At 42.0% G+C, this 72,089-nt stretch overlaps 1 protein-coding gene across 2 annotated transcripts; it reads right to left on the bottom strand.

Annotated features, from left to right (window-relative positions):
• Nucleotides 1-21,980: 21,980 nt before the first annotated feature.
• On the bottom strand, nucleotides 21,981-54,372 carry Minar1 (membrane integral NOTCH2 associated receptor 1). 2 transcript variants are annotated; one of them, XM_032911014.1, is made up of 4 exons: nucleotides 53,511-54,372; nucleotides 35,386-37,741; nucleotides 29,664-29,918; nucleotides 21,981-24,895 (listed from the first exon to the last, which is right to left on the bottom strand). In XM_032911014.1, the coding sequence occupies exons 2-4, from the start codon at nucleotides 37,687-37,689 to the stop codon at nucleotides 24,698-24,700; spliced, it is 2,757 nt and encodes a 918-aa protein (XP_032766905.1). In that variant the 5' UTR covers nucleotides 37,690-37,741; nucleotides 53,511-54,372; the 3' UTR covers nucleotides 21,981-24,697. The 2 variants fall into 2 exon arrangements, with proteins under 2 accessions (XP_032766905.1, XP_032766906.1); XM_032911015.1 differs by lacking the exon at nucleotides 21,981-24,895 and adding an exon at nucleotides 29,180-29,302 and having other exon boundaries at nucleotides 53,511-53,963.
• Between the last annotated feature and the right edge of the window lie 17,717 nt (nucleotides 54,373-72,089).

The raw sequence follows: 72,089 nt of genomic DNA, 5'->3' as shown, positions 1-72,089 counted from the left end.
GGTAGCACAAGCCTACATTTCTTGCATTTGAGAGGCTGAGGCAGGAGAATTACTCTATTGCTATAAATTCAGGACAGACTTCAAGGCCAGCTTGGTGAACATAGTGAGACCCTGTCTCAATTTTTCTTAATCTACTACAGAGTGACCTAATTTTATGAATCTCTGTGATGCTATTTCCAAATTGTGCAAGGGTGAAAGGGGGCTCTTACAGACCAGCACTGAAGATGAACTTGTCAAATAGCCAGAAATTCAGTGTCTTATTTTCTGAAAAGTAAATGCATTCCTACAGTGCCTGTACAATTAATGATTACATGTGTAATTAAAGATTCTATATATTGTTAAGCATCAATTTGAAAAATGTAGGCATCACATCTTATCACTCTAAGGAAATCTATAAATAATTTTCTCTCTGGTCATCCCCAGAATCAGCTGCTGTCAGCATAATTAGACAGGGCTACTTGTGAGGTGATAGGGCTCCTCTGTTCTCCTGCCCTCTATTTGTGCTCCTCTCTGGTTCCTCTGGGCATTTGATTTAATCTGTAATAGCATAATCTAGAAATTAAATTCAAGTGATCACAGAAGAAATGAATCTATAAATTTATGGAGCTCTAGTATTTAGCTTTTCCCTGTTCAAGCATATGAGCAAAGCTTGTTCTGTCTAACACTGCAAAAAGATCAGTGAGAGGCATCGATAGCGTATTGCTGGTAGACTTTGCATAAGTAAACACAAAGGAAATACACTGGGAGATAGCAATATATCTCTATCCATGCCTGATGACTAGAAAAATCTGGGTCTACCTTGAGATAAGTCACTTTATGAGTATATGTGATACATGCATCTTGGGAACATGTACTGTGTTCCTTCCTCTACCTTGCTCAGGAATGAGGGAAATGAGCCTGAGCTCTCACTTGCTCATGAATTGCCACTGTCCTGTTCACCCTGAATGACAACTTTACAAACCACAAAATCATGACCACAAAATGTTTGTCATTTTTTTCCCGCTGCTGTGACAAAAGTCACTTCAGGGAGGAAGGAAGGGCATATTTTGAAGTCACAGTTGAAGAATACAGCCAGTCATGATGGAGAAGGCATGGCGGCAGGGACATGGAAGAGGCAGACGGTCACATTGAGACCACGGTCGTGAAGCCAAGAGGCTTTCTAGTGCTCCACTCACTTTCTCCTTTTCACTCAACCTGGGTAGTTTATTGAAAGTCAGTGTGGTCTTACGTCTCAGCATTAAGATTACTTTAGCTGGGTGCCTGGGACAACTCTTCCAGGTTCCTTTGGACTGGGTGGCCAGGCAAGCTGGTATCAGATAAAAGGAAGACATTTAATTCATGAACTATGAATATGCTCAACCTCTGAGAGCTTGTCAGACCACTTCAGCCACTACACTGTTGAGAAAAACTTCAGAACATTCTAGTTATAATGAATATCATCAATTTTTAAGGCATTCACTAGTTTCTGTACCACTGCTCAATATCTTGTCTCCAACAACAGAGGGGCATGAAAGATTGCCGTATGTGGTGTGGTTGAATTTTCAAATGACAAATGACATTCTTTTGCCATCTCTTATTCGTGGATAAGTGAGACTCTGCAGCCCTGGGACTCATGAGAGCTGGGGAATCTCTGTGAACTTATGGAGTTTGTGTTTGAAATAACTGCATGACAAGGATGGCCATGCTATTTCTCTTGATAAGGACAAAGCCGAATGACAGCAATCAGGCTTTGAATATTCATAGAACACCAACACAATTTATACCCTTAAAACAAAGCCTGTCAACATCTGCTATGAACAAGGATTAAATCTATAGAAACCATGCTTATCATATTGATTAGGATATGGGAGATGCGTGTTAAAGTTAAAGAGACACAAACTTAAGATGACACCGTGTCCCTTCTCCTTATGAGATATGTCACCTCAGGCTACAGACTTCACCTTCCCGCATCCCAGTCTAAAAGCTATAAAAAGGAAGACATCACATCTGCCACTCGAGGGCACTGGAAGCAACCCACAGAGCACCTGCTGCACACTCAGGAAATGGGATTTTCTTCCCCTAGGGAACCTCTGAACACATGCTCTTGTGCAGGTTAGGGATGTCTGAGGGTGTTGTTTGGGGAATCTTTAAAACACGGGAATCACAAGACTTTCTGTGGGAGTGATTGACTTGCTCAAACCATTGTGATTCATTCTGAAGTCCAGGAGAGAAAAGATGGCTGTGATGAATTGTTTGGTCTGGTTTCTATCGTTAAAGTATCTGTCAGCACAAGAGTAAATAAACGAAGATGCTCCTGTGTGACAGGGCGTCTCTCATGATTTGGTTCTCCTTGAGAGAACAGAGACAGTTTGGGTCTGAGAGTGAGGACAGTCTTATCATAGTGAGGGAGGATAATGGTCAGGAGGTGGGGGGGCCCTCTTCACACTGTTAACCCTTCTCTTAAAGTAGGTGTGTCAGGAAGAAAAGGGAGAGGGGATAGTTGAAACAATATTTCCCCATTTAATGGTGGTCTAGGTTATGATCTGGTGCTGTCCTTGAATGCTCCTGGCATTTGATTCCTGCTTTATTATGCCTTCTCCTCTCACCAACCCACTCCTTCTATCACCAAATCAGCCCACAGCCAAGTTACAGTCTAGGTCTCTAGCCATCATTGACCCCTGGAGTATTAGCATTTTTGTCAGCCCATTTTACAGGTGAGAAAGCAAAGGCAGAGCTCATGTAATGTGAGATGGTAGGCACCGGGATTCCCACTAAGTTTTTGGGAATCACATTCCAGCTTAATTTCTAAGAGTCCAGGACAAAGTTTTCTTCATTTTTTGAAAGCTGGGCATGAATCTTTCTAGGACTCTTGGAAGAGAATACTGTGTATACAAGGGATTCACTCTGTACACATTCACTGTACATTCATTCGATCATCTTCCAATTAAATGCGAATTCTCTATTTCTGGTAGGTGTGGCTTAAAGTCTAACCCTCAGTGAGTATAGCACCATGATGTTTCTGATCTCCCCCAAGCTCTTCCTGGTTCTCTACATCCCTACCCTCTCCACCAGGACTGAGTCAGAGTTTATTACCATAACATTTCCAGTGTGCATTTTCCCCTTCTCTGGCTGCCACAGAAAATACTTCTCAGAGCTTCACAGAAATGTCCTTGTGTTCAGAGACCTGGAGCCACAACATGGACAGCCAGACTTCAAATGCTGGTGCCCAGACCAATTCATGACAGCAATTCATGTCAAAAGGGTGCGTTTGCTTTGTAACTCCATGGCCTAGAAAGCACATGTATATCCTTCCGTTACACTCAGACACACAGATATACAGACACACATTCATATACATATACACATGAACATGTACTTACATATTCTCTCATTCACACATATCTTACGTGTTTTGACAATCATACACATACACACAAATTGATATGTAGATAAGATTTGCCCCTCCCAGTTTCTGGCTCCCCTTTCCCAGCTACTTTAGTACCCCTCTTCATTTTCTTCCTCACAACCAATGATAAGATGTCCTGTCCCTTCCACCTTCCAAGTCCTGCGGCCATCACCACTCTCTTCTCTACCTTCCCTCCTGTGCCTGGGATAAATGGGCAGCAAGTCCCATAGGAGCAAAGTGGACAGGCTTTGGGATCAACAGTCACACCAGACAGACACCAGTCTGATTCCCTCCTAATTTCCTGGCTTTGAGATTTGGACTGGCCTTTCCATCCTTTCTGATTCCAAATTTTTCCACCTGTAAAATGAGCTCATTCCCATCTGAGGTAAGTAAACAATGAGCTAAGGGATGGAGGAGAGCCAAGGCCAGGACCTAGGACTCCATCAGCTCTATGAGCTTCCTTTCCTTTCCTTCTTCAGAGTTAAGCCTTCCCTCCAGGCAGCCCACGACTGGGCCTGAGTCACTTTCATTTGTCCATCAACATCCCCTTCAAACTGCAGGATTTCTCTCAGTGGGTTTGCAGCCCCTGGTCTCCGTCTTGAGGAAGCCCTCATCTGACAATGCTTCCCCTCTGTTCACCCTCTTTCTTTCATTTATAACCTTCACACAGTGTTTGCAGAGGTGTCCTTCATGCCCTCTCTCTGGTTCCTCCTCTGCTATCCTCTGTGATCAGACTTCCACTTAACTGATCTCCAGCACTAAGAATAGAATTCATTCCTGACTTAAGTAGAATCTTTACGATCATTCTGGCTTCATGCTTTCTGTAGATTAAACCAATCTGGTTCTTCAGACCTGCTTGATCCCTCAGACATGGGGTAGAATACAGGGCTAGGGGCTAGAGGCAGACAGTTTGCTGTAAGGTCTCAGCTATTCCCAGCCAGGCAACCTTGGGCATCTTACCCATTCTCCAGGCCTCTCTATAAAATAAGGCTAGGAGGAATACTCCCTTTGCAGGGGCACAGAAGACCAAACAAGATAATGCATATTAAGTGTTTCCACGGATGGAGAGCTTAATAACTATGACTTCTTCATTGCACATATTCTTCCCTCCCTAATCCTGAGTGTCCAATATCCTTTACTCTACTTCCTGGAGCTCTCACCATGGCGTTTCTCCAAGGCTCTGTCCTCAGGCTTCTTAGATATACTAAAAAAATCTTACCAGTTCTCTAGCACAATAGCCTCTTGTTCAAGACAATGGCCCCTCCATGTCCTCACCCCAGTGCTTTCCCGAGCCCTACAGTTATACTGTGGCAGAATTTCTGAGCATTTCTCTGATGACAGGAATCCCCACTGCCTGGTGGTATTTCAGCAGAAATGTTGAATAACCAGAGCACTCTCCAGCAAGAGGAGACAAGGGGTGTGAGCAACAAGCTGACCAGGAGATGCCTGCCAGTAGAGCAAAGGCAAAGAGAACATCTCTGAGCACCATGCCTTGTTAGAACTGCAGCTCATCTGTGAAGAGTAAACCTTGTATCCAACAGAAGGGAATGAATGTAACCTGCCTCTTCATCCTCAATCAACCCATCTCACTACTCTGAGATGGAGTCTCCGTTCAATAAGCTTTCCTACCTGCACTGCCCCAATGTCCTCACCATGCTAATCTTTCTAGCGACCTTAGCCTGAAGTCATTCCCATTGTACAGGTAAGTAAACTGATCTTCAGTGAATTTCTCAAGGCATGGCTGATTCTGGTTCTGTTCCGCTGATGACATGAACTACCTTGAAGAATAGTTGAGCTCCATTTGCTCCTTCCCCCGTCTCTCCGTACCTGACACATTTCCTGTAAACACAGAGATAACTAAGTTCAGAAGAGGTTGCTTTCTTGGAATAGAAAATGATCCAGGGACAATCTCCCATCAGTAGCCCTGCTGAGAATCTGATGAAAAAACTAAGTCCACCCTGCGATGCCTTTAACACCAAGGCTCCATGAGAAAACTCGATTTCCAGGCTACATTAATTTTAGGCCTATTCTAAGAATCTTCCATCTGAAAGGCAGCTCCAGGTTTCATAAGCTAGCAAAGTGTCATGGTTTAGTGAAATCCTCCACAGATAATAGAAGATATGCACTAGAAGAATGTTCTTCATTTATGAATCACATACTGCTCTGGCTTCCTCTGGGCAAACAGGCTCCAGCTTCCATAGAAAGAGCGGAAAGAATGTGATGGTTAGCCCAAGGGACTCAGGATCAGTTTTGATAAGTGTGAGTGACTTTTGGTATGTGACATTGCACCCAGAGAAGTGTCAGATTTGGGTAAATGGTTGGGGGGGGGAAGTACCACCCCAGAAAAAAGAACCTCCAATTAAAGCTCTTTTGAACGCACTAAGAGAGCAGCCCTTTGTAAAATGAGAGTGACATTAATTTTACATGGCTCCTGAGAATGCATTAAAACACTTGGATTTTTTTTCTTCTGCTGCTAAGACTTTAGGGAGGACTACATGCATTCACATAATTCAAACTTTAAAAAAACATGAAATGATATGTCACGACATTTCTGACCCCTTTATTTTCCCATCATTCCAAATAAGATTGATCTCTCTGGTTTGTTCTTTGAGAGATCTCTTATGTCTTTGATAACGATGCAACGATGTCAATGTATTCCGCCCCTTTGTTGTTCTATAAATTGTAGCATGCTAGACATGATTTCCGCAGTGAGCTTTTTTTTTAAGCAATAGCAGTGCTAAAGCCTTCAAGTGGCACACAAGTGGAAGAAACTATTCTACTGTTAAAATGTTTTAATAATGAAAAATGATAATTATGAAGATTAAATCTATTTTTTTAGAATTTAGAAAAAAGGAGAAAAGACGTCGATATAGTGCACATTGGTTGCTTTAATGATAAAATGCCACATAATCCAAACTCCTCAAAGTTTAACAATGCTTAAATTATGAGTAACTGATTAGTGAGTACAATTTATAACCGAAGGATACTTTTCCATTCCAACCTCAAGCTGAACAAAGCTATCTTTAATTAGAGCCCCCTAGAGGCAGATGAGAATCTCCTCTTTTCATTCCTTTCTCTTTCCCTTCCTTGTCTCTGGAACTACACACACATTCTTATATGCACATCCTGACTCTTCTTGTGATTCCCTTGTTTATTTTCTTTCTATACTTGACAGCAATTGAGCTTTACAGGGGCAAACCTAAAGACTTATCTCTTTTCCCCCTAAATTTTAATTTTCATGACAAATTGACCCTACCCAAGAATGTAAAGCTAAAGAAGACACATCAATTTGCAAGCATTATCATACACAGAATCAGAGACTTCTGAGGTACTGCTCTGGCAGGTAGCCCTCTTTCCAGCCTCGAGCCCTCTTTCAATCCTGCTTGTGCATCAGCATATTGGCAGAGAGGGTTTTGGAAAATGCCGATTATGTAAAAGATCATACTCCCAGGGCAGAGGAGGATGAAGCTTAATAATTTGTATTTTGACTTCATTCCAGGTGAAGCTCATTGGGCATTAAGCCTGTTAGTACACAGGTTCTAAGAGCACTGCAGACTGAGAAGGTGAAATACTCTTTAGGAATTGCCCACAGCCAAAGACAGCATTCTCCTCCAAGAGAACAAAATGCTTATGAAGACATTTCTACATAGGCATGAAGACCCACATACCCATTTCAAGGCAGAACAAGGCCTCTTGGGATGGGATGAAATGTGGCCACAAATTATCATGGTTCAACTCCATTTCCTGCTCAGCCTCACGTCTTTGCTTCTCTAGATTGTATATGCTGAGATCTCCTGGTTTAAATAAAAACTGTCAGTAAATGTTGATACATTTTTTGTTTGTTTCTTTGGAACCTAGCCTGAGATACATTCTCAAACTTAAACATTTATCCCTGAATGCATAGAGGGTCTTGCAAACAGCTATGTAAAGGAGGCTTTGAGATTTATTATGTTGTGTTCATGTAAAGGACTATTTTAAATCATGGTTGTGTCATTTTTATAGCACATGCAAACAGTTTAAGATAGTATGCAAAAGCTTGTGCATAGGTTCATTGATCATTCTCATCCCACACTGATACTCTTCCCAGTGAGAAGTTCTTTTCAACAGCAACATGCATTAGTTTTCACCTTTAAGACAAAAAAATGAGTAATGGAATATTTCTCTTTCAGCAGACATTTCTTGAAGATATCTGGACTTAATTCTATGCTGTATTATGATGATATAAACCATACTTAATTCTATTTTCACATTTAAAAAACAGAAAAAGAAAGTTCATATCAATGTCCTTCAAACTAACTATTATGGACGTTATGTTATTAACTGATGGAATGTTAGGTGATGTCTGGTGAACTGATTTTGATATCAAGAAATATTCTTGAATAGTTGACATGATGATGATAGAATTTAAGGAGAAGACCATGTATGTCAGATACAATCATGGGAGATTCCAAGGGGCAACACAAATTCAGTGCCTTAGAAATAGAAAAGTAAGGGACTAAAGAGATGAGAGCATCTAGCCAGACATGCAGACTTTAATGTAATGGGGCCCAGTGAAGGGTGAGGTCATCAGGTGTCATCTGAAGAAGGTGAACTCAGATTTCTGAGTGGATGATGAACTGTAGAGGTGATGGAAAAGCAGAGACACTGAGAGGTCGCTGCAGCAATTCTGGTGGAAGAGTTTAGATATTTCACTGTGAAATATGAGTTGCTGCTGCTTTCTCTTCCTGGCTGTAAGCATATATTGACTCTTTTATATTATGTAGTAAGATGTATCAAATCTTTATTTATACTCTCCTTGGTGTCGTGCTTAGGAAAGACCCTTTTATTTGATTAGATTTTTTTTTGCTAGTACCTTAATGGTTTCTTGTATTTCAACACTGAATTCTTTAGACCGTCTAGAATTCATTTGGGTGTTACTGTAAGGCATTATTCCAGTTTTCACAAGTGGTTAGCCAATTGTGCAAACCATTTACTAGATAATCCATCCTTTCCTGAGGTATAAAAGCCTCCTTTATATACCTAAATTTACATGTAATTACATCTATATCTAGACTCTGTTTTATTCAAATAAATTATTCACTATAGGAAAATTACTCTGAGTCCCAAAATACTGACTTTCAAACTAATCATTAAAGCAAGTGTACTCAAATAGGAATAGTATGGGGTTTGGAGTTAAAGAACATCAGTGCAGCAAAAGTTATTCCAGTTACTAGCCTCAGTGTCTTCAGGAGCTATGGAGATAGTGGCACTTCTCTAGTTCTGATATAGCCTTGCTCGGACTCTAGGATATCTGAACTTCTTTGCACTCAGATTTCGTTTATAGCTGTTCATGTATTGACATATTTTCTTCGTGTTTCAGGCAGTTTCCTTTACCTATAGAAAACTACTTGAAATAGTGAATCAGTTTAAAAAGAGGGAAGATTAATTTAGGTCATAATTTCTGTCTATGATCAATTGGCCATCATTTGGGGCTGTGGTGAACACACGGCAGGAGTGCAGGCAGGATACTTGCCAAAACTCTTCACCTCATGACCAGGATGTGAAAAACAGATGAAGAGATTGGCAACCCAATATCTCCACAGACAATACCCAACTAATCTAGCTTCCTCCCACTAGGTCCTATTTCTTAAAGGCTCTATCATCTACCGGTAGTGTAACAGGCTAGTGTGCAAGACTTGCCAAAGTAATAGCACTGAGTTTGGGACAGTGTTTTCATTTTGCCCTTTTGGTAAACTCTTATTCATACTTCAAGACCTAAATGCCAACACTATTTCTTCTTAGTTGCTTTTTGGGTCCCTCAGGGTCACGAGCTCTTCTCTCCTAATGACTTGTATTCATGTCTCATCGTGCTATAATTATTTATTTATACATCTTACTCCCATGGTGGACCTTAAACTTCCTAGAGATAAATCTTTTGATTCCATTATTTTTTCTCTGATCACAATATTTAACACTTGTCAGGATAAGTGAACAGGCAGATGAATGGATGACCAGATGCAAGGCTAATTAAATGATTCAGCAAACTCAATATCCCATCCTGCCCTTGGCAAGTGTACCCCAGACAAGATGCTTTACCCCTATGTTCTAGCTCCCTACATTCTTCTTGGGTTCCTGATATTGTACTCTCAATGACAGAGTCTTTCACTGTGGAATCCCTGACCCTGATACTGGATTCCTTGAAGGCTAGTTCAAGTTCTGCCAGTAGCTGTCTACTTATTTTTTCAGTATTTTGCTCTCTGCCTTCTCTGTGGACTGACTTTTTATGTCCCTTTGGACTCATATTTTCAAATATGATGGGTCAGTCCCTGGTCTGTGAGCTTTAAAGATCATGTTATCTGGGGGTTTTTTGTCATTGGCTTCTAACTTGACCCTCAGATCCTACTACTAGGCTCCCAGTGTTCCCCTAGGTCCATTCCAAGCCTTCAAATTAGAGAAAGGTATCAACATCAATTGATTAATTAAGAGTCAGGTGCTTTCTGTATGGCTTTGTATTTAATCCTCTTGAAATCTTATGAGATCTGGGTTATTTCCATTTATAGAACTCAGAGAGGATAAGACTTGCTCATATTTAAACAGAAGATGACAGATGGCTGTAATCAACCTTGAATTTGTCTGATACTAAGCACTATAACCCTTCCACATCTTCCTGTGAATGCCGGGTTGTTCCCTGGTAACTATAAATGCTATCCATTCATCTCAGCTATCCTGGAGAGCCTCATACCCCACCGAGACTGCCCTGGACTGTCTGGTTTGCACCTTTCTCATTTTCTTCTGTCTGATGTTTTGATACCCGAGTCTTGTTAATTTTCTAAGACTTAGTCAATTCCTAGATATAGTAAACAAGTTGCCTATAAGAATATTTGTCAAAAGTTGACCAACTCCTCCAGAGCCCAAACACCAACCATCCCATGTATCCATTTCTAAAATTCTTGGCTATTCTACACTTACCTACACTTAAAGATCAAATTATAAATCCATTTGAACTAGCCAATCCTAAGCCTTCTTAACTTCCCTTGCCTATTTCTTCCCTTAGAAATCATGATAAAGCTGCTTGACCAAGGTTCCATTTCTCTTCCTTTGCCTCACGGCCAATTCCTAAGGCTTCGTCACATGATCTCCCTCCCCTCATGTACTGTAATCCCCTTTTCTTGAACACTTTTTCTCCCCAGTGGCAATCACCTCCTTGTCTGTTGGTCTTATGGCTCAAATTTTCTAGCTTGATGGGGTATGGACCTAAGATTCAAGATACTAATTATATAATCCTAGACGTGTATTTGAGCCTCTGTTTACTCTACTGAGCAATGAGGCTTCTGTTATCCTACTTAGACTAATTGTAAGAATTAAGACATAGATTTCCTGATGTATGCTCAATGTTGAAAGGCTAACCGTTGGTGTAATTAGCACTGCTGAGACTCTGTACTCATTAAGTTCCTACCAAGGTACAATGCACAAGTCATGGTGGATAGAAAGCAATCTTGAGTTGAACATTGACAATTGGTGTGCATTTTCACATTGATCCAAACATAAATTAGTGCCCTGGGATGCTGAAGAGTTATAAATTTGTTTACATGAGGCAAAGATTAGCTATTTGCCAGTCTTGGAAATGAAACATAGTTGTACTAAATAGCTTGCAGTGCCATACCAAATGCAGGTGCAAAGGTTTAATCTTACCGTCAGATTAACTTAGATTTGAGAGACACTTAGGAGATTTAGTATAGCACAATACTCCTATAAATCTATGAGGATATTTCCAGCACCAGATTAGAAGAACACAGACTTCAAAGTTTAATACATGATTTATTCAAAATTAAAAAATAAAAACATTCTGCATAAAGTTGCCTAACCCTATATTACTACTGGGTGTCCAAGTTTACATCTAGAGATTTTCTTCTTTCGTAGATCTAGGGTGAGAGATATGAGCCAACCACATCTATACCCTCTCCCCTTTTCCCCAAAGCAAACTGCTTCCCTTCCCTACCAAGATCATTCCTCTCGTTCCATGAATGGAGAATTTGCTTCCACACTGTAGACACCAGACTTGGCTCTATGGTTTGACTTTGCCATGAGATGTGAATACATAGACTGTGTGCCAAGAACCAGCATGTACTTATGCCATCTTTTTCTCCTCTGTGATGAGGCTAGCATGCCCTAGACACAGGCTGCTCATTCAGCTTGGTTTCTGTGATGACAAGATGAAACCAAACTGCATCTGATCACAAAGAACATGCCAGGTGGGACATAAATACATCTTTGCTGATATAAGCAACTAAGATTTGGTGACTGTGTGTGAGAGAAAGATAGAATGACTTTGACTGATAGCCAAACATTTTCAAGGAAAATGATGCTGATCAGAATTTCATTGGCAAATAAGGGGTACATACATGGCAGCATGCAGTATGAACAGTACACTGAATTCACCAAAGTGTGGAGTTTAGGAGAGTCTTATAGAGTGAACAGAGTTGACAGTAAAGTACTGTGTATCTCAAAATAGAAGGGAGGATTTTGAATGTGCTCCCATACAGAAATATAATAAGGAGCTTAAAAGTGGTGGGTATGCTAATCCTCTGGTTTGACTCTTATACAATATATACATGAATTAAAATGTCATATCTCCAAATATGCTAAATTATTATATATTCAAATGCATAAAAGCCATCATGCCAAAGCCCAAGGAGAAAAATCAGATGTCATAAAGTCTTAAAATCCTAGACAATGCTCCTTCTAATGTCTTCTTTAATAAATAAATCAGTTTTTACCCTATTCCTCAAACCTCAAACACCAGAGACATCCTTGATGTTTTTAATTTCTTGCCTTCCTTCATGTGCAAGTGCAGTTGGCTGTATCTACAAATATATGTTCAGATCTTCTGCCTCACTCAGGTCCGGGTTATTGCAACTCCTGACTGGTCTCTCTGCTTTCGCTCTTGCTTCTGTCACTCCAGTTGACACTGAAGACACGTGATCTGTTAATATATGGATGATGCTGGATGATACAGCTCCATGCTAGCAAACTTCCAATCTTCCAACCACATTTAAAATGACATTTTACCTCTTTACTATGGCCTAAAAGACTCTACAAATCTAACCCCCATACCCCTTAGTTTAATTTGCTAAGTTCAAGCTCCTCTGAGGTTCCCTTAGTCTTCACGCTTATTTAAGGTCCTTTGCACTATAAATGGTCTTCTTTAGTTGTTCAAACAGCATCACCTCCAGGAGGTTTTCTCTGGCCTGTCCAATTGATTTATTGCACAGCACTTCCTTTCCTTTCTTTCATTGTACATATTGGTGATTGAAATTATTTAGCTTCTCTATTAATTGTCTGAACACACATTCACACTATAGTTATGAGAGGACAGAGGAAAGGCTCCTTTCCTTACATCACTGCATAGTCAGTAAACACTTACTTGGCATCTGGTATATACAAGACTGATGGATCCAGAGGCATCACAGCTAACAAGTCAGCAACAAGCTGTTGCTTTGAATATACTGTTTAGTCAATAAATACCACTTGGCAAAGTACATAAATGAACAAGTCAAACAGCAGGAGGTGGAGGAAAGCAGTTGTTGAATCAGAAACTGGTACATAGGTCCATTGTACATTGTTAGTGGTGAAACAGGACTGTAATAAGAAAGCAACCAAATGCTAATTAAGTCTGTGGATACATGTAGATCAAATATGGTTGACAGAAAATGGGTTCCTTCTTGGGACTCTTGAAATTATACAAGACTCTTTAAAATGTAGAACATAACTCTGAGTCACCAGCATGAAAATGCCACGTCTACTTCTTTATTAGTGTGGTGACCATTCGGGCATACAGGCATAATTTATTAAGTGTTTTCCATGATAAATGAAAGAAAACTGTATTTGTAATAACCACACTTGCACTGCTGCTTCTAACAATACTTTTATGTGCAGGACTTGATGAATCTTTTAGGAATTTTAATTAAACCACAATGAGCTGGAGTTCATGTTGAGATTCATAGAAACTGTTTATCAGGGACATTCTTCCACTGGCTGGATGCAGAGCCCGCTTCTGCCCAGAAATGTACAGGCTGTCTTCCAGTTTTTGGGTTCTAATTTATTTTCCAATACTGTAGTGGTACTTTCTTATTGTTTTTGGGAAGGTTGGTGCTGTTATGATGTGGTTTTGCTTCTGGGTCTGGCTAGTTTTGAGACTGGGTCTCAATCTTGGTTGGCTTGGTACTCACTATATAGGGCAGTATTCTCAAACTACTGGATGTCATCTTGCTCAGTGTTCCAAATGGTGGAGTTATAAGTATGTGCCACTGATCCAGCCCAATGTAGTGTCCTATGTGCAACATACAGCTTGTTCTGTTCACTGACATCACAGGGACTAATGAAGATACAAATAAAATCCAAGTTCAGCAAGATCTCAATGATTCATGTTCATGTTAGAGAAAGCCAGTGGGGAATTACAAAGCCTGAATTCTAGAGAACTAGGAAGTGATATGTGCTTTTCCAAAAAGTACATTCAATAATGTAAAGTAAATTAACCAAGTATTGACTTTTGCTTCTACTTGGATGGAGGAAGCTAAATTAGTGATAGATTAAAATGCCTTTCAGGAGCATATTGCATATTGATTTGTCTCTTAGGGAGAACAGACATTTATTTTCCTACAAGATAGCTTACATATTTTTTAATTCACTTTTTGAAAGCACTTAGAAAAATGTCAACCCAGATGCAGTCCAACTAAATAAGAACTTTGGATCAGTACATCTGAATTAATATTTTATTAGTTTTTATTATTTTATTTTATTAATGTTTTGTTGCAAAACAAAAATGTATTCTTTACCCACCATTGTTTGTGTACCCTAACATTTTTCCAGGCTTGTCTCAGAGATTTCTCTTTAGATGTCAAAGTATTAATTACTTCTTCCAGTGTGTTGTGACTCATACTTCAGGTAATCACTCTTTAATGATTCAAGCAGGGAAGTCAGTGACATTTGAGAAGAGTAGAAGGGAGAAAAGGAACCAGATACATCCTTTGCTCACTGTCCCTAAAGACATCATCTCACAGGTGAGATGTGGAGAGGTTGCTTACCAAGTCAGGAGTCATTCACTTAGTTATTGTTGAGGAATATCTAAAGCTTCTAGGATTTCAACAAAATTATGTTGAAGTTGTGTTCACACAAGGAAAGAGTAAAACATTAGAGCAGGACAAAAAAATCATTAATCAATAACTTTACATTAATGTGAAAAGATGATACTTCTAATAAGTGGCCCTGATTAATGGATGGCAAAATGTTAAAAAAATTCTTAATCTCCTATCTTACATCAAATACAAAAAAGAATTTCAAAAAGAGTGGACATAACTAGGAAAAAATACCCTACAGCATCTTCAAGACTCTGGAGTCATAAAAATTTTTGACCAGAACTCAGTTGTCAACAACAAGGAAAAAATTATACATTTTCATATTAATATAAGAACTTCTATTTCTAAAAATGTATCATCAAGATAGTTGAAAAATATAGTTCACATAGTGGAAAATAATATATATATTACTATGAATATATTTATATCCATAAAGGAGTTAGTGGACATGATACAGAATTAATTAATTCCTATAAATCAAGAAAAATGGCATATAACTCAACAAGGAACTGAGTAGGTATAAAGATGAATGAAAACTTCAGGGTAAAAAGACAGACAGCTGTCTTCATGTGAGTTATTGGAGAAGTGGATCATCATCATCATCATCATCACCATCACCACCACCACCACCACCACCACCACTACCATCATCATCATCACCATCATCATTATTGCCAGGGGCCAGTCCCAGCAAGGGTCTTCTTTCTTGTTGGTTCTTCTTGAGGCAATGAATGGGGAAGAACATCAGCAGAGGGTAAAACTTTATGAGATACTTAGGATTGCTGTATAATAATAAAAAGTTTATTTATCTAAGTCTAAGTTACTATTCTCTGTAGCTGACCTGCCTTCCATGTTTCTCTGAGGCCAGAAACTGCAATTTCTGGTTTAGTACCTCATCCTAAAACAGCAGGAAATTAAGTAAAGGATTAATTGTTACAGTCTTTTCTCTTTTGTCCAGATGCCTCTTGCTTGTCTGGCTAGGGGGAAGTTTGGAGCATAAACTTCTATTGAACCAGGAGAAGAAGGTAACACTCACAGAAGGAAAAACTTTTACATAAGCAAATACGCATAAACTCACATAAATTCACATACAGATTCATGCATGTGAATTTATATATTTCCATTCAAACCAATTGGGTTCAGCTTACATATGTTCTCACAGTTCCATTCTTACACACACACACACACATAACCACACTTACATATGCATGTGGAGACCAAGCACCAGTGCAGAAAGAACTCACTCATTCTGGATGAAAAATGGGCTCCAATATTTATTGCATAAAGAAAAGGCTTTCACCCTTTTAATGCTAAATTAATTAAACCCAAATTGTAAGAAAAAAGCTTTCTTCCTTTTAATAAGACTAAGCCTGCCTTGTTAGTAAGAAAGGACCTGTTCTATCCCATGCTAAGGAGAAACCTGCCTGCTCCTTCTGCTCTCTGCAGCTTCTTCTTTTTTACCTCTTTCCCTCTGCATTCTGCACATTGCACTCTTAGTATTTTATGTTACCTATAGTCTCTACGTTATTCCACTCTACATTCTCCTAATCTTGCTCTCTACTCCTGCTCTGATGTCCCAGTAATGCTCTTACTCTCAATGCCTTTTCTTCTAATGCTATGCCTATACTTCTAAGTTCTTCTTGAGTTCAGTTCTGACTAAAACGTGTTCTGCCTAAAAACTTCTCCTCAGCTCAGTTCTCTCTCACAGCTCAATTCTTCTCTTTGTCCTCAACACTTAAACATCTTTCAGAATACATGATCATATGCTAAAAAGTTCCCACACAAAATCAAATCATAAATTGAAATAAAAGTTTACAGCAGTGAATGTTTACATAATTATCTGGCTAAACATCCATCACCTGTCACAACTCCACAAGTTCATTGTAAGTTGAAAACCATAACTAAGTTATTAGTAAAGTTTTGTATAGATAAGTCCAGTCAATATTTATCTTCTGTCCTAGCATCTATAATGAATTGTTAGTTACCTTTTTATAACCTGTGGTTAATTGTTTTACAACCTCTTGGAATGCGCTTTGAGTAGGAGAAAATCTGGTTACTATCTAAGAGCAATTAACTGTGACACATGGGAGACTGGCAAAGGTCTCATTACAGTTTTGACTATGAGAAAATGACCTAATAGCAGTCCCAGTATAAAAAATCTTAATAATCACTGATATAATTTTAGGAATTCTTATAAGATCATCATTAAAAATTAAGAAAGTCATCTACTTGTCTATAGAGCATCACTACAAGACAGTACATCTTTGTAGATCTATAAAGACCTGCTCAAAAGGGGTGAACTAATACCTAGTGGTTGTTATGTATTTTTAATAATAACAGAAAAAGCATAGTAATAGCAGGAATCTTTTCTAAAATGAATTCTTTTATGACCTTGCAATATAAGAGCGAATCTGTTGCAGACTATAAAATAATCCAAAGCAGATCATCCCAGGAAGATTATCTGCTAGTTATTAGCTTGCCCTATTATGGCTCCTGAAAAATAATAACTAATAATAATTAATGATAATAACTGTATTGCAAAGAGAGGAAGAGCTTTAGAAATCTACCAAGGATGTGACAGGATACATAAAAAGAACAGGAAAGGAGCAGAAGAAAGAAGAAGAGGAAAAAAAGAATTGTTTTAAGTTCTCCCACATCCAGACACAGAAATAGCTATCTACAAACAAGAGGCATTTAGCCACAAATAGACATGAGCAGAGCCAAACTACTCTGTGACATGTATTTGTCAAGATGTGAAAAATACAAACAAAAAATATTAAACGGCATAAGGAAAAAATAGTAACTCACAAAGACAGAAACATCAGTGCAACAGCTAATCTATCATTGGTAACCCCAACAGTTAGAAAAACATGAACAGTATATTTCAAGTCCTGAAAAAAATAATTGCCAACCAAGATTACTATGTTCAGAAGATCTGCCCTCTGAAATTGATGAAGGAATAAGGACATTTTGAAAAGAGTACAAATTAAGGAAGCTTATGACCACCACATAAGCACTACAGAAGGTACATAGTCTTATTCACAGTGGAGGAAAATAAGACAATATTCAATCAAAAGAACATGGGAAGTGATAAATTTCATGCCAGAAACAGATAAGCAACGAAGTGGAAAGGACTCCATCTTGTTGGACATAGTATTATCAAATCCACAATACTTGCAGGGAGACAACCAACAAAATCAGAGTAATTAGTAAACATCTCTCAATAATAACTTCAAATATAAATGGACTCAATTTACCAATAGAAAGATCCAGACTAGCTAACTGAATTTAAAAAATAAATCTAATTATTTATCTAATGAAGATTCCCACTTAGAGATTGAAAAGACTAATAAATGGAAATCAAACACAAGCTGATACAGCTTTTTGATCTCTGATCAGGTAGATTTCAAAGAAAAGTTCATTGGAAACTGTAAAGAGGTCATTACATATCAATAAAGAAATCAATTTATTAATAAGATATAACAATTATTCACATACACAATAAATTATATATAAATAAAAAAATTATATATGGAGACTTATAGTTTTATAAAATAAGCATTAATGGACATAAAAAATGTCTTATGCAATAACAGTGGTGATTTCCCTATCCTACTCTCACCTGTATATATGTCATCCAAACTAAAACTCAATATAGAAACCTCGAAGCGTCATTGAACAGCTTCCTAATGACTTATTATTCTACCTGCAGACTAGTGCACTTCTCAACTTCAGCTTTACAGTAGAAGCTTCCTTTGCTTCTACCCTTTTTGTAGATGAAGACTACTACAGAGATCCACCCACAACTGGTCAAGGTAGAATAAGAGATTGCCTGATGGTTAGCAACCCTCAACACATCTACATTCTTCATGCTTCCTCCTCCTCCTCCTCCTCCTCCTCCTCCTCCTCCTCCTCCTCCCTCCTCCTCCTCCTCCTCCTCCTCCTCCTCCTCCTCCTCCTCCTCCTCTTCCAAAAGCTCAGGGATCATTGCAGAAGAGTGACAGAAAGGTTTTTAAAGCTGGACATAGATATGGTGGATGACTAAATGGAAACTGTTTTTCAGACATGCATATAAACTCACAGATTGTAAAAGCATTCACAGACCTGCATAAGTTTAAGCCAGACAAAGTCCCAGCACAGGGAGGGAAGTTGGTCATGAAGTTCCACCCCCAGATAAAGTGCTGTTAACAACTGGTAGCTGCTGGGAGAATAGCCACTTTTCCTTAAGGGGGTGAGTAGCTCTTGATAGATTTAACATTATTTCAGTGGAAAGCCATACATTCAAGAATACATGGGTTGCACAAAATTTAATTGATGTGCTTTTATAAAACAACCCAAAGTTGGGAGTTGGGTGGGTAGGGAGGTAAGAGTGGGTCTGGAAGGAATTGGGGGAGTAGGTAGATTTTATGAAAATACAATATATGAAATTCTCTAAGAACTAAAGACAGAAAAAGGAAAACCAGAATGCACCAGGAAGATCATACACTATGGCCAAGGTGGCTTCATTCCACAGATGCAATTTGATTCAATATGCAAAAAATCAATAAGTGAAATAATTCAGTAGACTTAAGAATAGAAATCATAAGATCATCTCAATAGAGGTACAAAAGGCGTTTGACAAAGTTTAGCATCCTTTCATAATATAAGCCCTGAATAAACTAAGAATAGAAGGAACACACCTCAACATAATAATAAAGGTTATATGTCACAAGCCTACAGCCATTATTATATAAAATGGAGAAATACTGAGAATATTTTATCTAAAATCCAGAAAAAGGCAAGGGTATATATTCTCTCTACTTTTATTCGATATAGTTCTTTTTAAATTTCTTTTGCAGGAAAATGGATACACCAGAGATCATGTTAAGTGAATGAAGCTACAGTCAGATAAATATTGTAGATTTTATCTCATATGTAGATTCTTAATTTAAAATTATGCATGCATGTGTATTTGTGTGTGTCATAAAATTAGAAAGGTGATTGTGAGAGGAGTAGATCTTCTTATGAAAGGGGAAAAATAGGACCTAATAGCATACATATGAAATGAAAGTAAGAAAGGGGACTAGCTGGCCATATGGAAATAAGTCAGAGTGGGGCAAGGTACACAGAAGACAATGAGAAAGTAATAATAGGGACATTCTAGGATGACACACCAGTATCAACATGTCATAGTAAAACCTACTGCTTTGTATGCTATCACAAAAATTACTTTTGACTTTTATATCATTAAAACTATCCAAAGGACCACTTCACAAAATAGGATAGCCATTGGGCTAATAAACAAAACAACAAATTCCATTATTCGTCAGAGTAATGATATTTTATTTTATCATATTCACAGGTATGTGTGTGTCCAAGTACATGTATGTCACAGTGCACATGTAGAGGTCAGCAGAGAACCTCGAATATCAGTCCTAAACTTCTACTTGTATGAGGCAGGCTCTTTGTAGTCTAGCACTGTGCTGTACACCAGGCTAGCTGGCCAGTCAGTTTCTAGGAATTTACCTGTCTTCATCTCCTATTTTACTAAAGGAGGAGTGGGGCTGGTTATAGATGCTTGCTACCATGCACAGTTCAAATTCAAGCTTGTGCAACAAGTGTTTTACTCACTGAGCCATCTCTACAGCTTGGATATATTAAAAAAAAGTGATGTGCCAGCGAAATACCCATTATAATGAAAGCGACTCTACACTCTTTTAGAAAGAATGCAGCAATTGACCCTCCATATATAAACAGAATAACGGCATATTTGCAGAACTGTATGTAAGAAGTCTTCAGCACTGTGTCCTAACCTAGCATTTAAGCATCTTTCATGACCCAACAGTCGTATATATTACAAAAAAGGCACATCAAGAATATTTATAACCCTAAACCCTTTTCTCCAGAAGCACCAATACTCATCTCCCAGCACATACTAGAATCAGGGGTCGATTCCAACTAACCATAGTACTCTTGCAGCTTGGACCTGAATATCCATTCATTAGTAGAAAGGAGAGAGAAATAATGATATATGTACGAGTTTCTGAAACAACAGGAAACTGCTTGTGGAGATATTCCTCAATTATGTCATACTGAGTGACGGATGATGTTTTTCAGTAAGGTTTTAGTAGGGGTGAGGTGGGAGGGGGACTAGGTTTCTCACATATTTTGATTTTTACTTCAGAATCATCCAATTTGAGAAAAAGAATCAAGACAGGCAGTTTAAAACATGTTCATAAACTGGAACCATATAGTTTATGGAGAAAATAAAGTCTCAATGGAAGTTACTGCATATTTCCATTTATTGTGATTATATTTGGAGAGGCAGATTTTACATGATAGCTTCAAACCAACATTAACCAAATTTTACACGAGCCATTTGAAAAAAGATCTAAAAATGTGCTTAGTTATTGGTATTATATAACATTTATCAAGCACCAAGAGTGTGCTGAGAGCTGTACAGAACAAACATAGAAAGACACAATCCCTGCCTTCAAAGAAACCCATCCCTTTAGGGTCTTCACATAAAACTTTGCCTTACATTTCACCCTCTATTGTTCATAAGGCATAAATAAGGAAGGTTGCTGCATTTCTTACTGTTGCTTAATAAATATCTCATATTCTTCTTATACCAACAGTTACTCAAATCTTTGCCTTAAAATACATATTTCTGTAGTACAATATAGAGTATATAATGATTTGGTATTCACACAATTGACCACAATATTCTTGTAGGTTTGGCTATAGTAATAATAGGAAACATGTTGAATTCCAACATTTATAAATTCTCATACCATTTGACCATTAGCAGAGGGGCTTAGTGCAAAAATATAAACAAATAAGATGTCACTGTTCACAAAATGCACACTGCCTGTGTCTGACAAGGAATTAAGACAATGGCAACAATAGTACACTTATTCAGAACACTGATTGTTTTATCATATCCATTAAGCTAGCCTTGCAGTTATTATTCACATGGATGCATGCCCTAAAATAATAAACAATTTATGATTAGCTGGCAGCGGACGATGTGTGATTGGCTTCTTTGTGTCAGTAGCTTAAACAAAGTAGTGCTGGAATAAAATGCCTGATAGCAGAGAGTGGAAAAGTTCTTTTGATTGGCAATTGCTTTTCTGCAAGGCTGTGTTCGAAACAGTTTCAGATCAGTGAAAAGGATGAAATGATTCTGAATTTCATCATTGGCTAGAGATATCTGCAAAATAATCCCTTCAATAATAAAGCCATCTGGTTAGTTTAAACACAAATTTAAATACAAAAGAAAGGAGGAGGGAGGGAGGAGAGGGAGGGAGAGGAGGAAGAGAGGAAGGGAGGGAGGACAGGAAGGGAGGAAAGGAAGGAGGGAAGGAGGAAGGAAGGAAGGAAGGAAGGAAGGAAGGAAGGAAGGAAGGAAGGAAGATAAACCAACAAAAATGGAGTGAATTTGTAATACAGTGACTTTAGATTTGGGTATGAAACATGTACATTCTGTAAAGATTACAGAGTGGTAGAAGATTACATTCAGTACAGAAGGCCAGTCAGTCACCTGTGCCTTGGGAGTGTTGCATTCCAACAGGAGATCAAGGAAACATAGTGAGGGATGTATACTTTTTTCTCTACTAAACTTTGTCTTACTTCATTATGAATATTGAGGGGTTAGGGGAAGTAGGGAGAGTCTAAGATATAATAAAATCAAGTTGGTGTCAAAAGGAAAGAGATCTAACTATAAACATAATCTTTTATGGATTCTGAGAGTTGAGGCATCCATGAGCTCATAAACATGGCAAAGGTGTGGTTCATCAACACCAGACTTGATATGACCTACTTGAGGACAACCCCTTTCCAGAGACAACCTCCATCCTTACTTTGACCTTTATGATCTGGATGCTGGGTCTAAATGCTCTCAATATGGGACAACATTGAGTTGGACTTAGAGCAAGACTGGATTTCTTTGATTACCTCCACAGAAATGAAAAGGGTATTAGAAAATTCTGCAGGATTCATTTGTTCACTTCTGTTCTTGAATTAGGCTTATAGTCACATGACCCACATAGGGCTCATTAGAAATAGATTTGCCCTGGGGCAGTGACAACAAATGGAATGTGATTGGCTTCATTATGTCAGCAGTTTCATCGCAGGAGTGCCATCTGGCCTCTGTAATTCCACTGGTCAAAGGAAGGAGTCAGGTTGGGATATGACAAGATACTTATTATTCTAGAAAGTACATCTCAGCTGTTCAGCTAGCCACAGAGCAAGAAGTTGAAAAGTTCTCTTTCTGATACTTTGATAGCTTAATCTGTGGTGTGGGGCAGAATGGTTACATCACAGTGTAGCACAGAGTCATTGCTTACAGGTGGGCTGGAATGGAACAGGGACTCCAAAGGATGTAACCTAATATCCATTTTGAAGTGAAACAACCTTATTTGAAGTGCCCAATCTAAAACAGAGCACCAAGAGACTAAACTTCTGACAACAGACATATATGTATGTACGTATGTATGTTTGCATGCATGCATGTATGTGTGTGTAAGTATGCATTCATATTCAATCATTTTCAATGACAAGTCCTCCATTCTAAGGCTTAAGTTTCAGTCACCTAATTGAAGACCATTAGTAAACATAGCATATCAATAGAAATAGATGCCATGAAGACCTCTAAGGACGAAGGCCCCCTACAGGTGAGAGACTCCATCCCTTACCTGTTAGCATTATAAAATGCACTGACCACACTTCACTAGTGACAACAGAATCTGGTGCAGCGAGCTCAGCATTATTTGGAAATATTTAGGATGGATGCTGGACCCCTATTGCTTTAGAAATTAAAAGGCTTCTCAGATTCCACTTGCAGGAAGAGTACATACTTCCCAAAGTGATTTCTACCAAATGTGTGTACACTCCAGTTTGTTATTAAATAGATTTAAGGTTTCTGATGACCATTTTTTTTATTTAACCTATAGTAAGACATTAGACACAGATGTTGATAAGGAGTCTTTCTGCCCAATTATTGTCAAAGCACCAATCAGGTGGGAACAGAGATCAAACGCTAAGAAAATTACAACAGCTTCTTGTACACTTGGAAAAAATCTTGCTCTCGATATTTACTTAGTGAAGACAAAAATGAAACTCAGGTATTTAGACATAGGTAGATAAATGATTAAATAGATACTTTTTTTTTTGCACTGCAGACAAATATTTAAAACTCTGGAGTAAATGTTATTGTAGCTGAGGGAACTTGGTACCTTTACCACATTATTGAATAAGCATTCAAAATCTTGTTTAAAGCCACATAAATGGTCGGTGCCATTGGTGGATGGAAATCATGGTTTATAATTAGAATGTCAAAGTGTCACCATTGTCTCTGCTCTTCAAGGCACAAGGACAAGTTCCAAACTCTTCAGAATAGAGCATCAGGTACCGCCAAGATTTAAAAAAAATCAAGGAACAGAGCCACATGCCAGAGCTAGAACCAAAGATCCTTTAGGGTGGCTGTGACCTTCAGATGTTGAACGTCCCCTAACCAGCAAGCTTCCCCACATCATTTTGGGAACAACAGGAAGGTTGCCTATCCTGAGTATCTTGGCCCATTCTACAAAAGTAGGATGCTGTATATCATGCTTGGCTTGGTAGTACAGCTCCTTCATACCTGGGCCAAAGAAGAAAATTCAGAAAGCTGCTATCAAGAGCTGCAGCAATTCAGATGTTCTACAGACAATGGCAGAAGGGCAAGAAGGAAGTCAATAGCCCTTGATAAAAGTCCAGAGAGAAGCCATGTTCTTGTGGACACACATCCAGTCACATCGCCAGCAACACACTTAGAGTGTTAAGGAAACCTTTGCTTTTTTTATTATTATTATTCAATTGTTGTGTCCAAGTCAGTCAGCTCCTTCAAAGAGCAGCTATTTGAATCTGTTCTGTATAACTTAATGCCCACCAAGAATCATCATCGGAATGAAAGAGTCCAATTTTTATTTACTGATAATCCATGGCATTCCTTATGTGGAAAAAGATATTGTACTTTTGAAAATATATCGGAGGGTAGCTATGCCTGCGCTTAACAGCTAGGCAGATGTCGTTCCGGAGTACGTACTCTCTGACGATGACCTTCGGCATCCAGGATTTTGTCTCTATTCCAGCAGACTGTAGCCACAGTGGGATCAGCTTTTGAAATTAGAGAGAAAGTCGTTGGGAGTCATGAGCTGCATGTAATGCTGAGTCCACAGGTTCAGGACTTCATTGTGCAGATAGGTACAACAATGACGAGAATGACTGTGCATGCAGCGGCAGTGATAAGAGCAGCGATCTTGCAAACCTTGGCTCGTCTGAATTCAGCTTCTTTCCGTTTTAGTAATGAATCATAGCCTGGAGTATAAATATCTTCCATCCAGTACTCTAAGTTGTTTGGGTTTAAAGATTCTTGCGTCTAAAAGTAAAGAGAAGGCGTTAGAAGTATGGTTAATACTTGAAACCAGGTCCAGGACATCCTGATGATTGTCACTCCTGGAGCACTTAATAGTTGTCTGCAGCATTGTTCGATGCTTCCCCACCAGGTCTGTGCCAGCAATAGGTTGCCAAGGACCCATTCCATACATCGCAGACTGCACTGGCTCCTCCCTCACTAAAACTGATAGAACAGCTTCAACACAAGGGACCCCAGGGACCATCTCTACATAAGTAAGCAAAGTAGCCAAGGCAAACAAGACTCAGTCTCAAGGGGATGTGACCAAGAGTAGTTTGGCTCCACTGTAGGGGAAGCAAGAAAAGTCGTTGAAAATATTTTTTACCAGAAGCCTCTAAGAACAGGTCCGTTTGCATCAAGACTGTCTTGCAATTTTCAGTCAGCTAGTTCCTCAGAGCTTTTACTGAAAATCAAAGGCACCTCCAGCTTAATCAAAATGTAAAATATTTCCATTTCAAGCATTTGCAAGTGCAGGTTAGAACACTGTTCAAAGTCAAGGACTGCAGACTCATAGCAGACAGTCGTCACCCTGGTTGGTGAGGATTCTACAATAAGTGGCACGTTCCCCCAAACCAACTCCTACATCAAATGCCTTCCCAGAATTAATGTATTGTCTGCAGAAGAAATATCATATTTAACCTACATTTCCCATGAACCCTATTGCACACTGATGGCTATAATCTATTTCCACGAAGCAAAGCTGTGTTCTTGTTTTATGGCAAGCATTTAATAATGTGTCATGCACAAAAAAAGGCAACAACACATTACAGTCCCAAGTGAGGCCACCTAAACCTATAAATCACACATCAAATACCCATGGTGAGAAAGGTTCGTGAATTGTTTGAGTTTCATAAACACAAGCACATTAAAGTTACACACAGAGAATCAAAATAACAAACCACCCCAGGCCCGCCACACTTAGAAAGCTCAGCCATGGCAACTGTGAGTGGAGTGGGGATGGCTAATACGTGCTCATCTTTTCTCTCCTGCCCTGCTAGCTGCTTCCTTCTGCGTCTTCCTCTGTGTCTCTGGAGCTACAGTGTGGGCTCAGTCGAGGGAAACAAGGGAAGAGGAAGTTGGAGTGATGGTTCTCGCAGAAGTGGCACCTGCCAACAGGTAGGTTCCTACCAAACCCTAACTTACAGAGCTGTGTGCCGTAGTGTGCTTCAGACATAGCTCCCTGCCCTTGGCCCTTCGGACCCAATAAAGGCAACAGCTCTTCTCTCTCTTCAGTGCTAGTGTCTGGGCATCGCACTGGCTATTGTTGGCCCTCAACCTTCTCACATTTACAGTGAATGATCCTCTTTACCAGCTTCCCGTCATCCCTTTGGGCATGCCATCTGCTTACCGTAGGGGGCTGACAACCCACTGTCATTCAGTCTCAAGATTTCATCACCCTCCTGTTGATAACCACCATATATTTGAGGATGGAGGGGGTCCATAGACTATGGACTGCAGGCCAGTCCCATCTGGCCTCCAACTCAAAGTGGCTTTTCTACTTTTAGATCATTTAAGTAATTCAAATGAAGAGGACATTTAAGGACATGTAAGAAACTGTATGAAATGCTAAGTTTGATGTACAAAAAAGCAAGGCTATCAGAAGAGTTAGGCCCATTCATTTACAGATCATCTGGAGCCACTCTGGTGCTACTGTGGGTAGGCTGGGCAGACTGGACAACACTGTACAGGCTAGAACTTATAGTGGCTGACTTCGACACTGTTCATAAGTCCTGCAAGCTAGATAGATGGGCAGAAGCTAGTGCTAGCTTCATACCCATGTACCCAAATATACACATGTGCAAACACAAGCAAACATAGATATGTACATGCATATATACACAAACACACACACAATTCATATGCACATGTATATGTATGTATGTACACATACAAGAGAGAAGGGGAGAGGGAGAGGGAGGGGGAGGGGGGGAGGAGAGAGAAACAGACAGACAGACAGACAGACAGACAGACAAGACAGACATTAAGATTGAGATCTCTGTCCTTCATGGACACAATTGGGCTCCATTTGCTCTCCATGACATGAAAACCTTTTAGTTTTTCCTGTCAGTTTCCCTGCCAGAAAACCTCAAGCTGCAATGGCACCACACCATAGAGAGGTAAGCCACAGGTTCCCAGGGACAGCACACGAACACTCAGTTGTTAATTAGGCCGGCCAAGTGGTAAAACATTCAAGAAGGAAGAACAGATCCGAAGATGGCCCTGTCTTGTTGGAATTCTGACCTGGTCCATGAATGGTGTGCCCAGGAAGATTAGGTTTCGGTGGAAGGCTAGTCAGGCAGCCTTCCCTGCCTTATAACCTCGAAGGCAAAATCTGGCCATTTATGGCCAAACAAGCTGCTCTTTGCCCCAATTTCCCACAAGTTGGCCCAGGAAGGATGCAGGACATACAGGGACCAACAGACGTTGTGCTCCATTCTCTCCATCGTGGGTAGAAGGAAATCAGCCTCTTTTCATACACTTCCTTAGAGGTTAAGAGTCTGCCCATGAAGTAAACTATTTTTAAGCTCAAGCTGTAATGGCACCACAGCAAAGAGAGGTAATCCCCAGGTTCCCAGGAACAGCACACACATTCTCAGTTGTTAATTAGGCCTGCCAAATGATGAAAGCTAGGCTTACACCAGCGCCTGCCCACTCCGTGGATATCACCAATGGATTTACATATGGACAAAAAAGGACCCAAGAAAGCTGTTCCATTGCTAACCTGGACCAGCACTTGAATCTCTGCAAATCAATGCAAACAAACAAGCTAATGGCTGGCTGTCCCACCTGGTTCCATGTCTGCTCTGCCTTACTACCGACATGTCACCAGGCAACGGGTGCTCTGTCCCCTCAGAACATGTGGCTGGAGTTTCTGTCCTTCCATTTCTAAGCAGAGTCACCTAACGCTCTGTAACCCAAATGTCCATTTTTATTTTATTCTTTTTAATTTTATCTTTATACTTAAAACATCAACACACCCAAATTACATGTTCTTGTAAATGCAAAATCCTTTCTCTGTCTCTGTCTCTGTCTCTGTCTCTCTCTCTCTCTCTAAACTTTCAAAATCCATTTTCAAAGCCACCTTCAGAGCAGTGTGAAATATTGCTTATTAAAACCTGTTGAGCCATTTCTCATTCTGACTGTTTTCTAACTCACAGGTTGCAATTCAAGGGGTACCACATATAGCAAAGTCGCACGGAGGTCTGCTTGTGGGAGACTCAAGACATGGTCTAACCTGCTTGTCATCAGGAGGATGACAGGAGGAACAGCATCCCAAAGAGACAAATGGCATGTAGTATGCATGGAGATATTATATACATGGAGTAGGCTGGGTGAGGGGAAGCTTAAAATGCTGCAGCTGCCACCATAGACCTCTTTCCCAGGATTGGGCCAGAGGTCCCTTGAATTGCTACCATTTAGGGGCCCAGATATGCAAGTATGATTGCAAGCCTTTTGTCTAAGTTAAAGTTCTGTCAAACTCACAACAATAGCAAAGGGGAAAACTATAGAGGGAAGAGAAGAGAAAGAACAGGAGACATTGTCCAATGGTCTAGTATAGACTTAAACCTGTCTGACCTGGACCAACTCACTGAGCTTCCTGCTTCCGTTGTTTCCTGCTTGTTAAATTGGACGTGGTCAGAGTAATGCCTGCCTCACAGGCAAATGTGTCTGAACCCAAGAGATAAACGTGGAAGGTACTAAGGACATTGACTGACTTTAGTATCCACTACCAACTCCTGAGAGCCATGTCTCTCAACACCTACTTGGTGCCAGCTTCTTTACATATACTATATTCAATTCTCACAACGATACTATTAATGTCAATCACTAATGTCCACTTCACATGAGAGAGGACCAAAGCTAAAGCAAGTGACATAAGTGTTCCAGGTCACAGTGTTCTTAAGAAGCCTTGGATTAGGCCTTGATGCTGTTCAAATCCGGTGTCTTTCTCTGCCACATGCTGTACCTCCCATACCCTCTTTGTATGGAGCAAGGCCATGACATGGGAACCTGGTTCTAGTGAGCCTCCAGACAGCTCTCAGCAACCATACTTCAGATGCTGGGGCTGTCTAGAGATAACTCATCCCCTTGGTGCTATGGCCTTGCTGTCCACACAGTCAAATCCACAGGTGGCCATGGTGATTCCTTTGTAGTGATGGAGAGACAGACGTGCTGTGAGTGGGACCGCTTAGAGTTGCCCATCAAAACAAAAGTGCAGCCAAAACCCAGTCCTGTGGTAGGTGAACAAAAAAGCATGCCCTCTAGCCATAGTGGCATTCACAGACTTCCAGGAATGGCTCTTACCTGGGGTTGCTCCATATGGAAACATAGTCCATAGCTTGGCTCCCATAAACATGCTTATCCCACGTGCTACATGTGGAAGGAGAGATCAGCTTGTGTTTCATTAAACAGTTTGGCTCAGGTCTTGTGAGCAAAGACTAGAATTTGCACTTGGTTTTAAAAGGATCATTAGCAAATCAGATGGCCAACAAACACATAAAGCGAGTACCCTCATTGTTAAATGCTTACAAATAGGCAAGGTATAAACCCCCTTGTTTAAAATAACAACTACAACAACAAAAAAAAAAGACCTCTCTGCTCTCTTGTTTATTAAAGTTTAGAAATCCATGGTAGGAACCCAGGGAGTTTAAAGATTGAGAGAGAGGCCAGATGGACACATCATCCATAGCCCATGACTGGGCTCCTCCCACCCAGGAACAGCGAGGCTCACCTGCAGGTCCAGGGCTGTCAGCTTGCCTTTGTCACCAGTGTTCCGAGCATATTCCTCAATGCTCCAAGAAGGCTGGCCCCGCTTCACCTCAGCTAGCTCGGTCAGACGCATGTCTGTATACAGGGGGTTGCTCTTCATGTGGGCCTTGAGGGAGGAGGGGTAGGGATGAGGGCTGAACACCTGTTCCACCAGGAAGCCATCTTTGGGTTGCTTGGGCAGTCGGTGCTGTGGGGGGATGTCATACTGCCTGTCTGCCTGCAGAAGAGCACAAAGATATCCAGAAAAGCCACAGAGATGCTATCAGGTCTCTTAGTGCATTTGAGTAGCTAGCCAGCTATTTATCAATGAGGCCCCAGTAGACACCCATGAAGCAACATGAATTTACGTATGAACACATCAAAGACTGTCTGTGTAGGTTAATGTCATTATGCAGGTGAAGGCAGGTACAGGATAGAACGAGGCCTGTCATTGGATGAGAAGGAAGGATGGGCGGGAGATAAGTTTTAGAGAGGAGGAGACTGGAGTGAGGGTGGGGAGCAGCCAAGAGAGTACATGGCAGCGGATGTTAAGATTCCTCTCTGCACATCTACAAATTGTTATGATTATTCTTAAGGGATGGGTGTGTACAGGGTTTTGCATGTCTAGATGCGCAAATTATATCTTATCAATTGGATCAGAGGTTATTGTGTTGTGTGTTCTTTCATGTGGTGATTTGAGTTCAAGAGAGTGTGTGCTGGCTGGACACACTGTGCCACCCCGGAATTGGGATGTGTGTGTCTGGCATGGTGGCAACCTGCCTTGGGAACTAGATGGGTAGAGAGATTGTTGCGGGGTTCAGAGAGTAGCTGTTGGCAGTGTGATATGGAATGGAGCTTAGCGGGTGAGACGGTTTGCTGACTGAGATGAAAATATCAAACAGATGCCATGCAGCACTATGGTGCTGGCACTACTTGGGTTAAAAGAAACCTCCTTTTCTAATTTTACAGCAACATGCCTGTTTGAAGATTCTCTAAAGAGAACTTCTGATCTTAATAAAATCAATAAAATCGCATTCCCACAACAAAAATAAGTACTTTATAACCTGTTCCTTACACCACCCTTACCAGAATTGACTCTGATTGTGCAGTTGGCCATTGGAACTCAGGAAAAAAGCCTCCATTATTTGTCCCAGGACACAGAGCTGATTAAAATTAGGTTTTAAACCCAATAAGCTAGTTTTGGACCCTTTACTTGACTCCTGCATATTGACTCCTTTCTTTTCTGTCCCTTTTTTTTTTTTTACCTATACTCAGTGAGTAAAAGACAAGGGTCATTCTGTATGGAATTACCCAAGAGCTGAAAGCCAGCTGTGGAAGGGAGAAACAAAGCTGGAAACCCCACATGCAGAGCGTCTAGTGACTCCCTGGTGCAGGTGGCCCTCTCAACATGTCTGTACAACACTTAAGATAAAGGAGAAGCTTGGGCAGCAGCGTGGAGGTAGGAGTGTCTGAAACAGCTTGATATCAATCATGTCCTTAGGCCTTGAGACACATCACAGTCCTCTCTATTCTCAGCAAACCTCCAGAACAGGGTCTCTGATCTTTTCTATAGGCCATGGGGTTTCCACATAAATGGCCCTCCAGCAAGTGCTCCCTCATAAATGGGATGGTGTTTATCTCTGTGATCTAAGAGGACCGTGGACAGACCCTTTAGCCTGAATTTGCCATGCTGACTTGGAACTGTTTGTCTGCCAGCCAGTCTCCTCCACTGGACTTTGAGTTCCTCTAAGGCAGGGGAATAGCTTGTTTATGTTTTAATTCTGGCTCAAAAACAATGATACTAATAAATAGGTCAACCCATTGTCCAATGTTGTGGCTCTGGCATGTGAGGAAGGGAGCAAACATCCTGTACGGAAGTAACAGAAAGAGGAAAAAACAAATGTGATGAAAGCCATTTGACATGTGGGCACGTGAGCAAATGTGAGCAGCTGTGAGTGTGCCTATCACAACCGTGGATGAGCAAATGTGAGCAGCTGTGAGTGTGCTTATCACAACCATGGATGAGCAAATGTGAGCAACTGTGAGTGTGCCTATCACACCCCTGGATGAGCAAATGTGAGCAGCTGTGAGTGTGCCTATCACACCCCTGGATGAGCAAATGTGAGCAGCTGTGAGTGTGCCTATCACAACCGTGGATGAGCAAATGTGGGTAGCTGTGAGTGTGCCTATCACAACTGTGGATGAGCAAATGTGGGTAGCTGTGAGTGTGCCTATCACAACCGTGGATGAGCAAATGTGGGCAGCTGTGAGTGTGCCTATCACACCCCTGGATGAGCAAATGTGGGTAGCTGTGAGTGGGCCTATCACAACCGTGGATGAGCAAATGTTGGTAGCTTTGAGTGTGCCTATCACATCCCTGGATGCTGGCTAGAAGCACACATATCAGTGTACCCCATGCACCAGCTCAGAAGCAATGGGGAAACCTCGGCTATCAAGGCTATGGAAAGAGACAGAGATTTAGGTAAGCCAAACAAAATGAATTTCCTTCTTATTTTCTAACCCATCAAGGCCCAGGAACTTCTAAGGCTCCACTGGTTTTCTTTATTCTGCTCACGTACCATTTCCCAGTCCTTGCAGAGCTCCTAAAGTAAGCAGATCACGCACAAAGCCAGGGGTGGCAGAAATTCTCATGAGGATGACCTTGGTGGTGGTCACTGGGCTGACTGTGTGTACAGCCACTCTGACTGTGTGTACAGCCACTCTGCCTGGTGCCAGATGTGCAACATCTCATACCACTGACTCATTAACATTTCAAGCATAAGAATGGAAATTATTCCCACTGTGGATGTGGAAGACTGGGTCAGAGAGTTTAGGATGCTGCCTGCACAGCTATGAAAATGACAGAGCCAGGATTTGGACTCTCACACTCCTAAGAACATCTCACTGAGGGCAGGCTTGTACCTGCTACCCATGAGTCTATCCTCTAAGATAATAGTATATATATATATATATATATATATATATATATATATATATATATGTGTGTGTGTGTGTGTGTGTGTGTGTGTGTGTGTGTATAAATAGTAGTGTCTAAAATAGTAGTCAGTATGTATATACAGAATCTAAGATAGTATGTGTATACGGAATCTGTCAAGGATAGTAGTCAGTATGTATATACAGACTCTCTCAAGATAGTAGTCAGTATGTATATACAAAATCTCTCTAAGATAGTAGTCAGTATGTATATACAAAATCTCTCTAAGATAGTAGTCAGTATGTATATACAGAATCTATATGTTCGACTAAAGGGTTTTGCTCAGTACGTCTGAACAAAGAGAACTGAATGTTAGAGACCAAAGATCTACAATCGCTGTAGAAGAATCCAGATATGTGTGAATGAAGAGGCCTTGAGGAACACACAGAACCCAGAGGCCAGAGAATGCAGAGATCAGCACCAGCCATTCTCGCCTTAGCCTAAGCACAGAGGAAGTAAATCACACTATCTTGATGTAGAAATGATGTAAAGAAATGTTTGATCTTCTAACAAGGCCTGGTTGTAGCAGTTCCTTAAATATTTACTATGTACGTGACAGAGTGAATGGCCATGGCATTTTGGGGTAAATACAAGTAGACTCATCAAGGCAGGGTGGGCTTTGAGGTAAAATACAGCACTTTGGTTAGAAAGAAGTATGTGAAATTCAGGCTCAGTGGGTAGAGGCAATTGCCACCGAGCCTGATTATCAGAGTTCGATCTCCAGGACTCACATAGAAGACAAAGATAATCAGCTTCAGCTACTGACCTCTTCATGCAAGAACACACACACACACACACACACACACACACACACACAGAGTGAGAGAGAGACAGAGACAGAGCTAACCAAAAACTTCCAAAGTCTGGGTGAGAATTTTAAGACTTCTTGCAGAGGCAAAAGAGATGTGCAGAGGATGTGAGAACACTCATAGCAAGAGTCACTGCACACCTAGAGAGAATTCTTTTAGGGAAGTAAACACAGAAGCAGCCCATGAGATGAGGTGGGACATAGAGGGAATGTCCCCAAGCCCCAGGGAGAATGTGAAAGCTGGACTAGAGGATGCCCAATAGCGAACAAGTCAGAGGTGCGTGAAAAATCACACGAGGTAAAGACGTAGACGCTGACAGCTAGACTGGGAATGTGTGAGCCACGGCTCATGTGGAGCTCCTCAGCCAGGAACATTGCTGGGTTCTGGCCATCCCCCACAAGTGAAACGAAGAAGGGACACTAGCTGCAAAGGAAAAGAATGTGTCATCTGAGACCTGAGGACTTCGAGAGCTGAGCATGGTGACAGGACATTTTGAGGGCCTGGTCTCCAGCGATTTCTGACACTGAATCAAAGCTGAGACAGTGACCAAAGCTGGTTACCCCAAGAAAGATCATCAACAAGAGGTGGCAAATATCAAGAGGAAAAGTCACAATAAAAATAGTTACGCAGTCTAGCGGGGTTACTTCACACAGTAGCTCCTTGATGTGAGGCATTTTAAGTGGGTCTTACTTAAGGTCCTGCAGGTTTGGTGAGGCATTGGAGGTCAGGATGGCTCACTCGGGTTTGGTAATACAATCACCTAACCACGTGTGTTCTCTAATGGCCATTTTTTTCAATGTTATGTAAGACCCTGGATTCCAGAAGTCTGGCCTGAGCCTGGTATTCACGGCAAGCAGTATAGAGAAAGAAAAGTACCATGATTCCATGGGCTTCCTTGGGGTCAGAAAAACATAATGCTCCTTCAATTTTCCCTTTCCTCTCATTGTGGACCCTGAATTTAAACTGATTTTTGCAAGTTTGTCCTTCTGAACAGCACTTGGGAAACTCACACCTCTTCTTTGGCTCAGAATCCTTGAAGTCCATCCTATTCCTCCCTCCCACTGAGAGTCCAGACCTCGGAGACCCTGGGAGGGCAGCATATGGCCTGTCCAATGACCATAGAAGCTGAGAGTGTCAGGAAGACAAGCTATCGTTTGAAACTGCATCTTGCTGGCAGAGAGGGGTCACTAGAGCCTAGCTGGAGTGAAGGGATCAGCTGCCTGTCCCCTGGAACAGTCCCTTTCACCACAGGACCAAACAAGGAAGTGTCTGAACACACACACACACATGGATTCCAGCACTGGTAGAGTAAGATCTTTGATAAATGGTCAGAAGTAACACAGGAGAAGTGCAGAGACTGTTATATAGGAAAGAGACAACTAAAGAAGAGGAGACATTGTTTACATTTGCTCGTTTTTCCATGGCTGAATAATGAAATTGTTTCCCTATTCTTAGTAATAAACTCTACTCATCTTAGAGTGGAAAGGGCTCATATTTTCAAGAATATCATAATGCATGCAACAAAATTCATGCCAGAGACCTAACAGCAAGGACACTAGCAAGCCTCTTCCCATGTCTGCCTGGTACAGATCCCACTACTTCAGCAAGGACACGAAGATAACCTTGATGTTTGCCTGCCTTGATGCACTCCCCCTCCTGCAAAGTCCTTCTCACACCACCTGTCCAATATCCCAACTGCACTGTCTACTGGCGGCAGCATCCCAGCATGAGCTCCACCCAACTGACTGGCACCTTGGCAGAACAAACAGCCCGTTCACGTCGGCCTCTCTGTTCTAATGTGAAGAACCTGCCAATTCTGGAAGGGAAACCCAGCAAGAGGCAAGGCTTCTCATGGAATGTCTGAGGCTGAAACCAATCACAAGAACTTAGATTTTCATTACCTCCTTTGATTTCCGATGCCAGTCTTTGTTATTGGCTGGGCCAGCATCTTTTATCTCCTCCTCATTGAGGCTCATCCGGTTGGTATATGTGATGGTTCGCCAGTCTCTGGGAGAGTTCGAGATGCTGGCAATTTTGGACTCTGTGGCACTGTTCTCCTCAGTCAGGGACCTGGAAGATGGCCTGGTAAAGAGGCTTTTCTTTAAGGCCTTGACGCGCAGGCTTTCACTGTTACTTCCACTGACATCGGAGCAGCACCAGTCAGAACTATTCTCCAGCTTCGGTCCATGGGAGCCACTGTGTGCATGGAAGACCCTCGGAGAGGCGCTGTCATCAGAAGGTGCCTCACTGGTCAAGGAGTTCAGGTCAATCTGCACATTCACTTTCTCTGGCTGCTGTATTTTCTGATCCAGTTTATTGAGTTTTCCAAGGACCTGGGAGATTTCCTCGCGGACCCCTGCCAGTGATTCCAGCTTCCGCTCGATCTCACCAATCCTGAGAACCAGTTTGCACACGCTGCTCTTCAACTCTTCCTCGGAGTGGTGGACGTTCTCAGGCCGGTTACACTTGTCTCCCTTGCTGCCGGAGACCCCATTGGTGGTGATTTTGGCGAGGTTATGCTCTGGTGAGCTATCACAGTCTGACTTATGAAGCTGAGACAAGGAGCCGGTACTGTTGTAGCAGGATGACTGTATCACTCCCGTGGAGCCGCTGATGCTCATGTCATCAAGAAACCGGAAAATGTCACTGATGTCGTCGCTGACAATTTCTGAGTCATCATCCGAGTGCTTCATGGCATGCCTGTCGCTGTACTTGGCCTGCCCCGCAGAACACAAGTCTTTGCATTTTGGGGGGTCCAGGACATGCTGCTCTGTCTGGGTACCCACACTGCTGGTGTCTGAGCTGTGCTGCCCACTGGTGCAGCTGATGCTCTTGTCTTTAAACTTCTTGACTGCTTCGTGCTTCTCCAGGTCAACAGGGGATGGGATCTCTTTAGATTTGAGTCCATTCGGTTTCACTGCGTAGCCAGCAGGGAGAACCTTCTGTTGATCCTTTGGCACCAGGTAAACTGGATGCCTGTCTGGGCCTGAGAAGTTGGGTGTCTGGTTGCCAGAATTTGGATAGCGTAGCTTCTCTTCGGAGGGATTTCTATTGAAAAAGGAGCGTTCGAAATCAGGCACTTCCTCTGTGTTTAGGCTCCAGCTTTTGGCGGGCCACGGCGTCTGTTTACTGGGCCTCCCTGGACAGCGCCTGGTATCTTGTGTTCCCATCACTGGAGTGGGTCCAAAATAGGTAGAGGCTTGAAGGTCATCTAAGCTTTCATGCTTTGCTCGCCTTTTGTCAGGGATGGGGGAATACACTGGGTTCAGGTACTGGCTGTGGTAAGGCATCTCAAAGCTGTGGTTGAAGAAGGGTGGCTTGTGGAGCTCCTTCTGACTCCGGGGCTCCTCATGGTCCTCCTCTGCTTTGTTAGTTGTACCAACCAAACTGGGAGATACAGTCATGAGATTGTGGAAGTCTTCTTTGAAGATGTTCCTTTTCTGAACACAGGACTGAACCACGAATGGTTCCTCACTGGAGATGAAGGTCTCTTTGATGCCTTGGCCGATAGGCAGAGAGTCCTGATCTGAAATGGACTCATTCTCAATATTCATAGGGAAATAGGTCCTCTGCATTTCACAGGGCTGAGGGCTGGCTACAGAATATGGAGAGAGGGCTTGCAGCCTGTCCAGAGAGGCTGCCCGATTTTTCACCTCTTTGCTAACATCCAAAAGGAAGTTGGGCTCAGAGGCAGGGACAAACTGTGGGCATTCCTTACAGTCCATCTTCCGGCATTTCGATGACTGCCTGGTGGGATAGCCTCGGCTGAAGGGCCTCTCACTCAGCTCGCAGTTGAGAGGCTCACAAACAGTGGGGCTGCACACCTCGGTGTCCGACCGGCAAGACTCAAAGGAAGCCTCCTTCTTGCGCACCTTGTGGCAACTTGTGGGCAGCTTCTCCTTGGCAGTGCCCCCATTCATCTGGATCAGGTTGAAGATTGTCACAATATCTGCCGCCACCATGATTTTCTTTGACTGCTGATTATTTACAGAGCATTTCATCTTGTCTTTGAATAAAGTGGCTGGAAAGTTGGGATCGAGGCATGCTGTGTAGAAAAGCACACTTCTCAGTTTTGCAAGCTGAGATAGATCAAACTGAGCACATAGCGACTTGCACAGGTCTTGATAAGAAACAGTATTTTGTTTACTGTCCAATTCTTCTAAGATCTTCACCAAAAAGAGAGAAGCTTCCTGATTGGCCTCCATGGTTTAGATTCGCAAGCTCACTGACTACACTGGAACATCAGTCAGTTCTATCCTGATGATAGCAGAAAAGAAAGGGAGGAAAAGCAGTTAGAAACAGCAGCACAGCTCTGGGTCCAGATTGGTCTGAACCATTTAAAGAAACACAAGGAAAACATTTTAATAACTAAAAATGGTTCAGGGCTTTAAAATGTTCATAATATTTGGCTTAAAAATTCCTTTCCGACATGAAAATTTCATAAATGTACATTCTTACACTGGCAAGACTCAACTCAGCTTAAAAAACAAACTGCTAGGACATACAGCATAAATAAATTTAAGACAGAAGCCAGAGTTAAGATACTGTACTATATGATTCTATTTTAATACCATTTTGAAATATAGATCAGTAACTATTGATGATGATGATGGTGATGATTTGGTAATTGCATAATATTTGCTTACTGAAGGGATTTTAGAAAAGAAAAATTATGAAGAAAGGCAAAAGTAGTTTATAAAATAAGAACAGTATTAGAGACTTTGTGAGGGAAGCAAGGGGGAACATTCTAGATCAGAGATTCTCAACTTGTGGGTAGCAACCCCTTTGGGATTGAATGATTCTTTCACAGGTGTTGCCTAAGACCATTGGAAAACACAGATATTATGTTATAATTTATAAAGGTTACAAAATTACAGTTATGAAGTAGCAATAAAAATAATGTTGTGGTTGGAGGTCACCACAACACGAGGATCTGTATTAAAGAGCTGTAGCATTAGGAAGGTTGAGACCCACTGTTCCAGATCTTTCAATAGGCATTGGTTACTACACAGACATATATATTTGTCAAAACCAGCCAAAGTACTGTTAATATTTGTGCTCTTCATTGAATGTAAAATTTATAGGGAAAGAAATCAAACTCACTATTGAACTTGCAGCAGCGATCTGCATTATAAAGTATTTAGGGGCAAAAGTATAGATGCCTGCAAGTCATTGAAGCAAAAAATCAGACAGCTTGGTGATGGATAGATATGTGATCAACCAAATATAGTAAACCGTTTAGTGGTTGGATCCAGATGTGGATGCATAATTATTCAAGATAACACTCTTTCAACTTTGCTGCAAGACTGAAAATTTGCATGATAAGATATCAAGCTAAAGAGAGTACTGTTTCAGAAAGAGATCCGTATTTAAAACCCAAATTTAACAACTATTTACATTTTGGTATACATCATCTTCTTTCATTTTAGTTTCTAGGAATACATAATTTCGAATCATGAAGACCGTACTTTATGCAGATTTATTTTCACAGTCTCTACTCAGTAGTGTGTCATACTTTTATTGTAAAAGTTTTGTACAATTTTTAAGTTAAGGCATCATTTGTATGCAGTAAAATTCACATTGCTTGCTCTTGATGGATGTGTATAGCAAAACAACTACCACAATGTAGACTATCAGTCGAGATGATTTCTTCATGCCCCTTGCATATTACCCATGGCAACTACTGATCTATATTTCAGAAGGAGAATAAAATGGAATTATATAGTATAGTGTGCAGTCTTTTGACTCTGGCTTTTTTTATGCTTTATTAGTATTGCCTGTCCTGGCAGGATTTTATTTTAAAAAACTGATATCTGTTGCACTGTAAGAATGTACATGCATTCTTACATGTATGGAGTTTTCATGGTCAGTGAAGCTCATTGTATGTTGAACTTATTTTACTTATGTATTTCTTATTATTTGGATATTTACAATAATTCTCTTGCACTTATGAAGACCATATAGTGGACACTGTCATTTCTAATTGTCACTGGCCAGCCAAGCCCGCAGAGGAGAGCTGCGCTGAACTGGTGCAGCTGCAGAGCTGCAGTCCGTCTGCAGGCCTTGTCAGTCTGTCTGCAGGCCTAGTCAGTCCCACTGCACAGCTTATCTCTAGCCCTTGAATTCCAAACAAAAAATGGCCTGCAAACTTCTCCTATGGAAAAAGCCACCACCACCACCACCACCACCACCACCACCACCACCACCACCACCACCACCACCACCCCACCCCCACCCCTCCACCCCCCCCATGTCTCAGCATCTGATGTCAGTTGCTGACCAGGGAGGCCAGCCTAGCCAGCTTGCAGGGCAAGGCATCCTTCATCATAGTCATTTTGTTGAGCATATTGTTTGTTTTCTGTTGGTTCTGCCATTTTTTGCAGTGGGTACATCAGTGCAGATTGTCCCCTCCTTTTCTCCCTACACTGGCCACCCTGATTGCTAACCTGTAGGGATCTTAGGTGGATTTTGGACCAGACATGTTTTCCATACCAGGCCTAGGCCACACCAGTGCCTTTCTAAGAGATGGAATGAAAGCTTCAACCTTCGCTCCCAAGGGTTCACTGGCAGGCGTAGCCCCCCACACACCACGTGGGGCCTCCCCCGCCATCATAGCATTCAGTCCAACTGGGGAAGAAGAGGGTGACGTGGAAAAGAATCACAGCATGAGCTAATCTGAAACAGGAAACTTTAAAACATCTAATTGAGTCAAATCCCTATAAGAAAACTCACTATCGATAAACATAGGCACCAGCCTCTGAGGTTTAAGACACAGCGATGATGCCCGCTGTGTGTTCACTTCCCTAAGCACATGCTGTGTAGAAAGGGCCAACTGAAGCCAGTTTTGTTACCCTCCTGTGATACACATACAAGGCAGAAGCAGGAGGATTACTGCTAGTTCCAGGACAGCCTGGTCTACAAAGTGAGTTCCAGTCCAGCCAAACTCTGTCTCCCAAACACTAGACATGTACTAATTGCCATTGATTTTTAAATTGACAATGTTCTGGAAGGTCCAGCTCATTTTCAACAAAAGTAATTCATTTCCTCAGACTATACTTAAATAGCAGGAGGCCATGGGCACTTTCTCTGTCCTGAGGGCAGCTGCTCTTAATAGGTTTGTATAAATCTTAGCATGGTATCTGCCATGAATATCTGGAAACCCATGGCTTTACTTGTATGAGAAAAGAAAATAAAGTTTAACGGGCTCTGTTCCTGCCAGGGACAAGCCACCAGGAGATGGACTTCGCCCACACAGTGCCTCTGCCCTGCCCCAGTCCTTGCTTCCTTCGGATGAAAACATTCTGTGTCAGGATGTTCTGGCTTGCTGGAGGCGAGGACAATCTGTCACACTTGGTCTTGAAGTAAATAAATGGGTGTAGCTATCGGAGCAGAGGACAAATGAATGTAATTTAGAGAATAGTGTGCAGCAAATGCGTACCATATTTTATGGATCTGGTGGCACAAATTGCATTCACAGCAATTTTTTTACTTTAATCCCTGTAACCACCTTAAGAGACCTCTTTTACTTTCACAATTACTCTCTGACAGATGAGGGAAAGGCACTGGGAAACTCGGAGTACTGCAGCAACTGAGAACAGTAAGACCTAAATCCAGGGCTGCGGAGCTGAGCTCGCTCCAAGTAGTGTACACTATGTACCTCCCAGGAAAGCCCCAAGAAATGGCTCCCCGGAGAGGCCTTCCTCGTTCTCACTGTTGCTTTATTTGGCTTAAATGCATCCCCAAAATATCTATTTGCAAAAGAGAAAAAGAAAAAAAAACCAACCCTATTTACAAAACGGAGACTCATTGTCTCCTGATGAAAGTATGAAAGCTGTGGGTAAGCCTGGGTCCTTTTTTATTAGTATGAAAACTGACTTTAGAGAGTTGAGGAGATGGCTCAGTAGTAAAGTGCTTGCTGGGCCAACATAAGGCTCCAAGTTTGGACACCCAGCACCCACGTAAAAAAGCCACGCACTGCAGCATGCATATGTGTTCCCAGTGCTGGGGGTTAGGAGGAATGAGATGAATGGATTCCTGGAGCTCATTGGCTTCCCAGCCTAGTCCAGTCAATGAGTTCAAGGGTCAGTTCAAGACCCTGTCTCAAGCATAAAGTGGAAAGCAATAGGGAACTCACCCTATGTCAACAGCGGATGACTTCATATGGTGCTGGTTAGATTTTGTCAACTGGCCATTTGGGAAGAGAGAACCTTAGTTGAGAAAATGCCTCCATTCGGCTTAGCTTTAGCCGAGTCTCTGGGGCATTTTCTTAATTAATGATTAACATGGGAAAGCCCAGCCCCGCGTGAGTGGGTGGTGTCACCCCTAGGCAGATAGTTCCAGTTTTATAAGAAGCAAACTGAGTGAACCATGGAGAGCAGGACAGTAAACAGCGCTCCTCCATGACCTCTGGTTCAGTGCCTGCCTCCAGGTTCCTTCCTTGAATCACTGCCCTGACTTCCTTTCATGCTGGACTAAAATTCTGTAAGACGGAATAAACTCCTTCCTCCCCAAGTTGCTTTTGGTCGTGATTATTTTATCACGGCAACAGAAAGCAAAAGCAGCCTGTGCACATACTTGTGCGAACACATCATACACACAACTGGCATTAGATGCCTGTGGAGGAGAAAAGGGAAGAGGATGGAACTTCAACATACCCAGAGAGGAGCGGGAGCAGGGGTGGGGATGCTGCACAGTAGGCTTGTAGGCTCTCTGGATGACATCACGAGCCGATGTTCAATAGGCAGCCACTGGCAGACTACCTCCCTGACCACACTAATGATTCTACAGGGTAAGAGGAACAGCCTCAGAGAAGGAAACTGAAGAACTGACAGACAAATACTATACTAACGAGAGAAAATACCTAAGTTGTCTGAAGTCCAATAATGAATAAGAGACCCAAAGCCTCTGACACTGCACCAGATTTAACCTTGTATAAAGGGAGCAGATGTCCATAGGTGATGAAGTAGGGGAACGGGCCTCTATAGGGCTGGTCTACTATGGGACATCAACTTTGAAAATTGACTCTATTCTATAAAATGAGCAATACAAGTCTGCCTGGAGCATGATTTGGGCCTCCCTATTTTTTTTTCATTCCCGAGTTCTTTAAAGCCTTCTGATTCCCCACTGTGGAAAACTCCATTCTCAATCACACATTTCCAGAGACCTTCATTAGTCCCATGAGTTACTGCCTCTGCCTGGTTTACACATCTCCTCAGAGGGGAAATAACAAGCTGGTTGTAAGACTCATTATTCAACTCTTATTAAATTGGAAGAAAGATCATAAACTCATTCCATAGGGAAGTTTTGAAAGCCAAGGATGAAGTTTCTACCTGGAGAAAGTGGGGATGTCCTCTCAGTTCTCAACACATGGGGCTCCCAGGCCAACCCGCTCCCCCACCATTTCTACTTGGTGCTGACTCCATACACGTCTGCAATCATTCAGCACCCCTTTTTCTGGGGCTGGAGCATGGCTCGACTATAAAGTATTTGTAGTATAAGCATTGAGGACTGTGCTAGGATCAGCTGGAAAAGCTAACACCACTCTTTTCTTGGAGCCCATGGTCTCAGGGAAGAAAACAGTCTTTAGGATCAGTGCTGGTTGTGGCTATTCATTTTATGAATATGGAAATTGAGGACAAGATGATGACCTGACTGTTCAAACGCACATGTGGAAGTAGGGGCAGATCTGGCAGCTAGAGATCCTGACACGTATCCTATGTTTACTAGCTTCCATACAACATGCCAATGGCGAACAGCAGAGGCCAGGGGAGTTTAAGCAAGGTATCTCAGTCGGTGACGAGATGAAATCCAGCCAAAGGGGGGAAGAGAAGACAGTTCTGTGGAGATAGTACCACCCCCAATGGCCTAGAAGACTGAAGATATGGGGGGTTTCAGTTGAAAAGGAAGTGTCAAGAAGTGTTCTAGTCCAAGGGAAGGTAGCTAGAAGGTGCAGGGCAACAGAGTTTGGTTAGGATGAGAAAAGAGGAAGGACAAGCAGGAAAAGTAGGGTATGCTGTGCTTTGAATAGATGCTTTCAAAATTCAGATACAACCAAGAGATAGGTTTTTAAGAAAAGATGATAGGTCATGGGGTGTTTAATGGATAGGATGACATTCCCTTTGAAAGACACTTCATACATCCTGACACACGGTCTTCTTCCTTCTGCCAGGCTGAGGATATAGCAAGAAAGTCCCCACCAGACATTAGAAGCTGTTGCCTTCCTATGAACCACCTTGCTTATAGGACCATAAGCAATAAAATAGCATTCTCTCCCAGCTACCCAGTCTCAAGAACTCTGGGACAGTAGCACAGTTGCTTTTCACAGGCAGGATGCTGGCTCCAGGGATGGAGGCTGCAGGAAACCGTCAAAGGTAGCTGCTGTAACGGTAATCCTGGGATGAAGCTAACCACACCACATATAGGGTGTTCAGACTGGGACCCACATTCTTGAATCCACATTCTTTTCTACCTTTCAGAAACCTTGATGTGCAAGTCCAGGTTCTTCTGTTTCCTGGCCCATGGCTGCTCTCAGGAAAGGGCAGGAAGCAGACGCCTGACTCTGCTCCCCACCCCCCATTCACTGTGGAGTCTTGTTACTTTTCCAGCCACATGCTAGTAGCGATAAGGGCTGGTGTGCAAAGGCTGAAGTGAATGTCTGCACTTTCTCCTCCTGAGATGTTAAGTGCTCACCGTGCTGACATCTGATCTTAATCAAACTAGAGCAGAAGAGAGGCTTCTCTCTGGTTGAGGCTAGCAGTCTCTAGGAGTGCTGGGTGAGATCTCTGGACAGAAGATAAGCTTCTCTACATCATTCCTGCTCAGTCCTTTAGCGGTTTAATCATCCCTCTGTCGCTAACTGCTCCGAGATCTGATGAGAATGAAAGACATAGCCTTGAAGTGGATTAGCAAACGTCAGCTGTAAAGTAAGGCATTCCCATAGCCTTTCCTTTTCAAAAGGCAAGACGAAGTAGCCATAATGTTCTCACTGCACATTCATAAGAAGCACACCATGAGAGAATCCATCTGCAGGTTCACTGAAAATCCTGGCTTTTTTCTTTCTTCCTAGATTATGTTGTTCTTGTGATTTAATGCAAGTATGGACTCAGGACTATAAAAGAAGGGTTTCAGCCTAGAGATCTAAAATCTGGAGCAGCAGCCTTCTTTGTGTTACCCCTAATTTAAATTACAAATCAAAGGAAGGAAAGCCCAGGTTCTTTCTTACAGATATGCTGCAGAGGGTATTAGCGAATTGGGAAGGAAACTGCTGTGCTATTTACCTAGTGTGTGCCCCTGAGAAACGTAGCTTTGTCGTGAAGCCCTTAGTTTAGAATTCAAAATGTTATAAAGCTAAGATCCAAGAGAAAGGAACACTCTTAACATAGCGGTGGAGAGAGAGCTTCCATTCTGAGTTCCTAGAAATGCTGGAAAGCATTTGTGTTGCTGGGAAGTTTTTGTTGTTAATATGTAATGCTATACCTGCAAGAAGGCAAGATAAATGCTCAAAAGTCCAAAGCAGAGATAAAGCTGGAGATCGCAGAGGGAGGCAAGGAAGTGCTTAAGCTGGAGGGCAGGGAAAGTCCTATTAGAGGGAAGGCAGAGAGAGAAATCTGGCAGACAGCAGGAACTAGGACTACGCACTGACCTTTCTCTATCTGGAGTGGAGTTTGAGGTGTGTTAGCCAAAATAGGGAACAAAGGCATTTGTCACCCTCTGCCTAGGTTCTGTATTTAACAATGCAATGCGTGTGTGTGTGTGTGTGTGTGTGTGTGTGTGTGTGTGTACCTTAGAAACATAAAACAAGGTCACCATCTTAAATGCTCTTGGGTCTAAAGTTGTTGCCCCAGGGTACAAAAATTTTTAATCTAAGAAATCAAAGCCTGTTGTGTGTTGATCATATCCCTGATGCCAATATGTAAAACTGCCTTGGACAATTGCAGGTGCATTGTCTTAGAGGAAAAATAGTAGTAACAGTTTTAAAAATTAAGCACGAAAGAAAACAAATCTTGAGGCACAAAGTAACTAGCAGGATTTGAAGCTCAAGATTTCCCCAAAAGGAAACCACAATTTTAAAAAATATAGATATATTTAAAATTAAATACATCGCAATGTATGAATGCACACACACACACACGTAGAGTAGGTAGTCTAGGTACAACACTGATAGCATAACATAGAATTTGGAAAATAAAGAGTACTTGTGGAAAAATAATCATTCCGTAAAAAACCATGAACAGATTAAATAATATAATACTTAAGCAAAGTGAAAATTAGTGACCTGAAAGACCTAAGGAAACATAGCCAAAACAGGACTAAGGAAATGAAAATAAAAGATATGATATTGGGGCTGAAAGACATACGCATAGAAGGACGGGTTTTAGAAAATGTCTCTAATAGCTGTTCCAAAAAAAAAGAAAGAGAACAGCAGAAAAATGATAATGTCTAGGAATGTTCCAGAATTTACAGCACAAACCTTCAAAGAGCAAAACAACCAAAGCAGAACAAAATACACAGCCAGAAAGTGTGCCTAAGTGCAGAAGGCCATCAAAGGGTGTTTATCCTTAGATGCCTAAACCAGGCACATGGAAACTCAGGTACGCCAGGAACAGAAGGAAAACCTTAACTTAAAAAGTTCAATTTTAAAAGCCTTGGATTTCAAGAATAAAATGCAAAGCAATAAGCAGAAATCAAATGCTTAACATGGTAAAGAAAATAAAATGTTCATAGTTGTAAGATAAACTATTATTGAGGAATTAAAGAGTTAAAGAGAAACTCAGGAGTTTTTCATTCACGTTCTTCAGGAAGAAACTGAATTAGGTGAAAGAAACAAACATGTAATATTGTACAAATATAAAATGATTTGATGACTTACAAGCAAAATGAAAAAGGGCAAGATGAGCTTTTAAACTTTTCTTTAAGTTTCCTTATATTCTGTAGAGTAGGAAAGAGAAGTGAAATAAGGCTGGATGGTAGGTTAAAATAATGTTAAAAAACATTACAGGTGGTCATTTAAAGAACAGAAATAAAATGTAACATTTAATGTAGGGCTTCTGAACCAGATGACAGAATTATTTCTAAATACACAACATAATAAATGTAAAGAGTACGAATTTGCTAGGTAAAAGTCAATGACTCTCAAATTGTATTCTTGAAAAGTAAAATAAAACAGCTACCTATAAAAGCTGTATCCAAAGATAAAATCACATAATGAAAACATAAAGAAAATCAGATATATTAGTCCAAAAAAAATCAGAGGGTGGTTTATATCCACTGCAGGTAAAATGACGTACTACTTAAAGATCACAGACTCTGGGAAAAGCTGCCCAAGTTCTCATCTAAGCGATTCTGTCCTCCAGCTCTGCGATCACAGAACCTACAGGTTTCTCTGTGTGTGTCTGCTTAGCTTTAACATGTAGATGACACAGCACCCATGTCATATGGCTGAGTTATTTTTGTAAAGTACTTGCTGAATACTAAGAATCCATTATAAGTATTTTTATTATATTAACATAGAAGAGATGATTTTAAATTGAACAAAAGTGCAATTCAGAAAACTACTACAAAAGAATGATGAAAAAACTCACCAGAAAAATACAACCTTAAATTCACAAAAGTATAGGAAGCATGCCAAACTCATGATCTCATCTTGAGATCTCTCTCCTCTATTTTACACACACACAGGGGGGGGGGAGATTCTAAAAAAAAGAAAATTAGCCTCTTAGAAAAATTCTAGACAGGTATTATAAACAGAACTCCGAACCTAAAAATAAAGTTCTTAATTTAAAATAAATTATTTTATAGTTAAGTTCTAAAGAAAAAATATTATTTCTTTTAATATAAGATGTTTTACTTAATCACTAACATGGGTTCACAAAGAAATAAAACTGCTCCCAGGTGCTCTTAATAGGAGGAGAATGGCATGAAGGGATTGACTCGGAATTACTCAAAATATAAAATCCATATATATTTAATCAATTTGAGAATAAGACTCAAAACATAAAAAATTAATGGGAGCATACACTGCCATGTGGATCTTCTACACCACTGCCACTCAGAAACAAAACCCAAACAAATCACAGGAGTGTGTTGTGAAAAGAAGATATAAAGACACATGCGGAAATGAAAGCAGCAAGCTTGGGATGGTGGGGACAGAAAGATGTAGCCAATGTCCTAAGACCAAGGCTTCTGCTCATCCAGAGCTTGTCCATGCTTGGCACCCGGCGAAATCAAGAGAGCCTCAGATAGACTATATGTAAGTTCCCTCTCTGTCCCCATGTATAAGGTCCTTTAGACAATCTTCCTTATTAAGGAACACTACACTGTTCCTACCTATCCCCCCAAAAGCAGGGTTGGCTCCCTTCAGCTCTTCTAAGTATTCAAAAAAAAAGCGAATCCTGTCCTCCTGTGAGAACTTTAAATATTACAGAGTCCATTTGTTTGCACTGCTTCCGAGTTCAATCCCATCTGGCCCTAGGCAGTGTGCAGTATTCACCAGGTTCCTTAATAAATCCATGTCAATCCCAATGCCACAAGCCACATATTCAATTATTTGGGGGAATGGGCACCTTCCTCATCAGAGGGAAGAACAGCAAGTAACTACAACAGAAACTTAACAAACTGGAACAGCCTTTTCTTTAAACAAACAAAAACCAGGCGCTGGAACAAAAATGACAACCATTGCCACCTTTGAAATCTCATTTGCAAGTGGGCATCTGTTAGATTACTTTACGTACTTGTCTTAAAAATTTGTCTTAAAAACTCACTAATAAAAAAAGAGTCAAGTCAGGCATGATGGTGCACTTGAGACATAAAGCAAGATGGTCAGAAGTTCAAGTTTAACCCGGGCTACAGAGTGATCTGCAAACCAGCCTGCTTTACATAAGACCCGGGGTCAAAAAATACTAAATAAAAATTTTAAAACTAGAAGATTAAGTTTCTACTTGCCCACTTCTAGCTGGGACATGTTAAATGTGGAGCTAACGTAAACTTTCAGATATAAGGCTCTACAAAGGCAAATGCCACTAAAAAACCCACGCATGCTTAATTTCTCATTTGTTACCATTTGTGTTTTGCCCCATCTCCTTTCCTTGTTTTCTTGTTTCATTTTTATGAGGAAAGCCCTTCATGCTAGAGGAAGCATAATAATTATTTCCTCAAGGTAACTAATTAAGAATCCTTGTTGGTAGAGCTGGGGAGAAAACTCAACTGGTTAAAAGCTGGCATTGCTCTTCCAGAGATTCTAAGTTTCATTCCCAGCACCTACATTGAGGACTCATGACCTTCCTTTAATCTCAGCTCTAAGGACTCTGACATTTTCTTCTGTCCTCCTGGGGCCTGTAGTATTCCAACACACATACATGTAAATAAAAGTAGGTGGTAAAAGATAGAAGAATTCTGGTCAAAGTAGAAAATAGTTCAGGTAGTTAAATATTAAATCCTAAATAAGTCAATGGCACAGACTGACCAGATCCAGGTGTAGGTCAGGATATGATACAGACAGCATTGCAAGGCAATGACAAGATGGTGGTGTGTTCAATCAAAGTAGATGTGTCTATGGTTTATTGATTAAGTACTGCTAGAATAGTCAGAAAAGCAATTGGCTTTAAAAATTTGGCTTCATCTTTACTCATAGTGTGTACATAAAAGCTGAAACCGAAAAAGCAAAAGTTTGAGTCGAAGGTCAGATAATCTGAGACCCTGAAAACATCTTCTACAAGTTCCCAAGTGCTCAAATCAGAAAGAAAAGAGAAGACCCATTTACATACATGAGAAGTGTTTGGTCACCCATCTCTAGAATTATAAAACCTGGAAAAGGCAGGAAGCAGATGCCTCTTGTATCTTATGAAGAGCTCTTAAAATTAATAATGAATAAATAACCCAAGCAAAAATGGCCAATTTACAAAGAAAGGAAGGAAGGCAAAGAAGAAGCTATAATATCATAACAAACGGAGCAGAACAGAAAAAACAATTTGATTATTTTATTATTCATAAACATAAAGAACATAAAAATACTTTCTTTACCAAGTGGAAAAGGACTAAGTACTGTATGGTCTTTACCTCCTGATATAGTTCAGGTGAGTTACCCCTAAAATCTTGTGTTAAAGGCTTGGTCAGGAGCCTACACTGCTGTTGGAAGGTGGTAGAATAGCGAGGTAGAAACCACATACTACCTAACATTTCATACGCTACCGCCCCACGGCCATAGCCCATGCTTTATACATACTACTACACAAGCCCCATCTGTACCAACTTCCCATATCTAACACAAAGTCCCTTACCCAAAATTAAAAACCACTACCTCCCCATACCTTACACACACCACCTACCCATAGCCAACACATACCACTTAGCCACACCAACACATACCACCTACCCATATCCTACACATATGGCCTCCCCATATTCTACACCCTACACCTCTAACCTCAGCTGTCACTCCACACCCACTACTTACCAACAGCAACACTTTACCCATACCCTTCATAGACGTGGCCTACTCATACTCTACATATCACCTACTCATACTCTACGTATCACCTACTCTGAGCCCTACACTATTCCTATCCATTCCCTACACGCTACCTGCATGCTCCCTAACACTCCCTACACATTGTCTAAACCTCCATCCCTTTGACCTACCAATTCCACACACACACATAGTCAAAGGACTCCAGTTTCTACAGCTCTGATGTATCTTCCAACAAGCTCTCCCTGATTTCTGACAGTGACCTCTCATGCTGCTGGTCATTTAAGCTGCCCTAACGCTCTAAAGTTCTCCAGTCCCTATAAGTTTGTTGACCACTTATACTGGTTTTTATTTCCTCAGCTACTTAATTTTAGGCTTTTAACATACTCATAAAGCTACATGGTTATCATCTCGCTTGAAACAACCTTTTTTATCAGTCCCAGAGTTATTCCAGATGTTGCCTTGTGGCCGCCAACCATACCACAGGAATCACTGAAGGTTAAAATTAGCAAACACAAAGTAAACTGGGTAAGGCCACAGAGAATGGGCATCACTGAGGAGCCCTCTCAAGTCAGAGCACAGCAGATCACTCATTGGCAAGCTCCATGGAAGCTCTCATTAGTAGAAGGCATGGAAAAATACTCAGGACATCAGGAAAGCCACATAGTGGTCATATTCATTCAATAAATCATGCTGGAATGATGGCATCAAGTCCTACGCGCCTGTAACACACACACACACACACACACACACACACACACACACACCAGCACACACCAGCAAACACACATACAACCAACAGCACATTCTGAAGGTCACTCTCTCAGTAAAGAATTTAAAAAAAAAATCAATCAGTATGCCATAGCTATATGACATGGCCCATTCAGCTCATCCCACTGCCACATGACTCAATAAGATAGGATTTCATGGCAGTCAGGGCTGGTGCATAAATACCACATCCAGGTATGTGCTTGTTACTGGGGTAGGAAGGACTCGGTGCAGGTCAAGTGTGCATGGCACACTGACTACATTGAGCTAGAGAGCACATTCCATTTGGAATCCTGAAAGGAGGTAGGGTGCCACATTCTTAAGAGAAGCCTTCCAGTGGCTTGCAAACTATTCTCCTGAACCCTTAAGCACTCCAAAGGGGGCCAGACACCACACTGCGAATAAAAGAGGCTTCCATGCCCCTCCCCGATTTTTAATCTGTTTTGTCCACTTAAATTTTATGTAAGCTTATTGTATGTGCAACATACGATATAAATATAGCGTATGTTGCACATACAATAATATGCAAAAATACATACAGAAAGCTAAGCATTGCCCAGATCACACAATGAATTTGAAGCATACAACTGCTTCTGCCTGCCTTACGTTCAATATCCTTCTTCTCTTCTTTTTCCTTTAATTTACACTGAGCCTGCAGGGTAAGCTCCAAAAACAAACATTTGAATGTCAGCGGGAAAAGCTAATCAGAGAGCATTAGCACCATATTCACAGAGGAATCTGGAACCTTTCCCCAGCCAGTCTGAGGAACGCATTGCCACTTGGCTGGAGCAGCAAACAGGGCCTTCCCCTTCCTCCTCCTGGTCTTCACATTCCAGCTCCCCGTGCACAGGCCATGGCCACAGCCCTGCTTTCTGCTTTTGTCCAAGGTTTCCAAAGAGCTTGTGAGGGGAAAGCGAAGAACAGAATCTCATGCCCATTCTATGTGCTACAGACAGAGACAGAACGGACAACTTGCCAGAAGCACAAATCTTTCAAAAGGAACATTAGAGTTTTTAGATGCTGGTAAGACAGAAATTTTGCCCCTGGTGTTGGCCAAGAAAATACTGACATTATATATCCAAAATTCCTAAGGACTCCAGCACTGGCAATGAAACCTCTGTCTCTCTTCCAACTATTAAGTGCTATGCAACACTTTCACACACTAAATTCATCAGAAATGCAAATGAAGCGTTTGATCTGCTCTTCCCCTAGCAACTGACGTTTATTTTCACATACTTGCAGATCTATACAAATCACTCTCACACACAATAAGAACCAGACTTTCCTAAGCAGACATTGAAGGTTTCCCTGCAGGCTCTAGGACCTTAAAAAACCACTCCTCTAAACTGGCTGATTTTGCAGACACTCCGGCCTTTCTCGGTTTACTCCTATCCTCTAATACATAAAAAGAAACCCAATTCAAAGGGCTTGTTCAGGACAGCCACCCAACTCTCTCCCACTACTCTTATTTGAGCAAAGTCCCCTCCTCAGGCCAGCAGTGAACTGGCCTAGAGCTCATCTCAGAAGGCACCTATACCCAGAGCAAGTGGCTAGCTTCTCCCTGCAAGAAAGACTCCATCAGGAGAGGTGGGAACAGAAGATTGTTTGCAGGAAAATGGGGGTAAATAACTGGCCAAATGCACTGCCCCTCAGTTACTCCTGGAAATCCTTCATGTCACGCTGCATAACCTCATAGCCGATCCAAACTGTCAAACCCCCAATCACAGACGCAGCTGCCATGGTCCCAACCATCTCCTAAGAAAATCACCCCCTCCTTCAGACAAAATGTAAGTTTTACAAAACCGACCTGGGTTACCACCCAGACTCCATGTCTCTCTTCTTGGTCTTGGCACACCTTACTTAATTCCCACTGAAAAGACTATCTGACCACAACTCACCTTACCACCCTCCGCCAGCCTCCACCCCCACGCCTGTGTTTACAACCTTTAAATACCGGCCACTATTTCACAAGCAATGCTGGCATGCATGCTGTTAAGAGCAAGCTACTCAAATGCTTCCGAGAAGCTCCCTACACTCTTGCAGAGAGGACCAATGATTACCTGCTGGGTTTGTGGCTTCGGAGAGTACTGGACTTGGCAGGGCTGGCGGCAGAGCAGGTGGGGAAGGCTGCAGAGCGGTGAGCTAGTGTGTGAATGAACTCACGCCCCGCTGCCAGCCAGGCCCTGCTTTGGTTTTCTGGCAGGGGAACTTGAACAGCTCCCGGAGGAAAGACACCCCCCTTTCCACATCAACAAAACTGAAAATCTCAATTTAAGAATGGGATGCACTGCTCCGTTCTTCTAGGGTTTGTTTGGTTCTCCACCTTACTCTGATATGTCGAGGGGGTTTTCCTACAGACAGCTCACCTACTTGATCTCCAAAACACCCTTGTCTGAAACGAATTCTCAATCAGGAAAACTTGCCCAGAACTATGTGGTCTTTGGCCATTGTCTCTCTACCTTCATCTCCTTTCCCTCCACCAGATATGGCCAAGCCTACCACCTATCATGCGCGCGCGCGCACACACACACACACACACACGCACACCACACACAAACACACATACCACATGCGTGTGCACATGCACACCCCCTTTTCCACTACAATACCGAGCTCAGCGAAAAGGGTTCCCGCACCCAGCGGCTTGCAGTCAGGAGGCTATCGGAGCCAAGGAGAAGGGTCAGCAGCCCGGGACTTTACAGAGTCCCCGTGTAATAGCAACCGGCACATAGCGATCACAGCTTGCATGCACATGTGCGCCCGAGTCCCCATCGCTCTCCCGCTTTCTGAAGTTACCTCTGGGGGCTGCTCCAGCTCTTGGTCCCTGGTCCTCCGCAGGTTTTGAGAGGCTCTGAGGTGGTGGTCCACTCCGCCTCCAACGCAGAGCTTCCCGAAGGTTCCCTAGGCAAGAGAGTCCTAGGCTGCAGGGCAGCCCAGGCTTTGCACTTGGGGCAACGTCCCTGGCATAGGGCAACTTCAGCCCCCGCAGCGCAAGATCCGGATCTGCAAGCTAGGGTCGCAGCCGGGTTTTCCTGGGCAGTCGGCAGCCAGTGCCCACTTGCATGATGTTGGGGCTTTCTGCGGCCTCAGGATGCAGCCCTGATCGGTTTCTGAGGCTCAGCCAGTGTCGCCACGTCACGGACTTTGATACCGTGGGCAGTTCGGGCCAGGAACCCGATGGTCAGAGACCCAGTCTGGCCTCTCCATCATCTCCCGCCTGGGGAGCTGAGGAAGGGAGGACTCTCCAGCATTGGGTACGCGCTCCCTGGGGCGGGGGGCGGACTGGAGGGCGCAGCAATAGCGCCGGGCGTGCCTGCCAGAGCTGCAGCCACCTAAGTGGGTGCCCACACCCCCAGAGTCTAAAGAAGGCCTCTGTCTCGTTTGAGTAGCGCCTGCTGCATTGGGGCAAAAAACAAGCAGAGGTTGGAGCTGGAGCGAGCCTAGGGCCAGATCCACCCCCGGGGTTTGCTTCTCCCTACTTCCCGATGGTGAAGGTGACTGCGGCCCCCAGTGGAGAAGCAGAAGCTAACATTGTCAGTCGCTCTCCTTTTCTCTCGGCGCATTCTGCTCGCCCTTCCGGGGCCTCAGACTCTGCAGTGCTTCAGGAGGCCAGGGCAAACTGGTCACTTGGCTCATTGATGTTTTCCTTCTTGGCCGGTGTTTGCTTCATTGGTACCCAGATTGGAGAGACTAGCGTTCACGTGACCAGCCCTCCCCAAACACGCACGCACACACTTAACCGAATAGATTTCCAAAAGTCCAATTGGATACATAGATGAGGACTGGAGGATTTTCCCAAGCCACTCAGGGTACTGCAGTGGGACTGAAACTCAGCAGTCTCCCTGTGGTGCCACCATCTATACAAATTGTCTCCTTAGCTGGGAAAGTCACACCAACAGTGCTTTAAAGAAACGGAATTATAGTTTCAAACTCGTGAAATCAAGAGAAAAAAAAAAAAAAGAAGGAAGGGAAGGGAAGGGAAGGGAAGGGAAGGGAAGGGAAGGGAAGGGAAGGGAAAGGGAAGGGAAGGGGAAGGGGAAGGGGAAGGGGAAAGGAAGGGGGACGAAGGGAAGGGGAGGGGGGGGGGAAGGGAAGGAGAGAAGGAAAAAGGAAAGGGGGAAGGGAGAGAAGAAGGGAAGGGAGAGAAGGGGGGGGAAGGGGGGGGGAGGGAGGGAAGGGGAAGAGGGAAGGGAAGGGGAAGGGAAGAAGGGAAGGGGGGGGGGAAGGGGGAAGGGAAGGGAGGGGGAAGGGGAAGGGAAAGAAGGGGGGGAAGGAAGGAAGGGAGGGGAAGGGAAGGGAAGGAAGGAAGGAAAAAGGAAGGGGAAGGGAGAGAAGAGAAGGGAAGGGGGAGGGAGGGGAGTGGGGAAGGGGAGGGAGGGAGGGGAAGGGGGAAGAGGGAAGGGAAGGGAAGGGAAGGGAAGGGAAGGAAAGAAGCCTACTATTGGGGAACAAATAGCTAAGGGTAGCACCCTCTCTGGGTCATATTAGGTGGCTTTTCCAAGAGTGCAACCAAATGCATGATCCTGGCTAGCTTTGTGACCTGTGGTCTGTCTTCTGGCCTTGGGAGGTGGTGGGGGCTGGAGGGATGCAGGTCTCCATGACAGCTCCCCTGTGTGAGTTTCCTGCTATGACTGGAAGCATTCTAAAAGTGAACCTGTTAATACATGGATACTTTAAATAAAGCCTCGTGGGGTAATAAGTTGCCAGCTAGATTTTCCCAAAATTTCACCCTTATTTAACTTTAGTATCAGGCAAGACCAAGCTCATATAGGGAGGACAAAAGCAACTGAGAGGGAAAAATAAAGGTCAAGCTTATTTGATCCACTGTACCTTGCTTGCCTAGGAGTCTAGATTTGTCATCAATGGTGTCTTGGTAATAATTTATACAGATTAATTCTAATTTATCCAGAAGGCAAAGAAGGGCAGAAGGAGACCCAGCCCCGAGGAATAATATGTAACTACGCTGAGCAAGAAGTCCACTTGGATTCCATTGGAGAGAGCTTGGATGCTGCAGCAGACTCATTGCTTAGAGAGTAAATTGAGACCTAAGCAAACAGATATTTCCTCCAAAGCCAAGACTAGTAAAATCCAGAGAATTGAGTAAGTGCAATGGGAAGTTGGATGGACACCAACTTCCTGCTCCTTGACTCTTTTAATTTTTAAATATTGTTTTCTCTCCCATTTCATCCTAAAAGAACACCTCTGAGTCCAACCTCCAGAAGGAAACACACATAAATGGGAAGAGAGGGTTGTTTTATTTGATCTTGTTTCCTTGTACACTAACATTTTTTGGAAATTTGAAACAGTATGAACTTTCAAAATGTAAACAGTGTAAAGGACACATGAAGAGTACAGGTCCCTACACTGCCTCCTCTAGACAGATTCTGTAAATCTACCCCTCAGGTGACTTCAGGCCTTGCAAATTTTTACTAGTGTTCTATTCTGTACCATACTGTCCCCGGGGCAGAGTCCATATGCTTAGGATAACTGTCTATCCAGAGGTCCATGTGTTAAAAAACAAAATTGGTACCAAGGTTGGGGCTGCCCAGTGGAAAGAGGAGTGGCCTAGTAAGAGGTTCTTAGGTCAGTGGAGCCCAGCTCCTGTAGGAACTCCTGGAATTCTGACCTCCTCTCTTTTGTGCTTTTTGGTGCAGAAGTGAGTCGTCCGTAAGATGCATCCCACCACCATTGCTATCCAGAGACTGGAGCAATAGAGTTTTCTGAGCATGGACTTGAGCACTCAGAACTGTGGACTAAAGTAACCCTTTTCTGTCATAAGTTAATGTCTCACTGCTCTGTCTAGTGGCAGGAAAATGATTCATGCACAGAAGTACTGGAACACTGAAGCCAGAGGGGCTCATATGGAATCTCTCCCTGGAGAGAGCCTGGGATTTTGCCTTCCCCTACCTCTGTGTGCAAACTAGACAGTCTCCTGCACACACCTTTGTGTAGTAAAGGTCGTTTCTCTGCACCACTCACCTCACTGTACCCAGATCAGAAAAAAAATTCATTTATAAATGTTCTACTTGAACTTAATACATGAATTGAGAAACATGGGTAGTTCCAGCCATACAGACCCTCAGGTGTGAAATTGATAAATCTATTGAGCCCATGATATGTCTCCATGGGTGTTCCAACCACTGAAACCCCACAAAGGATATGCATCAATAGTCATTCTTCATTTGGATTTCTCAGAGACTAACACCTCCTCTGCTCTACTTCTTCTTGCCTCAATTCTTTCAAAATCTTTCTCTCTAATATGCCCCATATCCTCTCTAAATGCATAACTATATCTTTCTACATATTTCCTCTCCTGTCTCCTTCCTACTGTCTTTCTTTATATCTACACATACTCTCTCTCTTTACTTCAGAGGAAAGATGGGAACAGGGGAAAGAAATGGGCAAAGTCAGATTTCTCCTTAAGAACTGGCAAAGGCTACCCTCATTTACACAGGAATACTTTTTTTGGTCCATCACAATTAGATCTCTTTTGAGTGTGCCATGGGTCTACCTCAGTATTAGGAATGACACAGGCTGTAGCATCAGTGTTGTTCTTCTTACTTGGTGGCTGTATAGGCACTTGAGACAATTTCTCACTCAGTCTCTCCTGAGCTTTGGTTTCTGCAACTATAAAAGCAAAAACAAGAAGCCTCATAGGGTTTTGAAGAACATTTGTAAGCCTCATCATAGACATCCAGCCAATTTGTGTGGCAGAGACAAAGAGAGGAAGAAAGGGAGAAGGAAGAAGAAAGATGAAAGAAGAAGGGAGTGAGAAAAAAGGGATGGGAGAGAGGAAGAGATAAAGAAAAAGAAGGGGAAATAGAAAGGGAGGAAGGGAGAGAGGAACAGAGAGGAGAGGGAAGGAAGGTGGGAGGGAGGGAGGGAGGGAAGGAAGGTGAGAGGGAGGGAGGAAGATGGGAGGGAGGGAGGGATAAGAGGAGAAGAGGAAGAGAAAGGAGAAAGGAGAAGGAAGAAAATAAAGCTTTTATATCTTGGGGATCTAGGCAAAAGCTTGACTGTACCAGTGAACAAGGGAAACTTGTTCTCTGGGCTGAAAGGATAAAGTGTAGCCTCCCTTTTTGAGCACTGAGAGATACTGCCTTGCTGGTTTAAAATGTCGTGTAGCACAACCCAAAGGGCATAGGCCCAGAGGTCAACATTCACTCAACAGCATCCTCTATTGCTACTCTGGGCAGAGGAGAATCCTGATTCTCACAGCTCCTGGGGGATCCAGGATTGTCACCTGTCAGTACAGTGCTTACCTGGAGCATTCTGGGTCCCATCCGACTAAACCTCACTAGTCCTGTATCATGTGTAAGGACTTAAAGGATTATGTATTAAGCAGAAAAATCTCAGAGATTAAGACACTGGTTTGAAATAATAGAAAAATAGCTTCTACCCTCTAACTTAACCTCCCAATGAAAGTGTTTTACTATAATACCTGTTCCCAGTGGACCTTCGTCACTGTCAGGAATGTACAGCAATAGGCTTATGGGACATGAGTTTTGGATTTAGTGGCTGTGAGTCCAGTGGGTGGGTAGAGACTGATATTAGTAGATTGCTGATCAAACAAGTGATCCCCAGAAGGGGCTATGAACTTCTGAACCAGACTCTGCAGATCTGAAAATAGAACAGAGCTCTTTCCAGTGCAGCACGGGGTTCACAGAAAACTCTTCCCTAAATCTCCTCAATTGCATTCCGGCGCACAGCAGGGCACCTCCATGCTGTCCAGAAGCTTCCCTGAGTCCAGCTGGAGATCGGTGGTATGTTTGGAAGGTCATAGGACATTTGTTATTATTCACGTTATTTCTGTTGCTATTTAAGGCTGTCCAGGTTTTTTATTCTCTTATTTTGGAAGAAGCTGACATTGTGAAATGTTGAGGTTTGTACTTCTGAACCTTGGCAGCTAGAGCAGGAGCAGGTGGCCTCAGTTGGCCAATCCCATTCTCTCACTTGAGGTTGTGAATTCGAAGCCAGCCACATGGCTTAGTTTAGACCTTGTTCCACACCCATGTGGTGTCTATGGTATAGTGGCCTGGGAGTTATGAAAGCAATGGAGTCTTAGCAGGCCCTTTGTGTGACATGGCATTGCATGGGATTTCGGCCACCCTTCCTTTCTCCTCCAGGTTCCTTGGTCCCTGTACATTTTCCAAGATGCTTCTTCTGCATGACTACTGATTTGTCAGCTTCTGACTTCTTCCAAAGAAATTCCTTTGCTGTCAAGGAAAGGCAGAGTCAGTGTCTGCTGGTGGTAACTCAGAGTCCTGGCTGCTTAGTACAGGAAAGATTGGCTTTGCAGCCTTGGAAACTCTCATGCTCTGGAAAACCTAGATGGGGGCTCTAACCTGTGCTAGAATGCAGTCTTGGAACTGCATTCATAGGGCCACATGACCACCCAGTGCTTCCTTCTCCACAGATGCACGAATATGTTAAATGGCAGACACATCACAGTGTGGTCCACTGAACAAAGAGGCAGGGGACTTGTTCTCCACTCCTAGCTCTATCATCTCTGACTCCTGTGCCAGGTACTTCAGTCTTTAGCCTTCTGTTTCCTCACTTGTTTCATGAGGGGGCTGCACTAGATGTTCCTAGAGACCCGTGCTGCTCTGACATTTAAACACCCATAAAAGAGAGTTCCCAAACATCCCAGCTTCTAGCTTTTTATAATCAAATGACTAAGGTTGCTTAATGAGCCATCCTGAAGAAGAGGTGAAGGAAGGAAGCAGAGAAGGGAGAAGGAGATCTTCTCATGATGCCCATTTGATTCCATCACAGGGAGATTTGCTGTCCCAGCACATGAATATGTAAGGAAGAGTCAGGCAATGTACTTTGAAGAATCAAACATTGTCATTACCTGTTAATTTGAGTGTCCAAAAGGGACCATAGCCTTGCACTCTACTAAGGGGAAACCACAGTTCCATTGGTGGATCATTCATAGATAAAGTTTTTGTGAAGTTGAAACTTGAATCTCTGAGAGAAATGACTAGGACTTTCTTCTTTTCTTTTCAACGACACCTCAATATTCAACATCCAAGGGACTTGGGAAGCCAAAACAAGGACTTTGCATGGACCTGAGTTAATATATATCGAGCAGGTAAATTGTACCTGAAGCATAGGCACTCTGTAAATATTTACCTCATGACTTAGATGACCTTGTTAAAATTACTTCAAACAAATCTCATCCACTAATAAATCCCCAGAATAAAGTGTGAGGCCCGAGGCATAGGATGAGCTTTACATGTGTGTACAGACTTATCTCTCTGTATTTCCGGGGTGTTCCATCTGGGTAGTTCTCTGTGAGCCTCACATTAACCTCACAATACTTCCCTGAGAAGAGGTCCCGTTTGTTTGTTTCCTTATCGTGACGTGACAGATGGGTGAACAAAACCACACACTGAATAAAAAGACTTCACCAAGGTCGTATGGAAAACAGGGATTGTCAAATGCTGATCTGACATTTTCTCCACGAGGCTGAACTTCAAAAAGAAATTAGAACTTAATTCAGGACTCTAAATGTTATTATTGTCTTCACAGAGGTCAGTGAAAAAACAACTCAATTCAGAAGAATGGCTACAAAAACTTTCCCTTAAGGCTCTGCATGGGTTGCTGGTGCTGTGGGTGGTATTTTATGATCAGATAAAACCTGGCCTCTCCATCAGACAGTCTGAAAAACCAAGCCCTCGATTTCCCCAGAGTTCTCTGAGTCTTTGAGATAAACAAAACTATTTTTAAGGTTGGCACAAATGTACACGTCTCCAGGTTTCTGCTGAAACAGCCATTTACTTTCTCATCCAGAATGTTGTTTCGCCCAGCACCATCTCTGAGCTAAGCAAAAGAAAGGCAGCTTCATTAGCAGAGACAACAGGGTAACATGCATGGACTCATACCTCAGACACTGACTGCACCTAAATGCAGCAAAGTCACCAATAGATAACAGCTATTTAGAACATTATTTCTGGAACATCTGTCCTAGGACCTATCGTACTTAATATGTACAAAAATGCCATGTCCTTGTTCCCATTTCACAGATGGAATATTGAAGCAATGGAAGATTTAGTTCTTACCTAGGGTCACTTTGCTCACAAGCACTGGACCATGGACTTGAACACAGGATTTTTGACTCTAAACAGTGGTCCTCAACCTTCCTAATGCTGCGAGCCTTACAGAATACAGTTCCTCATGTTGTGGTGACCCACAACCACAAAATTAATTTGTTGTTACTTCATAATTTTGCTACTGTTATGAATCTTAATGTAAATATCTGATATGCGACCCCCAAAGGGGTCTTTACTCACAAGTTAAGATCTGCTGCTCTAGAACTTGTTCTGTATCTTTTATCGTGTGCCTTTTGTTTTTAAGTCTTAGCAGACAAGCTTTCTTTTCTATATGGTACATATTTCCTTTGGTATATGTAATGTATCCTGGTGTTATATCCATGCTCTATTGAAGCAACACAAGGCACTGACAATTATTACCTTATCCTCACTTAGTTCTTGACTTGTAAAGTAGGAATGCAACTTAAAAGCCAACAATAAACAACTCCCGCCTAAGATAAACATAATATTAACCATTTCTCATTTCCCTGGCTAATAACTGAATAATTAAATCTCCCTTTACCATCACAAAATACAATGTTTAACATGTCAAGACACGCCTCAAATTTTATAGCATTTTCTCCTTGCTTTTCATTTTGCTGCATTACTTATTTTTCCAATGTAATATTTTTATTGATTATTTGGAAATTTTGCATAATACACCCTGATCACACTCACTTTCCAGTCCTCTCAGGTCTACCTCCCCCACAAAAAAAAGAAAGAAAGAAAACAAAACAAAACAAGAAGAACAACAAAACACCCCACAGAAGCTCAATTTGTGTCGCCCATATACTCACTAAGGCAATGGTTAAACTCTTAACATCCAGCCCCTACCTGCACCTCCATCAAAAGCCATGAATTGTGAAGAGCATCCTTACTACAGTTCCTAGAAATTTTCTTTGATGGCTTCCTGTATAGGCTGTTACTTTTTTGTTGTTGTTGTTGTATTGGTTTTTTTGGTGGGGTCATAGCATTCTATCTTCATTTGAGAGTAGGTAAGTGGCAGGTGACTTCTTCAGAATGCCTTACTCTCCAGAGAGATATACCAGGAAAGTCCTTAGAACAAGGGCTTATCAGGTGAATACAGAGTTGTCTGGAGACTGGGAGGTCATAGAAATAAAAGGAGTGTCATTTTGTGGATGATTGATTTAATGCTTTGAATAGGCAAAAGATGCAATGCTATAAAAATTTGCAGCATTAGTTACCAAAGGAGCTATCCTCCCCTGAAAAGCCACTTTGCCAGCTTTTTAGATGCCCTTCCATAGGTAGACTATGAAAACAAAAGACAACTAACATAGTGTTATTTTAGCCAATGGTATTATCCTATACACACTATTTACATACTAATTACAAATTAATTTCTACCACCACTAAAATATTTTGAGGAGCACTATATATTGGTACACACACACACACACACATACACACACACACACACACACACACACACATGACTCGCCTCATTCTTTTCCTAAACTTTATTTTGAGATTATAGAGCCTCACCTGCACTTGTCTCATAACTTTTATAGTTGTTTGACATTCCATTTCATAAATCACAGCCTTTCTGTAATGGCTCCTTCTCGGTGGATATCCAAATCATTCCCAGATTTTTATGGCTGGAAATTTTGATGCGACTAATGACCTTGAGCGCACCATTTCACACAGCAGTGATTAAATACCTGTAGGAAAAAAAACCCTTGCAAGTGTAACTGCTGAGGCAAAGGGCATATGAAATTTTAATGTATCAATATTGAAATTTACCCTGCTTTGAGGTTCTGTCAACACACACTGTCCTTCAGTTGGGACTTCAGTCCAGCAAGTGTTTCCATCTCCTCCACTGCTCTGTGTTCTCCTAGGTCATGCTTACCTTCTTGGCTGTTTGGAAACACTTTTCCCGCCTTTCTCTTCTGTTCTTTGAGATTTGCTTACATACAAGAGGTAGAATTATTACAATTATTTTGGAAACCATGGCATATACTCAGACCAAAATTGTGATGGCGTTTTTCCACTAAATTTCTTCATGTGTTCTTTGTATGTTTGGTTGGGTGGTTGGGTGGATTTGTTTGTTTGTTTGTTTTGTTTTTCTGTTCTATACCCTATTTCTTACTTTAGTCTCCATACTGATCTTTGTTCTCTATCTGTGACTGAAGTTTGTGTTAAAATACCTGAATCTTCTGCCTCGCACTCCCACAAACCCCTAACTCATCCCCTTTACCCTCTGCTTCTATGAGGACCAATCAGAAACAGCTATGCTGCAAGGCCCTGCAAACCATTTCCAGCTTGTGAATTTGTGTCTACCAGGAATAGGCTTTTAACCCAAATCACCACCCCAAACTGCTGCTGATCAGGATTCTACCTGACAAAAACGTGGCTCCCTACCCTTTGGACCTGCTGTGTGCTTGCTCTATATTTTCAGAAATAGAAAAGAATTCTGTGCCACCTAGAACATCTAGTAAGAAACTAAACAGTCAAACAGGGACCACTGAGCTTGCAGCAACAAATAGAGATTTTTAACCTCCCTTGCCCCTGCTTAATGGAAAAGTAATGGAAGCTAAGGGAAGACACTGGAAATGAGCCAAGGAGAGATTACTAGTGATGAAGGGAGAGACCTTCCAGAGGGCACTATCTGAACTCAACACCAAAGCCTTGCAGTTTTAGAGAGGAGAAAACTTGTCTACAGGACCCATATTTTACAACTACTATGGATGGTTTCTTAGCCCAGCCTTAGTGGAGAACTACTGTGCTGCTTAGAGTCATTAACTGCACTTAATAGGACTCGCCTGCAGGGATTCCTGAACCTCCTTGGGTTTAATGGCCAGGTCCTTAAGTTAACAGTTTTCTAACCTGTATTCTAGGTTAAGGAGTGTTAAGGACTGATCTGCTTGGACTGAGCAATATTTGAACTCAAATGCTCACATCTGGAGTACAAATGAAAAAAAAAAAAAAAAGAAAGGCGTTCCCATCAAGAGATGAACTTGACAGGGCATCTGCTCTATCGGAGCAGGTTAGCTCTCTCTTGGGATGAGCAAGTGCATCTCAGCTCACTCAATGTTACTATGCTGCATACAATGCCAGCCAACTGCCTGCCTAAAGACAGACGATATCCTGCTACTTTTCCAAGGGAGATGTGAACAAGCATCTACTCACCCCAAGTATAACATTGATTATAGACCAAAGAAACAACTCCACCCAAGCCCAGCTAAACCAATAAGCTTATTGGAATGTGGATGGCCCCACAGTGGCTACCCCAGCATGAGTGATGACCTTCTGATAGCTGCATAAGCACAATACCCTTGTCAGCTAACCTTACAACTAGAATTATGTGGGTGGGTCACAGCTGCTTTGTTTTCGAGATGGACATGTGTCTTACTTAGGGTTTCATTGCTGTGAACAGACACCATGACCAAAACAACTCTTACAAGGATGACACCTAATCGGGGCTGGCTTACAGGTTCAAAGGTGCAGTCCATTATTATCAAGGCAGGAGCATGGCCATGTCCAGGAAGATGTGGGGTTGGAGGAGCTGAGAGTTCCACCTCTTGTTCCGAAGTCAGCTAACAGAAGGTAGGACTAGGTTATTAAAGCTCACACCCACAGTGATACATCTATTCCAACAAGGCTACACCTCTTTTTTTTTTTTCAGAGCTAGGGACTGAACCTAGGGCCTTGTGCTTGCTAGGCAAGTGCTCTACCACTGAGCTAAATCCCCAACAGCCAAGGCTACACCTCTTCATAGTGACACTCCCTGGGCCAAACTGTCACAACATGTCATACCCAGAGGGCAATATCTGCAACAGAGACTCAATATTCCCCGAAAAGGTGCAGATTTACCAGATTCCATGGTACAAATATTCCTTGGTAGTTATCATTAATAGAATCTCACAAGGACAGATAGAGGTATTTTTTTCTATTCTGTATTATAAGAATACACTTATACTCTGTATTGTTCGAAAGAATATGCACTTATGAGTGGCTCAGCAAATATATACTTTAATGCATTTGTTGTTCTGAGTTAGACCCCACCCAAGCAGACAGTAACTGAGACTCAATCATTGGGTGTCAACTCAATCCAACTCAGAATCATTGGGTGTCAGAACCCAGCTACCCAGACAGTTGATACTGGATGATACATACATGAGAAGAGGGTCACTAAGGCCATGAATCTCAGGGACAAAGATGACTACTTTGTTAGTAGTCATCAGTACTTTGTAGTGGGACAAGACTGAGGTTTTGAATGACTGCCTTTCCTTTCCTTGTATGATCTGCTGGCTAAAGATGAGCTAGCTCTAAGACTCACTGCCTTCTCAGATCACTGGCTCTTTTGGTAAACCATGGCTTCCCCAAAGTTTAATTTTTGTCTTTATTCATTGGCATCCGTGGTAACAAGTAGTATAAATTCTGGTTTTCTGGATACAGTGCCACAGGCCATCACTATATTTAGGTGGGTGGAGAGGAATGCTGAGAATAGAAGATCACACTTCAGATTGATAGTTTCCCTGTCAGTAGAGTACAGTGCTTGGAGACTGAGGTGTCTGTTCCTGTGTGGTCTTCATTAGCCAGCTACCATGCTCTCAGCCTGTCTTACAAACTATTGTAAGTTTGTGACAGTTAGAGGTATGTCGTTAGACTTATTCTCACTTTTCCCACTTTCTGTTCCTACTTTCTTCAGTGTCTCAAGCTATTTCCACAATGGGTTTTCCCCTCACACATGTTCACCTTGAAGATCAAAGTCCTCAGGAGGTGGGGGGAATCTCAAACAGGAGAAGGAAAGGAATAGTCCCAACAGAGCATGAAGTCATTTATTAGTAAGGTGTTGCCTGTTCCTTGTGTCACTTGGGAAGAGATGGCAGGACTGGAAAGCTGAGACTCTCATTACAGGCAGCTGACACTAACTGGCCTGGGTCCAAGAAATCTGTGCCATCACAAATCAGTTCCTCCTTTCCAGATGTGTCAGGTGAGAAACTTGAGAGACACTTGAAATACAAATGCCAGCTGCTAGTTCTGAGTTGAACTAAGATTTGCAAAGACTTATTTTAAAAAAATAAAAAAGGTAGAATAGGGAGCAGAGGTGTGTGGAACGGCTTTAGCTGTGGCGGAAAAAAAATTTATAGTGCTAAAGGAAAGGTTTTGAAAAGTATGGGACCCATTCTTAGGTGATGTGTTCTTGGATGCCATTAGAAGGAGGAAGAGGAGGAAGAGGGGGAGGAGAAGGAGGAAAGAAGAAGAAGAAGAAGAAGAAGAAGAAGAAGAAGAAGAGGAGGAGGAGGAGGAGGAGGAGGAGGAAGAGGAGGAGGAAGAGAGGGAGGAGAGGGAGGAGAGGGAGGAGAGGGAGGAGAGGGAGGAGGAGGAAAACTACTCAAGAAGCCAAATGCAAAGAAAACCCCTCAGTATATGAACAAAAATGGGAAAGCATGGAGAAGAAATATTACCATAACCATCACAGGATTTTTCTACAACAGTTCTTCTAAAAGTATTATCTTGTTGTGAGGGATTAAGAATAGAAATAGGGTTCAGGGAGGAAGAAGATACTTCCCCAGCACACCATGGAATTATTGTATGTGAGCCATCTCCAGGTTGCCAACTATGTTCTCAACATTCACACCTGTAATAAAAGTTGAGGTTTTATATATTAGGTAATACTATTTTTATTCTGATGATGGCTCACACAGACACATGTCCCAGATCAAAGCAAAAGAAGAGATCAGCAGCCTCAAGATCCTGGCCTCAGCACCCCTGTACTGACTTGCTTGACCCAAATTCATCATAGAGTTCTCCTAGTTAAATCCACTATACAAAAGTTTTAGACACCACATTTGTTGATTTTGACTTGTAGTTTTCAAAGATTATAGCCTCCTCCTTTCTAATAGCAAGACAATAGCTAACTAAATCCACCTCAAAATCAGAAATACAAATATAATCAAGAAATTGCCTGTAAGGAAACATAGAGATCTAAGTTGAGCAATGTGTAGGCTCCTTCAAGCTCTAGAATATATTAAGATGTTTCATTGGTTGTTTTTTAGTAAAAATAAGAGATCTGACCAAAACTTTAAGATTGTAAAATTAAAATCACCCAATGTGACCAGTTCTGTGAGTCATGCCTGACATTACAATCATAACAAAGTGACATTAGTCTCCTCACCCTATAGGGAACTGGGACAGTGCTGCCCAAGTCTTATATGTATCTCTTCGTCCCAACATGATTTTAAAGTTGCTGCTCCACAGGAAATATATGAAGTCCACTCTACCATGTCCTCCTAGTGTCTGGCACATGATCCATGTGCAATAAACATATTTTCAACACCCCCTCCAAAAAAACCTCAATGAATAATGAACTGAGGCAAAGGGAAGGCTCCTGTTTTTGAGTGGCAGTTTCCCCTCCTCAGATTATCCCGGGTCTATTAATTACTCTAAGCAACATGTCCATTGAAAGAGTCAACGTAGACTCTTGGATTCCTGATGATTTCTGCAGAGCAGTACCCCTTCATTGGGCTCTGCAGAGCATCTTCCACATGCTCTGCTCTTTGGTGGTCCAATAGCAGGGTGAATCAGAGCAAAATGATCAACTTGCTAGTGCTTTGGGAGCAGCATGCATCCACAGCTATATCCCTCCTATAAGTTGTATCATCATTCCAAGGGATGAAGATATTTAAATAATGAAATTTGGACACATGAACTACCCAGGATGAAGCCTTCTATTTGTAGGCTCTGTTTCTACTGTTTACCCAGCCTCTTCTGGGAAGAACTTGACCTTTCCTTTACCTTTATGGTACCTCAAATTATCCTCCCATAGCTAGCAAGTTTCTTCATTCACCTGACCGAAGTCAGGAGTTCTTAAGAACCATAAAGCACCCAGAACAGGTTCTAGGCTTTTCCCCTCCATGTCTGCCCAATACCAGGTGAGTTATCAACCTCTCAACTATTTCTTTCCACATGCTTTATTTGATTTAGCAAAATAATTGACCCTGAGAGTCTACAAATCTCTTTGTTAATGCTAATGGTGAACAACCAGAATGTCTCTTGGATAGACTTGAAATCAGAAAAACAAATACGAAGAGGATGCTTTGAGATAATGAGTCAGAAGGACAGACAGACAGACAGACACACACACACACACACACACACACACGCACACGCTAACATAAGCATGCCCGTTCCTTTCCATCTATTCTTATTTAAAATGCAGGACATGCTTCTGGAAATTTATTGTGACAGACTTGGGAAATTATAATTGAGATTGAATCTCTTGCAAATCATCGCTTCTGAGATGTTGCCGCCAATTTTCATCATCTCACTAGGACGACATGTATGAGGCACAGTCTCGATTGGACATCTGTGAGAAGGTGTGTGCCTTTCACATACATATCTTCTATTCCCATTTCCATAAGCCAAAGTTTAAATACACGTGAGAAATTGTCAGTGTTTCATAGGTCCCAAATGGCAGGCATTTCCTGTTAAATTAAGTTACTGATGTAATTTATTATATTAACTAAACCAATTTCCACTTGATGGCAATAAAAATCCTGTCTGCTGTCCTGGAACTAAAGGCAGTCCTTGGCTGGGCACATTTTGAATGCCCCTGCAAGCGCTGTCACGGATTAAGAAGATGCAATTAGATGACAGTGTCACCATCTCCTGTGTCTCCAGTAATAAGGATGGATGCTTCATTCTGACCAACAGAATTGGCCCTTTTCACACTCATTAATGACCTGAATGAAAATGGAATGCTTCGTCTGTCATTTTCCTCGGCTTGCAAGAGAGATAGAAACTTTAAAATCTTATTTATTAGCCTGTAAGGAAGATAAATGAAGGAGATGTCATGAATCATCCCATGAATATGAACTTGTGGACTAGAAATAACATCACAGGTTTTGCTTTGGGGAAAAATATACAGGCTTATAGTCAATGGGCTTATTGGCATTTTAAATATTTGCTTGTGTGGTGAATAGATGGTGAATGTCTACTGTGTAAAATTCGTAGGGTAAAAAGGGGATACAAGCTACCTGGAAAAGTACCAGTCCAATCAAGCATAGCTTTAATCAGATATAGCACATAATGTCCTAAAACTTGTTCCTAGGTAATTACTTTATCTCTCTGAGAGTAACTAAGGTCAATGACTTCTTGTAGATGCTATGGCTTATTTTACAGTTAGGAAAAGTTGAGCTCAGAACAGCAAAATGATTCATCCACAGTTGCATGAAGCCAACTAGAACTCAGAGTTCCACTCCAGCCAAATTAGAAAGTTGTCCGGCCTCTTCACTGGAACACATTTTCACCCAGAGTATGCGGCTATCAATAAACCACAAGGGGGAAAAAAGTACAGTAAAAAATTAAGATTTTTTTAAATGAAGACAGGAGGGTGGAGAAAACCCTTGAAGTAGTTTTATTTGGCCAAATGCTCAATTAAAGTGTGTGGAACATTAGCTTTGAAAGCCGTGTATTAAAATCTGTTCTAACAATCTCAGTCTGTCCGTGAAGAAAACGGAGACTTGTTTGGGGAATAATCATCCAGCAAATTAATGTCGAGTGGGCCCATCTGCATGAACGGCGAGCAGCATTTCTGACTTTGCAAACAGTCGGGAATGCACTCGTCGCTGCACTAATCATTATCACCTGCTTCGCTGGCCGTATCTGGGGCAGTGTGCCTGGGTTGGAATGGAAAATAAAGGGTGCCCATTGATCTTCTATAATGTTTTTGTTTTTAGAGACTTGTAGAGACATCCCTTCATTAACAGCCTTGGCATTGGCTATCTGAACCCCGAAGTGGAGAGTAAAACAGAGGCGTTTGACTGTGTATAAACGAGCTGTTGCTCCTGAGAAATGCCTTGCCAGATGTAACAGCCCCTTGCCATGTCCTCCTTACAGGATTCATGCAATTGGGGGTGGGTTGCTAGGCACCAAGGGTTTCTTGTTGCCTTCTTAGTAATGCTACAACCAAAACCAATTACAGACCCATGCTTCAGACAGGAGCCATGTACTTGACTTAACAAGCAAATCTATGTCACATTGAGCTTCCTTTTACCTCTCTAGTTACATTGTACTGGGACATTGTAATTAACAGAGACCAAAGGGGAGAAGGCCAGTAGGGAGAGATGTAAATACAGAGATCTGGGCATGCTGTCCCTGCTCCTACCAGTGACAACTCTGCACTTTTTCCCTTCAGAGTCTCACGATCCCGAAAGGCAAGAATTCTCACAAATTCCATTTTAGAGGTGAGAAAAATCAAGAGCCAGGAAGAACTCTCGATTTACACCCAGCCACACAGCAAAGATATCCAGTTTGAGAACTAGACCCAGGTTTCCAGTTTCTGGGTACCGTTTTCCATGAGTTCTCTTGCCACCTCCCTCCCACACCTTTTCTAACTCCCCCCTTCCATCCGCTGACATCCAGGTATACAGTGAAGAATCTACAAAAATATCACATTGAGAAGCTGTTAACCCCTCTGAGTGAGATTCACTTATCCTTCCTTGAGTCCTACTTGTTACTTAGCTTCTTTGGGTCTGTGGATTGTAGCATGGTTATCCTGTACCTTATGGCTAATGTCAATCAAAAGTGAATACATACCATGTATGCCCTTCTGAATCTGGGTTACCTCACTCAGGATTATATTTCTCTAGTTCCATTTTTTTATTTATTCTCTAGCTCCTGCAAATGTCATGATATCCTTGTTTTTAAGAGTTGAGTAGTCTACTATTGTGTAAATGAACCACATATTTTCATTATCCATTTTCAGTTGAGGGACATCTGGGTTGTTTCTAATTTCTTTACTTCATGAGTAAAGGTGCTGTGAACATAGTTGAGTAGGTGTCTTTGTGGTATGGTGAAGCATCTTTGGGGTATATGCCCACGAGTGGTATACCTAGCTCTTCAGGTAGAACTATTCACAGTTTTCTGAGAAAACACCAGACTGATTTCCACAGCTGTTGTACATGTTTGCACTCCTACCAGCAATGGAGGAATGTTCTTGCTTCTCTCCCTTGCCAGCATGTGCTGTTGCTTGAGTTTTTGATCTTAGCCATTCTGACAAGTGTAAAATGGACTCTCAGAGTTGTTTTGATTTACATCTCCCTAATGACTAAGGACTTCAAACATTTCTTTTTTTTTTTTTTTTTGAGCTGGGACCGAACCCAGGGCCTTGCACTTGCTAGGCAAGCACTCTACCACTGAGCTAAATCCCCAACCCCTGAACATTTCTTTAAGTGCATTTCAGCCATTAGGAATTCCTCTGTTTGGAATTCTCTGTTTAACTCTGTACCCCATTTTTAACTGGGTTATTTGGTTGGCTGGTGTTTAGTTTCTTGAGTTCTTCATATATTTTGGATATTAGCTCTCCGTTGGATGTAAAGTTGGAGAAGATGGGTAGAGAAGGGAACAGGGGTAGAGATCAGAAGTGTGGAGTGGGGACACTGAAAGAGAGAATGAAAATCAGTCCAGGGAAGGTCCATCTCTGGGATAGGGGGTACAAAGTTAAACAGAGAATTCTCAACGGAGGAATTTCTTATGGTCAAGAAGCACTTAAAGAATTGTCCAATGTCTATCCTTAGTCATCAGAGAAATGCAAATTAAAACGACTCTGAGATTCCATCCAGGAGTATATGGGGATGACCCTAGCTGAAACCTCTATCAGTGGGGCATATGGAGCCTAAAGAGGCCACCTCTATAGCTAGGCAGAACTTCCAATGGAGGGACGGGGACACCAACCTACTCATAAAACCTTTTTTTTTTTCTTTCTTTCTTTTTTTTTGGAGCTGAGGACCGAACCCAGGGCCTTGCGCTTTCTAGGCAAGCGCTCTACCACCGAGCTAAATTCCCAACCCCTCATAAAACCTTTGACCCAAGATTTGCCCTGCCTATAAGATGTGCAGAGATAAGGCTGGAGCAGAGATGGAGGGAATGGCCAACCAAGGACTGGTTCAACTGAGACCCACACCGTGGGAGAAGCAACCTTGAATGTATTAATGATACTCAGCTATTCTGGAAGAAGGGAGCCTAGCATAACTGTCTTCTGAGAGGCTTCATCCAGCAGTTGATGAAAAGAGATGCAAAGACCTACAGCCAAACATCAGGTAGAGCTCAGGGAGTCTTGTGGAAGAGTTGGGAGAAGGGCTGAAGGAGCCAGAGGGATCAAGAACACCACAACAAAACCTACAGTAAACTACCCTAAGCCTGTAGGGCCTCACAGAGACTAAACCAACAACCAAAGATCATGCAGGGGCTGGACATAGGCTCTCTACACAGATGTAGCAGATGTAACTTGTTCTTCATGTGAGTATCCTAACAAATA

This window comes from Rattus rattus, chromosome 8 (assembly GCF_011064425.1).
Source record: "Rattus rattus isolate New Zealand chromosome 8, Rrattus_CSIRO_v1, whole genome shotgun sequence".
NCBI lineage: Eukaryota > Metazoa > Chordata > Mammalia > Rodentia > Muridae > Rattus > Rattus rattus.
The sequence above is the reverse complement of the archived record's forward strand: the minus strand, read 5'-3'. Positions and strand labels throughout refer to the sequence as shown.

Excerpts from the sequence above, each read along its gene's own strand:
- Minar1 (XM_032911014.1), bottom strand. The coding sequence starts at position 37,689 with ATGGAGGCCAATCAGGAAGCTTCTCTCTTTTTGGTGAAGATCTTAGAA. Across the intron at positions 29,919-35,385 it reads GGCATCGGAAATCAAAGGAG|GCAGACAGGCAGTATGACAT; the intron begins GTAATGAAAATC and ends GCTCTTCTGCAG. Across the intron at positions 24,896-29,663 it reads TGACAGCCCTGGACCTGCAG|ACGCAAGAATCTTTAAACCC; the intron begins GTGAGCCTCGCT and ends CTTTACTTTTAG.